General features: G+C 45.6%; 2 protein-coding genes and 2 long non-coding RNA genes across 4 annotated transcripts; 1 reads left to right on the forward strand and 3 right to left on the reverse strand.

Moving 5' to 3' along the window:
- Positions 1 to 9,834: 9,834 nt before the first annotated feature.
- Positions 9,835 to 11,058, reverse strand: LOC127310456 (uncharacterized). Its single transcript, XM_051341133.1, has 2 exons — positions 10,868 to 11,058; positions 9,835 to 10,321 (listed from the first exon to the last, which is right to left on the reverse strand). The coding sequence occupies exons 1-2, from the start codon at positions 11,056 to 11,058 to the stop codon at positions 9,835 to 9,837; spliced, it is 678 nt and encodes a 225-aa protein (XP_051197093.1).
- A 24,642-nt stretch (positions 11,059 to 35,700) lies between these two features.
- LOC127309642 (uncharacterized) lies at positions 35,701 to 37,463 on the forward strand. Its single transcript, XM_051340415.2, has 5 exons — positions 35,701 to 35,844; positions 35,927 to 35,995; positions 36,086 to 36,151; positions 36,263 to 36,346; positions 36,433 to 37,463. The coding sequence occupies exons 1-5, from the start codon at positions 35,701 to 35,703 to the stop codon at positions 37,141 to 37,143; spliced, it is 1,074 nt and encodes a 357-aa protein (XP_051196375.2). The 3' UTR covers positions 37,144 to 37,463.
- Positions 37,464 to 56,004: 18,541 nt separating this feature from the next.
- LOC127307893 (uncharacterized) lies at positions 56,005 to 59,519 on the reverse strand. Its single transcript, XR_007855984.2, has 3 exons — positions 59,265 to 59,519; positions 57,360 to 57,439; positions 56,005 to 56,333 (listed from the first exon to the last, which is right to left on the reverse strand). It is a non-coding gene; the product is annotated as an uncharacterized lncRNA (long non-coding RNA).
- Positions 59,520 to 61,005: 1,486 nt separating this feature from the next.
- On the reverse strand, positions 61,006 to 63,201 carry LOC127309643 (uncharacterized). Its single transcript, XR_011746309.1, has 6 exons — positions 63,119 to 63,201; positions 62,329 to 62,601; positions 62,179 to 62,247; positions 61,979 to 62,072; positions 61,416 to 61,505; positions 61,006 to 61,321 (listed from the first exon to the last, which is right to left on the reverse strand). It is a non-coding gene; the product is annotated as an uncharacterized lncRNA (long non-coding RNA).
- Positions 63,202 to 72,089: the final 8,888 nt, after the last annotated feature.

Below are 72,089 nucleotides of genomic sequence, written 5' to 3' on the forward strand. Positions count from 1 at the left end.
CCTCATACACCTCTACTAGTGCTTAGGCGAAGCCCTGCCGGAGTTCTCCACCACCACCGCCACCACGCCGTCGTGCTGTCGAGATTCCGAGGAGGATCTACTACTTCCGCTGCCTGCTGGAACAGGGAGAAGGATGTCGACATCAACACCAAACGTCTGACCGAGTACGGAGGTGCTGCCCAACTGTGGCACCGTCAAGATCTTCTACGGGCTTTTGAAAGCAGCAAGTGATCATCTTCTGCAACAACGAGATCTAATCTAGTAGGCTTTGGAAATCTTCGAGGGTTAGTCTCATGATCTTCTCGTTGCTCCTATCTTCTAGATTGCATCTTTGCTTGGTTTTCGTTCTTGCGGTAGGATTAACTTAACGATGAATCTAAACAAATGGTTGATGCATGTGCAGGAGGAACTCCAAACTCATTGACATAGAAGGAGGCAATTTACCTTTTCGCTGAGAGAACTTTAAATGATGAACAATAAAATCCATTAGGTGAGATTGAATCGAAGAAAGGTATGCTCTTTATAACCCCTGAACTTATGCCTGAAGTAAAAACATCAATGGAAGAGAAAGGTATACAAACTAAGCTTGCAATAGAAAACAAGACTGATGAACTACAAGCAATAGTAGGTGAGAATGAGATTAATATGGAAATGAAAAATGTTGGTATCAACAAACTGAATTTAGAGAGCTAACGTTTAGTCAACTTACGCTCCACAAGAGCGATATAAATGCTTTAGTAGGAACACTAGAAGATTTAAGTCACGCAACTAAACACTTAAATAAATATCTTGATATGGTTCAAGTACAATGTGACCAAATAGCTAAAGCTCAAGCTTTGAGTTTAAGCCAAAAAGATTTTAGTAAAGTTATTTCTACTAATACTATTACAAGATGAGGTATAGAAACGCAAGAACCTCCTGGGCCAGTATGGTATCAAGAAGAACAAGCTCGTAAAGATAAAGAAATAGAAAGAATGACCCAGGAGGAGAATGACCTCATCGACCCACAATATGATATAGACCTTGAAGAACAAAGGATGAAGAAAGAAGCCTCAAGAGAAAATGTTGAAGAAGATACTGAGAATCAAGATTAGGTATATGATTCCGATGCTCAGACGGTAGACCCAAGGGAAGTACCTGGGTGTCGTTGCCTACTCGATGGTACCTCGGAGGAGGGATCCTCATGAGGGGGAAAACAAGTAGGGGCCATAGGGCGGAGAGCACTCGGGACGGTGGTAAGCGATTTACCCAGCTTCGGATCACCTGCTCGATGACAGGCCAACTGCTTCTTGTCTAGAATTATCTGGGCACTTTCGCGTTGTTACAATGAGTTGTAGTTCTGCCTTTAGGGCTCCCAGAATCCGGCTTATAAAGGCGCACAAATCTAGGGTTACATGGAGAGTCCTAGTCGAATTACAGGTTGCCTTACTACGGTACAATGTCTTGCCGTGTACGTCAAGGATCCGCCTTCCATCTACGTCATACTGGATCCGGGTTCCTCATGGGCCTTCACGGATCCGGCCTCCTTCGTAGGTCGGTTGGGATCCGGCTTCCTGATTCTGGGCTGGACTTCATCCTTCACGATCAACAGCAACTGGGCCGCCCAATGGGCCACATGCCACATCACCATCTATTGGCCACCTAGGCTTGCCGGATCTAGGCACTGTCGATGGTACACCCATGAAGTATACCCACAACAGTAGCCCCCAGTTTTCTTCGAGATTCACCTCTTGTTTCCGCCTTGCTAGAGCTTCATGGCTTTCGACAATTCTCTTGGTAACATGGGGAAACTTGAAGAACTCCAACTTCATCTTATCTTCTTTCCCAACTTTAAGTCGGAAAATAACTTTATCCCGCGGGAATTTATCCATCGACACCATTTTCACAATGCGTCTCCGAGTTAATCCCCTATTGAGATAATAGTATGTCAGTTTTCAAACTGTTACCCGGAACCTTGAAAAGTTCCAACGGTTCCGCCAATCTTGGCGCCATTTTCGGGCGATTTGAGCGGTAACTTATCTTTAGCCATTTTTACCGCTTAGGGTTTTGACACGTGTCAACCATCCAACGGCGCGACGCTTGCGTTCCGACCACTGGATGCGGAGAAGATTTAGAAATCATTAAGACATAAATGTCCCATCATAGCAATAAGATTTAGGGTCTCTGACATAAACCCCTCTAATGCAACCCATAGTGTTGAAAGACGGTTTCTGTCATTCCGACCCCTCCAACACTAATGCATTACATCAAAGTGTAGCCCTATGAGCCCATATAGGTGAAGTAATATGTAGTCGACGTTCGCATAAAACCATCATAGAACAACATAAAATATAGAAAACTTGACCAAATACACATTGCACATCATATCATAGCCAGATCATCATATGCCCTTAGGACCAGAGGTATAATGGTTCCAACACAATCTGAATATATAATCTCCCCATGAAATAATGACAAAGTACCAATCACAAACATGCAATAGCACTAAAAACAATATCCGGGGTTCAATTCGTCACAAACTATGAGGGGATGACGTCGATCTCGTAGATGGTGATGGTGGTGATGATATATGGTGCTGGTGGAGATGTTGATGGAGATGCCTCCTCCCAAGCCAAGGAGGAGTGGGGATGTCGATGGCGTCCTTGTCCCCTTCACCGAAGGCACCGGTGTAGCAGGATCGGCCCTCTCCCGGAGTAGGAGAGGACTTTCTCCTCTGTCGTCGCCTCAATAAATCTCGGGAAAAATATGGCTTCGTTTTTTTTGGAAAAACGGAGCGTCTGGGATAAAAGGGGGGCCGAAACGATTTACAAGATGCGAACGAGTGTAGGTAGCGCGGCTAGGAATTTGGGCCGGGCCACCTGTGCTCGTTTGCACCTCGTGGCCCTTTTCGCTTGTTTCTTTCGCTCACGGCCTTCCTTCGGGTGAAATACTGATCAGGTAATTTTTCTCGAATTTTAGCGATCCAGAAAATCCTGAAACAAATAAAATTCAAAAAAGGAGGTTTTCTGCCTCCTAGGAATGAAATACCAATGAAGGGGACTTTATAGGAAAGTCCCGGAAATCATCTAAAAATGCATAAATAATAATGTATGAAGGAAAATAACAATGAAAACTAACTCTATATGTAGCAATAATGATGATATAAAATGCATGTATCAGCGCAACAGGATGTTTAGCGGACCCCAGTGCGGGCGGGGCAGACCGTACCACTCGTCCGTACTGTGTGCTGCCACCTTCCTCATATCTATACAAGCCTCTTTCATGAAGGACACATAGAAAAAAGAGAAAGCGACAGCCACCATTCGCACCAGAATAGAGGAGATCAGATCTGAAGAAGGAGAAGAACATCATCGACTCCCACGAAGATCTACCCCCCAAGATCATCTACTCGTCCATCACACCCCACTTGTACTGAGAGAGAGAGAGAGAGGAATTCATACTTGTAAGACTAGAGACTGGAACCTCTATTCCATCCCGGTTTGTATTTGATTTGATCTTCAACTATTGTGGCTTGCTCGGTAATATCGAAATGAACTCCATTTACATTGCGATGATATCATTGTGCTTTTCTCCTCTCATGTGTGAGTAGATCCCATAGGCGTGGGAGATGTAGAAGATTGGTGAGATGTGTTGTGCTATTTCTGTTCCATTTTTTGTGAATTTATGATTAAGATGATTATGTATGAGAATGAATGTTTATGTGCACCTAATATTGTTATCTAATTTAAGGGTCCATGTAACATGATTTTAAGAACTCATAGACATGAACTTGTTTGCTAGTGAATCAGCGACCCCCGAGTGACATGGCCGATATCAAAGAGGATCTAGTAATATTCGAGGAATCACAAGGAACCACTAAGCTTAAATCTTTGATCTGGTTTAACCACCTTAATAGATGCGTTGACCATGACTTTGGTAACATGCAGAAAGATCATTGGAGAAAGTTGAAATATACCAAGAGGAGGTTTTTCTCTCTTTTGGGTTGCTTGCCTTCTCAAATACAAATAGGAAGAATCATATTCACTTATCACATTTATTTCACCAGGCACATTCACCATCACCATGAACTGAATCTCCCCGCACCTACCTTTCCATCTACAGAAACTCATTTTACTTCTAGAATGATTTTTGTAGGGCGTGTAGAGGTTGAAATGTAGTATCAGAGTCGTGGTATATCCTGTGTCGAACTCGATTCGTAGTAGCATCAGAGTCAAACCATACCTAGTGTCGAAAGGTGCACGTATCAGAAGTGCGGAAAAGTAAATGCATCGAAAGTGTCAAACTATGTGCCGAAGTCGAATTTCATGTTTGAAATGTGTCAAAATATCAACTTTTGAATCTTTTTGTTGATGCCCTATTTTGCATCATATTAAAGATCGCCAGACACTACGGGAAAGAGCCAAGGTGTCGACGACCAAATTCTGTGCCGACGGCAATTTATCGAGGCCGTAGGCACAGGCTCTGAACATGACATGCCATGAAGAAGGCCGTCGGCACAAGAAAACCATCGGCACAGAAAAGCTTGTGCCGACGGCCACCGTCGACACAGAAAAAGGCCGTCGGCGTAGGTACTCCACCGTGACGGCAGCAAAACGGTGTTAGGGTGTAGGCTCTGTGAAGCCGTCGGCACAATATTTTTTTCTCCACGCACCCCCACCCCCGGTGGATCGATATCGCCTTTTCAGTTTTGTAAAAAATAAAAGAGAATGATAAAAAAAATCAAAAAATAAAATGTTTTGAGATGTCCATGTGTTAAATCATCTAGTTGCAAGAGAATTTAACAAAAATGAATTTTAATCTTTTTTGCAAGAGTATTTAACAAAAAAAATGTACAATATATCAAAATAATCGCGGGAAAAAGTTACATCCGAATTCACCAGGATTTACCCGGTTGGCATTTTTTAGGTTCTGAAAATTCCAAATGGAGATACGAAAGCAAGAAGATTTTAGTTTTTGCCAGAAATTCACGATTTTATATTTTTTTATGTTTAAGAAAAAAATTAAAATTAATAATTGAATTGATGTTAATTTAAATAATTGTTTGATGTTCAAAATTATAAAGAGTGTGATATCATGGTGTAAATGTTAATAGGATTGATATGGTAGTGTTATCAACAAGGTGTTAATTCTGTCTTAGAAGCTCAACCCGAAGGAATATAGAACTTAAGCCTGCTAGGGTTGAAGTAGCGTTAGGGTGACCAATTGGGAAGTTGAAACATTAGTTTAGTTTGACTTAACATTAAGTGTAGCTATAATTAAAAATTATCCATGTGAAAGATAAAAAACTTTGAAAAATTGATTTTTTTTTTAAAAAAATCGAGCTAGATTTTCCAAATGGCCGTTAGTAGGCGTCGACACAAGTTGTTGTGCCAACGATCAATCTGTGCCAACGGTAAATGTGTATGTGCTGAGACTTTATTGTGCCGACGGTGGCCGTCGGCAGAGCCTATGCCAACGGCCAAATGGGCATGTGCCGACGGTTTCGGACCGTCAGCACCTTGACTGGTTCCCGTAGTGAAACACGTGCCATAATTTTGTGCTCTAATATCCTGAAAAAAGTACCTATAGGTGCTTTTTGGAAGAGATGAAATACTATGTATTAATATATATCTGTAGTACTACTTTCGTCTTAAAATAAGCATCACAAGTTTTATCTGGATATAAATGTATTTATAGATACGTTTGTATCTAAAAAAAAAGTTATTTTCAGGGAGTAATACGAGGATAATGTGTTGATCACCTGCCGTAGAGACTGAAGTCCATATCCAGGACCCATCATCCTCCATCCAGATGGAGATGGTGCCATGCACGCTCGTCACTCGTAAACAGCTGCGTCTTTCCCCGCCATGATGGAGGTGGATCCAAAACAGTGCCGACACGGGCGATTAGATACGGTGATCCGTGAATGAATGAATGAATGGCCTGTTTCCGGCAACCGGATGGAGACGACCGCCGACGCCGCAAAGTACAAGGAAACCACATCCTGCTCCTGCGTCCCGTGCCGGCCGCCGTGCCGTTCGTCCGTCGCCCCCGCCGGTTCGTGTGATGTTGAAAGGCCCTTTGTGCCGCCCTAGGGCAGGGAAACAGTGTGTACAGAGTTTCACTTACGTAGAGATTCTGTGTTTCGTTTGGCTCGTTTGCCCGTGTGTTTTCCGTTCGGTTTCTACAGTGGTTAGCGGCTCCGTTTTTTACCTTATCTGTTGTAATTCTCGGAGTAAAGAATTTACTTGATCCGCTCCCCCCACGCTGCAGAGCTGCCCTCTCACCCACGTTGACCACGGCGAGACTCGAGGGCGCGTGAGGCCCCATCACCAGCTCCACTCAACGAACACCGTTCCATCTTTATCTCTTCCCAGGACGGTACGCAAATGCTGTTGGCGCCGCGTGGCACGTGAGAGCCAGGTGTGTGCGCAGCGGCGGCTCCGCCCGCCGGTGACCACGTGCCCGCTGGCTCCGCCGACGCTCGTGAAAAAGATGGCAAAGACAAGTGGGCCTTTTCTGGATTCTGGAGAGTTGGAGGGAAACGAAACTTTGGCGCCGAACCGTTTGAGCAGCGGCGGAAAGACGGCCCTACCCTCGCCCTTGTCTTGTTCGCGTGAGCGTTGCTGCCGCGGTCCTGGCGGGGGCGGCGCAGGAATTCGCTCCGGAGGCGGAGTGAACCGGGGCCGTACGATGACGACGGAGGGGCCGGGAGGCATGTTTGGGATGGGACGAGACATGTTCCCTCGTCGCGCGCGCGCTGTAGGATCGGTCGTATACGGATGGGGTCGTCAACTTGTGATTAGTTATGTGCGTTGTTGTTGGCTACAGATTGTCGTTTTGCGACGCGCGCGGATTAGCATTGGTAACTTTCATAATCTTGTTTGTTCGTAAGTGTCGGAAATGGTGAGGCTGGTTGAGTCAGGTTGGCTGAGAATCATTTTCTAGACATACGTTTACTGCTGTTACAAATTACACTATCCGAGTGCAACTGCTACTAGCCGTTAACGGTCGTTGCGTGAACGCGGTGTGCCTATGCGGGCGGGGGATAGAGATCAGGTGACATGCACCTTTTGCATGTCACACGGTGACATGCGGCCTAAATCCAAATTTAAACATTGCGAAAAAATTTGAAAAAAAATCATGCATATTCACAGCACATATTAAGATAACTCCTAAAAATTTCAGATCAAAATTCGAAACACACATCAAGAAACAAAAAAGAGAAATCTGTCATGAATAGTTCCCGAATTCAAATCTGAGTTTTTCTGTAGACTATTCACATCTGAGTTTCTCTTTTTTGTTTCTCGATGTATGTTTCAAATTTTGATCTGAAATTTTTAGAGATCATCTTAATATGTGCTGTGAACATGCATGAATTTTTTTAAATTTTTTTCACAGCGTTTAAATTTAAATTTAGGTCGCATGTCACCGTATGACATGCAAAAGGTGCATGTCACCTGATATCTATCCGCGGGCGGGGGCATGCACGATGGAATGGAAGTGAATGGCGGGTGGAGGTGCATGCGCACCACGAGCAGCAGTGACACCGTGGCCTGGAGTGAGTAATAATAATAACGATCCTGTCGTGTCTGCCGGAGCGCTATGCAGGTTGTGGGACCCAGCTGAGCCGAGCTGAAGCGGGGCCTGGACGGTCAAGCCACCCGTCCATCCATCGGTCCGTCACCTGCCTGCACGCCTGCACTGCAACTCTTCATCTGCAGCTCGTCGACACAGCGGGCTTTGTACTGGATCCGTTTCCTCAAGCGTAGGCAGCAACAAGGGCTCAGTGTATTCTTTGTCGCGAAGCGTTTCCAATACGGAGTATAGTACGTACTCCTACATGAGAATGGTGTACCTAGCACCGGCGCGTCCGTCCTCGTGAAAGATCCGCTAGGTATAGACCATGCTGTCTGCGTTGTTGCGCCTGCCATGTCCTGGCTGGGAGCTCGGTGGAGTGCTTAATGGGGTGGGTCCCGCCGCGAGCTGCCTCCCCGCGGCCATCAAAAGGCTACGCTACGGATCTTCTAACACAGATTATCCACCACGGACATGTAGCTAAAATACAGTATTTTAGGAGCCGAGCCTACTTTCGGAGTGCCCTCTGTCGGATCGGCTTGGCTCGGCACCTTTCGTCGGCTCGGCTCCTGTTCAAACAAACGGGGCATTTGCGGGGTAAGAGCATCTCCACTCGTCCCCCGAACAAGCCCCGGGCCAGCACTTTTCCATCCGGACGGCGTAATTCTGTCCAATCGCGCCCCCGGTTCCTCGTTTTCGTCCGGATTTGGCCCTAAATTCATCCGGCGATCCCACGCCATCCCCGGCCCCCCGGGGAGCGCTCGGGGACTCCGGACGAAACGAAAGCGCGCGTGGCCCCAACTTATCGGCGACAATGGCCTGGATTTGTACGGCAATACCCTCGTCTTCCCGATCTACGGCAATACCCTCGTCGAACGAAAGCTTTGAACTCTCAAGTGGTGCAACATAGATAGATTATATATATTTCGAATATAATTCGAATAAACATAAAAATTACATATAAAAACTTTAAAACAAACTTAAACTACTTCTTCTTCCTACATGGCCCCGCCTCATCGTCGTGGCGGCGACGCTTCCGGCTCGTCACCTCCTCGTCGGAGGAAGTTGAGTCCTCCTCCTCGTCCGCTGTCCTCGCCTCTTCGTCGTCCTCCTCCCCGCCGCTCCTCCTCCTTTTCCTCGGCCTCTTCCTCGGCCTCGCTCCTTGGCCTCTTCGTCCTCCTCCTCGTCCTCCTCGTCGTCATCCCATTCGTCCTCGTCGCTGGCCGGCGGGGGGGAATCGTCGCTGCTGGACGATGCAGCTTTATCCCACCAATGGCGCCATCCAGGCGGCTTCCCCTCGCTGTCGGTGTCCGATGGCCAAGAGAGATCGCTCATGGTTGACGGAGGATGGTGAGGAGAGAACAGATGAATGGCGTCGGCCGTCGAAAACCGTATATGTAGGTCTCTCGACGAAGAGAGCGGCGGTTGCTCTTCCGCGGAGTTCGTGCTCCATTACGGCGGTTCTCGCATCGAGGCCACTTCGACCGTTCCCGACGAGTCGTTTCGGCTCTCCAGACCACTTCGCGACGGTTCAATGCGTCGAGGGAACTCTGACGATTGCCCTTCCCGTGATCGCGCTTGCCGCTATGCACGCGGTGGGTGCGCGTCAGAAGGCGACCATGGGCTCGCGGCTGGAAAAATGGGCCTCCCCAGGCCACAAAATACATCCATCCGGCGCTAAATAACGCCGGATTTCGGCCTGGGGAGCCCCAACGGCTGGGGATGCTCTAACCTGCAAATTTTCAGAGCCTCCGCGGCACTGAGCTTCATGCGGAAACCACTCGTTTGATTATTCTTCAACCGCTCGGTTAGGGATGGCACCCACACGGTACGGGTACGGGTAGAGCTATCCCATACCCGTATCCGTCACCTTAAATCTTACCCGTCATCCGTACCTATACCTGTTAATGGGTACAAGTTATTTTCATACCCGTCACCCGAGAGGGTAAATGGGTATCCATGGGTAAAAAATACCCGTGCTTACAACCAGAGGTGGACCTTAGGCTGGTGCCAATGCATCACAGGCTATAACCTCGCCACGTCAGCTTTTACCCTCACTCTCACCCCACTCTCACCCCACGGTGCCAGTGCACGGGCTATAGTACCAGCTCTCACTTCTCTCTCATCCACATCAGCTTTTCTCTTTCCTCGCCATCAGCATTTCTTTTTCAGATTACAACATTCAAAATAATGCAAGAAAATTATTTTATTCAACTAAAATTGTTACCGATTACATTATAAAAAAAATTACATAAAAATTTGAAAATATTACATAATCTAGGCATTAGCCCACACATGCTCAATCAAATCATGCTGGAGCTGTGTATACATCGGTGAGTCCCTCATTTCGTTGTCCATCTGAATCCTGGCTGCTAGACTTGGTGATGCATTGTTGTGTATCACAGGGCCGACATTGGAATCAACTGTCTCATAGATGTTCTTCAAATTTGTATCACGCTCATCGTCGATGATCATGTTGTGCAGAATGACACATGCACGCATGATCAACCCAAGAGTACGCCTCGAGTAGGAGCGTCCCAGAACTGCTAGAATGTTGAACCTAGCCTTCAGCACTCCAAAGGCACACTCGACATCTTTGCGCCAAGCTGATTGATCAGTAGTGAACAGTCGATGCTTTTCACTTTGTGGAAGAGTAACACTTTTCATGAACACCGGCCAGGAGGGGTAGATGCCGTCGGCAAGGTAGTAACCATAGTTATACTCGTGTCCATTCACCATGAAGTTCACTATGGGTGCTTCTCCCCTAAGCACATCAGTGAACAACGGCAAGTGATTGAGTACATTGATGTCGTTGTTGGACCCGGCCACTCCAAAAAAGGCATGCCAGATCCAACGATCATACGACGCAACGGCTTCTAAGATTATGGTAGGGTGTTTGATGTCTCCCCTTGTGAATTGACCGGCATGCGCCACTGGGCAGTTCCTCCACTGCCAATGCATGCAATCGATGCTCCCTAACATGCCCGAAAAGCCACGCTCCTCGGCTTTCGCTAACAGACGCTGAGTATCCGCGACAGTTGGTCGACGTCAAAACTCTTCCCCGTAACAGTCAATGATGCCTTCGCAGAATCTATCTAGACAATCTGATGAAGTTTGTCTAGCTAACTTAAGTCACTCATCTATCGTATCTGCAGCGGCTCCATAAGCTAATAAACGTAAAGCCGCAGTACACTTTTGTAGGGAAGAAAAACCAGCACGGTTGAGAGCATCAACTCTTTGGGTGAAATACGGAGAGTATTCACCCAATCTATCCACAATGCGTAGAAAAAGGGATCGCCTCATCCGATACCTTCGCCGAAAGAAGCTCGGAGGATAATTACAGTCGTCGGCGAAGTAGTCCTCGTAGAGCCGATCGTGCGCACCCAGACGATCACGCCTGATGAACTCTCGATGGCATCGCGGCCGTCTTGGCTCCACCTCGAGGTTGAGCATCGCCTCCTCATACTCCGCCTGGAATGCACCGATCATATCACCCTCCATTCCGTCGCTCGAACTGCTGCTAGACGAAGACATGGCGTTGAGAGGAGTGGAAATGGAGAGTGGAGGAGATGAAGTGAGGTGTGGAATGAGTGAAACCATATGGGGGGTATTTATAGGGGGTGGGGATGAAATTTTGGGGTTTTTGGCTTTTTTCGAATTTTTTGAGCCAGCAACGGCTACCCCGCCTGCTGACGTGGACGAATTAGATCGCGCCACGTCAGCTAGCCGTTACCCGTCCCTCTCGCCCGCGCTCTCGCCCCGTCCTGCCAACGCTCTCGCCCCCTCTCGCCCCCTCTCTCGGCGCCAGCGCGGGCGGCAGCCGGGCGGTAGCGGGCGCTACCGCCGGGCGGTGGATCCACCGCCCCGCGCTGCCGTCTCGCCCGCCTCTCGCCCCGTCGCGGGCGGTACCGCCCCTGCTCCAGCCCGCATTGGCACCCTTAGTGGAGGCTAAAGTGGGCCGCCGCTCCCCAGCCCATGAAGAAACGTCCTATTATTTACAGGTAGTTGGCCCATTTATCCATTAAAGTCAGCCTAAATCTCATTTTTAGCCCCCTCAGCCATTTAGCCCCCAGGATTTCGGCCCAAGGTCCGCGCCTACTTACAACACATCTAATTGATCAAAAAAATATGCCATGAGGTGAACCGATCCTAAATATGGGTCTAAGCCTCACTAACCTACCGAAGATTGTGAGACTGGAAAGCGTGAGGTTCAACCTAAGGCGTGATTAGGAGGGAATTAAGTAGCTTTAGAATATTACAATAACCCACTAGTTAAATTTAGATGGGTAAATGGATATGTGGGTATGGGTTCTACCATCCCATACCCGTACCGCTCTATCCGATGGGTATTATATTTTTCCCATTAACAAACCTATGAGTAATATTTTATCCCATACCCGTACTCTTATTGGGTTTTTACCCGGTGGGTATGCGGGTCATGGGTATCCATTGTCATCCCTATTCAGCTCGGTACACCGGTATATTACTAGAACAATGCATACATCGAGATTATTCTTTAACCATTATTTGTTAATACTATTACTAATACTGGGATGGATCATGCACACCTCGTCGTATTGCTGCTCCTCCTTGCTCGTCAAAGTTGTCTCTCATTCAAGTTTATCTGCGTGACTGCAAAATACGGACTTTGCCGTTTCATCTCTCCCGTCTACAATCGAGAGAGCTGACTTTGTGAGCCCACCGCTTCTCCCAACCTCGCTTGTCCCTCCGCCTCCGATGGCTGCTCCAGTGGCGGAAGGTTGGGGAATCCACAGATCTAGGCTTGTACATCGTGCAAAGGTAGGTATGGTACCTCCGTAGGCGTCTAGGAGACGGAGGCACAACCAGTTTGGAGTTTGGTATCAGCGCACTACCCTTCCAGTGGCGGCACTCTACGAAGCTTATTCGTCACGTGTTCGACTTCCTCCAGCTCGACGGTCCACAAATCTAGCGAGATCGATGTGCCCCATTCGGAACCGACTAGGTGGCGGTCCCAGTGTTTGAAGAAGAGGAAAATGAAGGTGGTTTCTAGTTGTTCTGCGTCGTCAGCGATGTTTTAGGAAGTAGGATCCTCGGATCCGGTGCTACGACTTCCTGCTGGCCATGGTGCTAGCTCATATCCAAGGCGTGTGGAGGAGCGGCGGGAAAAAAAGCCTATGTGCGTTGACGTCGTTGGGATCTGGAAGAAAGGCTTCGTTGTATTTTTTCTTTGTTTTTATGTCTTTTGTAAGGGCAACTCCAGCGGGACGACGCATATTAATGTCTGTTTGCGTCGGTCACGGATATAAAAACGTCCGCATGTCTGCATGCGTCTGTCCCTTCTCCGGCGGCAGTGACGCATTTATCTGACCGCATGCGTGATTAGAGAGGAGAGAGAAGAAAAGATTATATTTGTGTGGCTAGGAATGAACACATGTGTGATTAAAGGAGGAGAGAGAAGGTTGCATGCAGCCCAACCGGACAAAAACGGACGCGTGGACGCGTTCGCAGAGACGCATTCCTGGCGCATATTTGGTCCACGTTTGCGTCAGGACGAACGCTGCAGACGTTTTGCGTCTAGCCGCTGAAGCGCATTTTTTGTCCGCGCAGACGTAAACAAACGAAGAATATCCGTTTGCGTCGCCCTATTGGATATGCCCTAAGAACGGAGAATTAATATCACCTTCCTTTTCCCAAAAAAAAATAAATTTATCTGCATGGCTGCTGCCTAGGTTGTGTGATTGCGTGATCTGGCCACTACCAGTGGCAGATGCGATGTGGTCGTACTGGTCAATACTCAATACAGGTACCTGGCATTCATCTCACCACCACGTTGATTTGCACACCGAGTTTGCCTGATCACTGCCTTCCGGATCTCCTATCTGCCAAAGTAGGAGTATCATTTTAACTTCTTCCTCCACTTGTCACTGGACACGCACTGGGCTAAGGGCATCTCTAACGCGGCGACCCATCTGATGCCCACGCGTTCGGATGGGTGCAATCGGACAAATACGTGGCCCAACGCCCGGTCACGTATCGCAAATGCGGATGGCCGCGGTGTCCGGGACGGCGCAAAACCAACCTAAATCTGGGCTAGGTTTGCGTGTCCGCGGATGGTACGCGGCATCCGGTCGCGCCCGCCTGCTCTCCTGCTCGTCTCCCTTGGGCCCAGCTATCGGTGACCGCCCACGTCATATTAAATGTGGACTGGAGGGATATGTCCCTGTCCAGTCCACTCCCCACTCCAGTCTCCACTCGACGGTTCCCCACGCACGCGCAACCGCCGCCATGGCCCCGAAGAGGGCTTTTGCTCCCAGCGCCAACGATGGCGAGGCCAGCAACAGCCGCCGTCCTCCACCGGCGCTGAGGGCCGGGGGAAACCGCGACGGTCTCCACATCGGAGAGGCCACCCGCGTCGGCGCAGAATTGGCGTAACCCGCGCCGCTGCTGCTGCCGAAGCCGGAGGAGGAGGTTGACCCGGACCTGCGCGCCGCTCTGGCGCTGTCCGCGGCGGAGGAGGAGGCGAAGTGGCCGCATCTCGCGGCAGCCATTCACACCTCCACGATGGAGGAGGAGGCCCGGCAGGCGGTCGAGGACGCTGAGGCTTGGGAGTTGCTCGCCCAGGTCCACCGGGAGGAGGCAGCGACGCGGCCGCGCGAGGAGGCCCGGCTCTCCGCCGCGAGGAGGAGATGCGCCAGGAGGCCAGGCGCCTCGCGGATCAGGAGAGGCGCCAGAAGGCCAGACGCCTCGCGTGGCAGGAGAGGGAGCTGCGCCTCTCAGGGAGGAGGCGCAGCTACGGGGTGCTGCGGCGGAGCAGTGGGCGGCTCCGGACCCGCACTCGGCCTGGGAGGAGGTCATGTGGTCGCCGTGGCCGGAGACCCCGGCGCGGTCGAGCCACAACAACGCCTCGACGCCCGGGGACTTCATCGACACCGACGGCGACGAGGCCCACAGGGACTAGGCGGCGCACCGACGACCACCTCATCCTCCTCAAACCCTAATAGAGGTTTTTTTATTTGTTTTTAATTTTAAAGCCCATATAGAGGGCTTCTGTTGGTAGTTTAAATTTGCCCAAAATAAGGCATATGTACAAATTTGCCCGAAATAGGACATATGTTTAATAAAACTTCGTTTAGGTTTAAATTTTCCTTTGTTTTTGATTTTCTTCACATATGCGATGCGTTCACGCGTTGGGCGCAGCGCGCGACCCAAACGACACGCGCACGCGGGCCGCTGTCCGGGTGTCCGTGCGGCCACCCAAACGGCCCAAAACGGACGGCCCAACGCGTCCGTTTGGGTCGGCGTGTTGGAGATGCCCTAAGGGCATATTCAACGGGGCGACCCATATCGGACGCCGAAAAGTGGTCACGAGTGTCCGTTTGTGTTGCCTCGTGAACATGAAAATGGTAGTTTTTACCGCGCGTTTGTCTGCGTCTAGGTGTGCTCCCAGCGGGACGACCCATATTGTTTTTTCAACAATATATTTCATTTAAGTAAAATGCATAATATATACTATGATAAAAGGAGAAACAAGCCCTAGGCTACTTGCCGCCCGACAACCCGGCCCCGTCGTTGCCTCCTCCCTCCTCAGCTTCTCCGCCGCCCGCTATGCGGCCATGAGAGCTCGATGGGCCGCCGCGTCCTCTAGCAGGCGCAGCCGCAGCGAATTGTTGGCGGCCTTCTTGAGCGTCTCGAAGGACTCTACTAGTGCCCTCTGCTCCGCCGCCTTCTCCTCCAGGTCAGGCCCGTCGTTAGAGGACCAATCGAATTCAGAGGAGTCGTCCTCTGCGGCGCCCGCCTCCCTACGGCGTTCCTGCTTGGCGTCGAACGCCGTGTGTGCCGCCCACTCCTCCTCTACGTCAGCCATGAACTTCGCGTCCATGGCCGCGTCGCTGACGTTGTCCGTGATTTCGTCGTCCTCCTCATCGAAGCTCTCGACCGGGAGAGGTGGAGTCGCAGGTGGAGGGGCACTATCCTCGCCGCGCCCGGCGCTGCTCATGACAAATGCGGAGGGTTGTGTCGAGGTGGCGCTACTGTGGAGGTTGTACGGCTGCTAGAGTTTGTGTAGGAGGAGATGAGATGCACGTGCCCCTCTTTATATACGCCGGAGGCAGCTGAGGGGGCGCGACACACGTGGCATTGCCATTACTTTGTTACCAGAGGTGGGTGACGGCTGCTCGGCAGGCATGGCATCGCCATTAACATGGTGCAGACTTCCGAAACGATGCCTCGGCACCAGTACTGGCTCGACTGAGAAGACGATTCGAGCCTGGGTTGCTTCCAGACGGGCCCTATGAAACGTCCGTCAAACGCGAGTGAACAATCGGTGCGTCCGCACAACATCCACGGAGACACATGCGAGGCACATATTTGGGCCAAGTTTAGTCTCCGTGGACAGTCTGGTCCAGTGGCGAAGGATGAAAAAAATCTAAGGTAGGGCGAACCTTGAATGATGCAAATACCAAAATAGTTCTAAAAACAGTAATAATATTTTAATACAATAAAAACAAAAACATAATTGATTATAAGTAGAACCTAAAAAAACATACCAATAATGCTGATCCAACGGCAAAGCTTTACATCTTTAAAAATAAATAATGTAAATCGAACAATCAAGACGTTTGATTATCCCTCAACTCGGTTTTGATTATCTTTTTTGTTGGAAAATTCTTTTCAATTTTTCATGTCACCACGGTAAACACAATGTTATCTTAATGGGGTAATAATATGGTTGGAGAAAGTATGACGTGCATTTCGAATATCTTAAAATCTCTGAAGTCAATTCTATAAGTATGTATAATGAATAACTCAAGCTTATCTTGTATATACTAGAGTACATTCAATGATAAATTTATGTAATAAAAGCAATGTTTTTTTTTTACATTGAACCTAGAATATGAGTTTATGTTTGGAGGCCAAATAGTTTATGTTTTTGGTTTGTAATCAATTTTGCGTAGTGTTCACCGAAACACGCATAACTTTCTCATACGTAGTCCGTTTTTGACGTATAACCAATCAAAAATTTCAGAAAAAACACGCGTATCTAAGCGTATTCACCAAAAATCATGGTAGGGCAGCTGCCCTACCTTGCCCTACTAGGAGCTTCGCCCCTGGTCTGGTCACTATGAGTCGAACCGCTGAACATGGTTCCTGACGCATTTTAAGCCCGCACGGACGCAAACCGTCGCTAAGCGTCCGTTTGCGTCAACCCGAGATGCCCTAACACACTTTGAGTAGCCATCTATACTAGCTACTTGTAGGCCTCCTTTCGACTAGAACAATGCCATCCTGTCCATGTGAAATCTCTAGACAAATATTTGTAGCCTATGGCTAGCCATAACAAACAAACGACACTTAATTATTTTAACTTTCCAGTATAAACACATAGTATGTTGATCTCCGTTGATGACGGATCCACACTAATCAAGCTCACGTTAATCACAGGTCTCTCTGGCTAGCCCTCAGTTGTCGCCCTGTGTACATAGTTGTCTGGTCAAGCATTCTACCTATGTAAAATGCCATGTGGTCTAGCCTCCATCGCCATGTGCCCATGTTCCTAGATAGGAGTATTATTATAGTCTAACCCTGAAAGTTTTTCCACAAACTATTTGTAATGCTGCTTAAACAAACAGCGTCATGTCGCGTGTCGAACCTACCGTGGGAGGTGCGTGCCGGATGCCTGTAGCCTCCCTCGGGGCAAGGTCCAAGCGCCAAATTAAGCTCGAGACAAAGATTTCAATACTAATAATTTTGGTTTCGACGGAGACGCGAGAATTAACAGCGCCGATCTAGCCCGGCCTGTTGCTTGTCTTTGTATGTGATGATGGGATCAATTGGTAATTTGCAACCTCGTCTACCTTTTTTGGTAACTAGCATAGTGGCCCTCGCAAATGCGAGGGCATCATCTCTATAGTATTTTGGTATTTTATTTACTATGATGTATAATAATTAATATTTATCTCATTAATATCCTACATTCAAAATACACCGTGTCCTATAAATGGATGTATTTCTGAATGTTTCACTTCGAAATTTTGTATATAATTATGTTTCTAAGAAACAAAAAAACATAATCATTGAACATTTTTCTAGTGTTGCGCCCATCGATATCAAACCACAAATATATTACTTTTGTGCTAATTTGCAAAAATTTCTACCGTGACTTGTCAGAAATCATCCAAAGTTGTTGCAGTAATTCAAACACACCATTTTTGATCATTAAATCCGTGTATGTTGTAACATAAAAAATCGTATCCACTCAACGTGTATGTTGTAACATGGAACCCGTACATGCAACATGTGCAAACCCTTCCAACGCGAGATTTTCATCTTTAGTATATGATTATTTATATCCTATGTTATACAAATATTGTTTTCACTTATTTATCTCCTTCCTTGAGAAAATACATAATGTTCTATACATTGTCCTTCAGACGTATATGGATGCCCAAATTTTTGTAAACTCGTGGTGCAACCTGCTGGGATGGTCACATGGATTTCATTCTAATGGTTCGGTTAACCGTTTAGAAATAGAATTAGCAATGTACAAGGGTATTTTTTAAAACAAAAATCGTGCCATGGGACTTGCATGATATTGGATCTTTTCCTTAGTTGAAAACCTTCAACAATAAAAATGACTTTGTGCATCAATCGATGCAGAGGGCAGGGATTTTGCCTCATTTAGAAAACATATTAACTATTTGGTATACAATTATGATGCTAAGTAGTAGAAAATAAAATATGGAACTTTTTTCGAGTGTCTACGCACATGCGCGTGTAATAGCTCAAACATTTAAAATTACCACAAACTGAAATAACTTCACTTTATAAAGGCTAAGTGATCCACGAATTTGCACAGCTAGATTTGTTGTGCATTATTAGGTTTTTTAAATTTTAGTGTATAAAAGTCCTGAGATGTTTACATCTTTTACCTATTATTGTATTGGCACTGAGATATTTGCCAGTTATTAGGTATATATTTAAATTTTGGTTGTACGTTATTTCCAGTGTAGCGCATGCCTAAATTATTTGATTATAATTTTCGCAAAGTTATTTGTCACTTGGATAATTGATATTTTGATAGTCTCAACAAAGTTATGGTAAGCTGAAATATTTTATATAAGTATTGATCAGGACATATATTTGTTTAGCTAATTTAGGCATGTCGATAAAACATTATTGAACTCTCTATGCAAATATTTCCACCAATTTTATTAAACTTTTGGTAAGGACCTTAATTGTAGCTAAACCGTAGTTTCATAATAATATCTAGCCTCACGTATTTCAGTTCATCTCATTCGATGTCTATACTTACTTTCATTAGGTTTTACATTTTTTCCATTACACCACAACTGACATCATCAAAAAAAATTAGCAGCGTGAATCGGAATGATGCAATCTGCTGTTGTATGTCCATGTCAATTGGGGTAATTGGTATGTGATGATAGAATTGTACGGTTTGAATGAGCACGATTTTCTTTTCTTCATGTGTAGCTAGCTCCTTTTCGTAATCACCTGGCACTACGATGTTACCTGCCTAGCTTATCACATAGTGTTTCCAAATGAGAAAATAGCGAATTCTAACTTTACCTCCTACGCTTGTGCGGTGACACTAATTACTTCATTCTCCCAGAATTCATCTCGTTTACTCTATTTAGGAGGAAACACTTCACGTTTTATCGAATTGAAATTTTGGTCCCATCTAGAAGTCTCCGCGTGTTCCTTTGCGGTCTCCCTCTTATGGCGCTGGCATCCCGACGACCAAGCAGTTCGGTGTTTTATTTCACAATCATAATCAGTTTTCCTACGGTTCTATTACCCAAAATCATGGTGTCCTTATAGAACATAAAATAAAAGGAGCTAGGAGCTAAAAATATGAGTCTTTGATGAGTTTGAGTTTGTGAGGAAAGGTGTATTGGAGCAAACACAAAAATTTGATTATATCGGCATTACATGAACTTCTCGTAAACAAAGTTCATGCACCAAACTCCTAACAACATAATCTCGAAGGGCGTTACTAATGGCTCCAGGGATTGCGAAAAAAAATCTCCTCCACCAACATTTTCCATTCACACTACTCATCATCCAAGGCTAGTCCGATCCGGAACACTTCATTTGACTACTGCACGTACATTTTTGGCTCCCAAGTTAATCCTGCTTTACATGTAAGACAAACAAGATCGATGTGGCCTAATTAGGGTAATTGATGCCAACAAGCCGCAAGCATGAGGTGAAAACTGAATTTTACTCAAAAAATTAAGCGCCAATTACATGTGTCGTACTCAAATTGTACATTAAATGCATAAGGGTCATACAAGCTGTTACAAAACCGCGCAAATAAAAGTAGATCAAACGAAAAACAAGAACACATATTTTTACGTGGAAAACCCAAACGGGAAAAAACCACGGAACGCACGATGGCGTATCACTATAATTGGAGGAGTATTACAATACACGAGAGGACAGACCCTCTACGTGCTATCAATATGTGTAACTTTCTCTCTCTTCTATTCTATGACTACCTTGGACTATATATAGGGGCAAACAACTCTCTTTCTTGGCGGACACGAAATAGAGTTGTACTGTGCTACGTCTAGCAAGTTTGACATACCATAGTCCGTTAGGACTCCTTCCATAGTACAACAGGTAAACAGATTTCGGAACACAATACAACAAACTCCACCTTGAGCCGAAATCCCTTGCAACAGTCATAGATAGCATTCAACTCCTCAACTAAAGTCATCACAAGTAAACCTCGTGCCTTGAAACGTCCATATGACTAATAAACTTCTCATGAAGTCAAATTGAGCAAATCTATCTTGAGTCGTCCAGAAAACAACACAGCTGTCAACAAAGCAGACATGTGAACCTGGGCATCCTGTAAACCCCAGCAAAAGTCTGAGTCTGTGCCACTGACCTCAAAGAAAAACTAAAACTGCTCAATCATCAAATAACATAAGTCATCATATCTCTTGTGGTGCTTGAACGAGCACATAGCTCATAGTGCAACATCTTCGTGCACATAACATTGTGAAGAACTCATCTCATGGAATCTTAACGTGCTACAAAACTGAAAGCACAAACCTCGGCAAACATACTCATGCAAGAGCATCTGGTACGAATGGCATCACGTACACCAAAAAACCGCCGATCTATAATGGCTAATGAAAATCCATGACATGGTCAAAAATATCTCTGTAGAACAACAGCCGGATGAAGGAACCTCAACATGCAATGGAGCTTCAACTCTGGAATAGACCCCTCTTGAAAGAGCATAGACAACTGAATTGCACTGAAACTTACAGTACTAAATGTTGTAGTATCTAGCAGAAAATGAATCTCCTTCTTGCACCTCAAACAATCCTCATCACGAACTTGAGTAACAAAGCAAAACCTTCACATGCATAACAGCAAAAACTCGGAGAGCAAAGAGTATAATGCTGACTACCAACAGGCATAATTTTTTTTCCCGATAACTGAATTGTGTTCTTCATATAATTGCAGAAATTTGCATCCATAATATCTCCCGGCAAGTCATATTCCAACAAAATCCACCTTAAACTAAAAACTATAAAACGATGATCATACGAGCGGCAAATCATCAAACGTAGGTGGCACAATAATCCTTTTCCTTCTCAGTGTCCAAACAGCAACATGCTTATTTTCCAAATTATCCATTGCATTCTCATAATCGGCTTGCACCAACCAGTGCCCGCATTAACTTGCCATAGAGAGAACCTTTGTCACCATCCAGCAGCGAAATATTCAAATTCATGGTAACCATGAGTAGATTAACCTGTGGTGCAAAGTAGTACAAGTCTAAACGAAAAAATTCTTTGCAGAACTAAACTTTGCGAAGCAACAAACACAAAGTAGATAGCACCTGGTTTTGTCTTTGGACGTGGACGTAAGAATTGGAGGCTAAGAATCAATCTGCACTTCACGTGAATTAGGCCGGAACCTGATCGCCTTTTGATATCTGGTCTAGGGATTTTGATCCATCAGGTTTGAGCTGATGTTGCTTCATGTGCGTGAGCTTTAAATCAGCCTGGTTATCCTTCAATGAATCTCACGCATGCACAACTTCAGTTGACGTCAAATCAGCGGAAACGAAATTCTTTTGGACACGGCAAAGTAGGCAGAGGACGGAACGCACTCAAGTCGACTCGGTGGAAATCCAGTCGATCTTGGCGAGCTAAGACCGTGACGAACGGCGTGACGATTCCAACTACAACAGATGGATTTCCAAAGGCGGCGCAAGGCCACACGGGACGCCGTCGAAATTGTGTCGAACTTGTAGATCGGATCTCGCATAAAACACCACGACCGTGGCTCTATCTTAACGAAGCTTGATGATGCAAAACTGCACATGTAGATCTAAATAATGCGGTGATGCCCAGGAGCAAAACAGAGAAATTTTCCGGGGCAGCGGATCGATTAAACCTTATGCTCTGATACCATTTGTTACAAAACCGCGCAAATAAAAGTAGATCAAACGAAGAACAAAAACACAGATTTTTACGTGGAAAATCCAAACGGAAAAAAACCACGGAACGCACGATGACGTATCACTATAATTGGAGGAGTATTACAATACACTAGAGGACAGACCCTCTACGTGCTATCAATATGTGTAACTTTCTCTCTCTTCTATTTTATGACAACCTTGGACTATATATAGGGACAAACAACTCTCTTTCTTGACGGATACAAAATAGAGTTGTACTGTGCTACGTCTAGCACGTTTGGCATACCATAGTCCGTTAGGACTCCTTCCATAGTACAACAGGTAAACAGATTTCGGAACACAATACAACACAAGCTGTTGCAAGTGCTCATCATGCCCTCAAAAACCTTATAAGTTATTTAGTTTGAAACGGACAAGTGACAGCCACGCTGGATCGTGCCGGTCATCTAATTTTGCATTTAGGTCATCAGGGACTAGGTTGAATAACCACTTTGTGCCCTCATAAGGAGCTAATAGTGTAAATAGACGAAAATGATCATCTTTTTAAAATTCCACATTTCTCTTCTTACCTCTTCGTTTCGCAAGATAGAACTAGGCATTGCCGACTGATTTGGTCCTCCTCCTCAAGGATGTTACAAGCAAGGAGCTCTACTACAGTGTCGATTTCGTCAGGATGCCACCAGAGCCCCACCTTCGTGGATGGGATGAATGGACTACGCAGTGCGGTAAGCCCTTTTTCGCAGCTATTTATGTTTCTTCTTTGTTAGTTTCGATCGGTTTAAATTGGGTCATGGGGCCCAATGATCGGCACAGCTATAAGGTTTAGCAAGCTCAAACGTTGAGGATTATGTTGTTTTGTTTCATTCCTAGCACTTGGACCCCGTGCTCGAGTCAATTTTCTTCATTTACTTGTTTTGTGAAGAATTGTGTGTGATTTGTCCCCAGATTTGATTGCTGTTGATGTCATGCGCTTGAATTAGCTGGTTAAATATACAGGGGTGAAAGTACAATACATATGTGACATGTGTTTAATTGACAGTTTGTTCAGATTTTGATGGCCTGTTTTGGTTAAAATTTGAGCAAAGTAGTGTCATGAAGTTTGTATTTTTACCGCAGTTATCTTTTGTTGCTTGATTGTTTGTTGAGATTATGATGCCATAAAGTGTGTATTTTCTTACGCGAAGTGCGTATTTTTCTGATTGGTTGGATAATGATTGCAAGTTTGTAATTCTTATATACTGATAATACTCTTTCGATTGTGTACAATTTAGGAGAGGACGGCGATATGTTCTTAGCTCAAAATTCTTTTGTGGGATTGGAACCCATAAACGACACTCAAGACGACTTTGCCGCTTGCCACCGCCAACCTCCCTCATCACCATTGAGTGGCTAGGGTTAGGGATTGGGGGATTTTGTGGAACCGGTTTGGGAATTTTTATGTAAAACAAAGGAAGGCTAGAAATTACTAATCCAATCACACTATGCGGATCCGTGCGCTTGCCACCATGGCGTGGCGTGTGTCGGCTCGAAATCATTTGTGTACCTATTTCAGTCCGCATGAAAGTGGTTGGACTGGATGATCACCTCGTGCAAATTTATGGACTACTTTGCACCCACCAAGCACATATTTAACTAAAAAATAAATATAATGAATCTGACGAAAATAAGGAGATAGGAAAAACACATAGTAGAAAACTAAAATGAGAGGAGAGCTTGATGTCTACGCCCCCCTCCTTTTCCTGTAGACAGTGTTGGGCCTCCAAGAGCAGAGGTTTGTAGGACAGCAGCAAGTTTCCCTTAAGTGGATCACCCAAGGTTTATCGAACTCAGGGAGGAAGAGGTCAAAGATATCCCTCTCATGCAACCCTGCAACCACAAAGCAAGAAGTCTCTTGTGTCCCCAACACACCTAATAGGTGCACTAGTTCGGCGAAGAGATAGTGAAATACAGGTGGTATGAATATATATGAGCAGTGGCAACGGCACCAGAAAAGTGCTTTGCCCAGACAAGAAACAAGCGTAGTAACGCAAAGAAACAAGAAACAAGCAAATGATAGCAAAGTATTTAGGAACAAGGCCTAGTGATTACACTTTCACTAGTGGACACTCTCAACATTGATCACATAACAGAATAGATAAATGCATACTCTACACTCTTGTTGGATGATGAACACATTGCGTAGGATTACACGAACCCTCAATGCCGGAGTTAACAAGCTCCACAATTCAATGTTCATATTTAAATAACCTTAGAGTGCATGAAAGATCAATTCGACTAAACCAAGTACTAGCATAGCATGCACACTGTCACCTTCATGCTATGTAGGAGGAATAATACACATCAATACTATCATAGCAATAGTTAACTTCATAATCTACAAGAGATCATAATCATAGCATAAACCAAGTACTAACACGGATGCACACACTGTCACCATTACACCGTGCAGGAGGAATAAAACTACTTTAATAACATCACTAGAGTAGCACATAGATAAATTGTGATACAAAATACATTGCAATCATAAAGAGATATAAATAAGCACTTCGCTATGCCATTCATAACAGTGAATAAGTATTCTGTGAAATATAGCCTAAGAGACCCACACGGTGCACACACTGTCACCTTTACACACGTGGGACAAGGAGTCTCCGGAGATCACATGAGTAAAATTCACTTGACTAGCATAATGACATCTAGATTACAAGCATCATCATATGAATCTCAATCATGTAAGGCAGCTCATGAGATTATTGTATTGAAGTACATAGGAGAGAGATGAACCACATAGCTACCGGTACAGCCCCGAGCCTCGATGGAGAACTACTCCCTCCTCATGGGAGCAACAGCGGTGATGAAGATGGCGGTGGAGATGGCAGCGGTGTCGATGGAGAAGCCTTCCGGGGGCACTTCCCTGTTCCGGCGGCGTGCCGGAACAGAGACTCCTATCCCCCAGATCTTGGCTTCGCGATGGCGGCGGCTCTGGAAGGTTTCTCGTACCGTGGCTTCGCGATGGCGGCGGCTCTGGCGGCGGCTCTGGAAGGTTTCTCGTACCGTGGTTGTTTACTATTCTTCGTGTGGTATTTTCTGGCGCCGTTGCCGGGGAGGAAAGGTAAAAGGTACTCACACTCCGGATCTCAGCTACTAAGCTATTTTCGCCGTTGTAAGTACTCGAAGCTATTTCCTTTAGATCCTGCAATTGCAACTTTTTGTTTCTTGTTTACACTAGTTTGGCATAATGGACAAGAATGAGCTTCTTATGCTATTTCCTGATTTAAAACATGGATTGTTTGATGCGAAAATTAAAAAACCTATGGAATCTTATTTGCATGCTGGTAGTAATATTAGTATGAACGCTTTGAACACCATTGTTGATAATGATATAGAAAGTTCTAAGCTTGGGGAAGCTGGTTTTCATGATCTTTTTAGTCCCCCAAGCATTGAGGAGAAAATTTTCTTTGATGATACTTTGCCTCCTATTTATGATGATTATAATGATATTGGTCTTTTAACGCCGCCTACTATGGAGAGTAATTTTTATGATGATAATACTATGCCTCCTACACTTGATGAGAATAATAATGATAGCTACTTTGTTGAATTTGCTCCCACTATTACTAATAAAATTGATTATGCTTATATGGAGAGTAATAATTTTATGCATGAGACTCATGATAAGAATGCTTTATGTGATAGTTATATTGTTGAGTTTGCTCATGTTGCTACTGAAAGTTATTATGAGAGAGGAAAATATGGTTGTAGAAATTTTCATGTTACTAAAACACCTCTCTATGTGCTGAAATTTTTCAAGCTACACTTGTTTTATCTTTCTATGCTTGTTGCATTATGCTTCATGAATTTGTTTATTTACAAGATTCCTATGCATAGGAAGCATGTTAGGCTTAAATTTGTTTTGAACTTGCTTCTTGATGCTCTCTTTCGCTTCAACTACTATTTCTTATGAGTGCATCATTAAAACTGCTGAGCCATTTTAATGGCTATAAAGAAAGAACTTCTTGGGAGATAACCCATGTGTTATTTTGCTACAGTACTTTGTTTTATATTTGTATCTTGGAAGTTGTTTACTACTGTAGCAACCTCTTCTTATCTTAGTTTTGTGTTTTGTTGTGCCAAGTGAAGCCTCTAATCGAAGGTTGATACTAGATTTGGATTTCTGCGCAGAAACAGATTTCTATCTGTCACGAATCTGGGCTGTTTTCTCTGTAGAAAAATCAGAAAAATATGCCAATTTACGTGCGTGTTCCTCAGATATGTATGCAACTTTCATTAGTTTTGAGTTTTCTGATCTGAGCAACGGAAGTATTTATTAAAAATTCGTCTTTACGGACTGTTCTGTTTTGACAGATTCTGCCTTTTATTTCGCATTGCTTCTTTCGCTGTGTTGGGTGGATTTCTTTGTTCCATTACCTTCCAGTAGCTTTGAGCAATATCCAGAAGTGTTAAGAATGATTGTGTCACCTCTGAACATGTGAGTTTTTGATTATGTACTAACCCCTCTAATGAAGTTTATGAGAAGTTTGGTGTGAAGGAAGTTTTCAAGGGTCAAGAGAGGAGGATGATATACTATGATCAAGAAGAGTGAAAGCTCTAAGCTTGGGGATGCCCCGGTGGTTCACCCCTGCATATTCTAAGAAGACTCAAGCTGCTTAAGCTTGGGGATGCCCAAGGCATCCCCTTCTTCATCGACAACATTATCAGGTTCCTCCCCTGAAACTATATTTTTACTCCATCACATCTTATGTGCTTTTCTTGGAGCGTCGGTTTGTTTTTGTTTTTGTTTTGTTTGAATAAAATGGATCCTAGCATTCACTTTGTGGGAGAGAGACACGCTCCTCTGTTGCATATGGACAAGTATGTCCTTAGGTTCTACTCATAGTATTCATGGCGAAGTTTCTTCTTCGTTAAATTGTTATATGGTTGGAATTGGAAAATGATACATGTAGTAAATTGCTATAATGTCTTGGATAATGTGATACTTGGCAATTGTTGTGCTCATGTTTAAGCTCTTGCATCATATGCTTTGCACCCATTAATGAAGAAATACATAGAGCATGCTAAAATTTGGTTTGCATATTTGGTTTCTCTAAGGTCTAGATAATATCTAGTATTGAGTTTGAACAACAAGGAAGACGGTGTAGAGTCTTATAATGTTTTCAATATGTCTTTTATGTGAGTTTTGCTGCACCGGTTCATCCTTGTCTTTGTTTCAAATAGCCTTGCTAGCCTAAACCTTGTATCGAGAGGGAATACTTCTCATGCATCCAAAATCCTTGAGCCAAACACTATGCCATTTGTGTCCACCATACCTACCTACTACATGGTATTTCTCCGCCATTCCAAAGTAAATTGCTTGAGTGCTACCTTTAAAATTCCATTCTTCACCTTTACAATATATAGCTCATGGGACAAATAGCTTAAAAACTATTGTGGTATTGAATATGTACTTATGCACTTTATCTCTTATTAAGTTGCTTATTGTGCGATAACCATGTTTCTGGGGACGCCATCAACTATTCTTTGTTGAATATCATGTGAGTTGCTATGCATGTTCGTCTTGTCTGAAGTAAGAGAGATCTACCACCTTATGGTTAAGCATGCATATTGTTAGAGAAGAACATTGGGCCGCTAACTAAAGCCATGATCCATGGTGGAAGTTTCAGTTTTGGACATATATCCTCAATCTCATATGAGAAAATTATTAATTGTTGTTACATGCTTATGCATAAAAGAGGAGTCCATTATCTGTTGTCTATGTTGTCCCGGTATGGATGTCTAAGTTGAGAATAATCAATAGCGAGAAATCCAATGCGAGCTTTCTCCTTAGACCTTTGTACAGGCGGCATAGAGGTACCCCTTTGTGACACTTGGTTAAAACATGTGCATTGCGATGATCCGGTAGTCCAAGCTAATTAGGACAAGGTGCGGGCACTATTAGTACACTATGCATGAGGCTTGCAACTTGTAAGATATAATTTACATGATACATATGCTTTATTACTACCGTTGACAAAATTGTTTCATGTTTTCAAAACCAAAGCTCTAGCACAAATATAGCAATCGATGCTTTTCCTCTATGGAGGACCATTCTTTTACTTTTATTGTTGAGTCAGTTCACCTATTTCTCTCCACCTCAAGAAGCAAACACTTGTGTGAACTGTGCATTGATTCCTACATATTTGCATATTGCACTTGTTATATTACTTTGCATTGACAACTATCCATGAGATATACATGTTATAAGTTGAAAGCAACCGCTGAAACTTAATCTTCCTTTGTGTTGCTTCAATGCTTTTACTATGAATTATTGCTTTATGAGTTAACTCTTATGCAAGACTTATTGATGCTTGTCTTGAAGTACTATTCATGAAAAGTCTTTGCTATATGATTCACTTGTTTACTCATGTCATATACATTGTTTTGATCGCTGCATTCACTACATATGCTTTACAAATAGTATGATCAAGGTTATGATGGCATGTCACTCCAGAAATTATCTTTGTTATCGTTTTACCTGCTCGGGACGAGCAGAACTAAGCTTGGGGATGCTGATACGTCTCCGACGTATCGATAATTTCTTATGTTCCATGCCATATTATTGATGATATCTACATGTTTTATGCACACTTTATGTCATATTCGTGCATTTTCTGGAACTAACCTATTAACAAGATGCCGAAGTGCCAGCCTGTTTTCTCATTGTTTTTGGTTTCAGAAATCCTAGTAAAGAAATATTCTCGGAATCGGACGAAATCAACGCCTGTGTTCCTATTTTGCCCGGAAGCATCCGTAACACACGAGAAGGACTCGTAGGGGGCACTGGGCCCCCAGACCATAGGCCGGCGCGGCCCAGACCCTGGCCGTGCCGCCCTATAGTGTCGGCGCCCCTTCGACCTTCTGACGCCGCCTCTTCGCCTATTTAAGCCTCCTCGACCTAAAACCTCGATACGAAAAAAGCCACGGTACGAGAAACCTTCCAGAGCCGCCGCCATCGCGAAGCCAAGATCTGGGGGACAGGAGTCTCTGTTCCGGCACGCCGCCGGAACGGGGAAGTGCCCCCGGAAGGCTTCTCCATCGACACCGCTGCCATCTCCACCGCCATCTTCATCACCGCTGCTGCTCCCATGAGGAGGGAGTAGTTCTCCATCGAGGCTCGGGGCTGTACCGGTAGCTATGTGGTTCATCTCTCTCCTATGTACTTCAATACAATAATCTCATGAGCTGCCTTACATGATTGAGATTCATATGATGATGCTTGTAATCTAGATGTCGTTATGCTAGTCAAGTGAATTTTACTTATGTGATCTCCGGAGACTCCTTGTCCCACGTGTGTAAAGGTGACAGTGTGTGCACCGTGTGAGTCTCTTAGGCTATATTTCACAGAATACTTATTCACTGATGAATGGCATAGTGAAGTGCTTATTTATATCTCTTTATGATTGCAATGTATTTGTATCACAATTTATCTATGTGCTACTCTAGCAATGTTATTAAAGTAGTTTTATTCCTCCTGCACGATGTAATGGTGACAGTGTGTGCATCCGTGTTAGTACTTGGTTTATGCTATGATCATGATCTCTTGTAGATTGCGAAGTTAACTATTGCTATGATAGTATTGATGTGTATTATTCCTCCTACATAAGCATGAAGGTGACAGTGTGCATGCTATGTTAGTACTTGGTTTAGTCGTATTGATCTATCTTACACTCTAAGGTTACTTAAATATGAACATTGAATTGTGGAGCTTGTTAACTCCGGCATTGAGGGTTCGTGTAATCCTACGCAATGTGTTCATCATCCAACAAGAGTGTAGAGTATGCATTTATCTATTCTGTTATGTGATCAATGTTGAGAGTGTCCACTAGTGAAAGTGTAATCCCTAGGCCTTGTTCCTAAATACTGCTATCGCTGCTTGTTTACTGTTTCACTGTGTTACTACTGCTGCAATACTACCACCATCAACTACACGCCAGCAAGCTATTTTCTGGCACCGTTGCTACTGCTCATATATATTCATACCACCTGTATTTCACTATCTCTTCGCCGAACTAGTGCACCTATTAGGTGTGTTGGGGACACAAGAGACTTCTTACTTTGTGGTTGCAGGGTTGCATGAGAGGGATATCTTTGACCTCTTCCTCCCTGAGTTCGATAAACCTTGGGTGATCCACTTAAGGGAAACTTGCTGCTGTCCTACAAACCTCTGCTCTTGGATAGTTGATGGCGTCCCCAGAAACATGGTTATCGCACAACAAGCAACTTAATAAGAGATAAAGTGCATAAGTACATATTCAATACCACAATAGTTTTTAAGCTATTTGTCCCATGAGCTATATATTGTAAAGGTGAAGAATGGAATTTTAAAGGTAGCACTCAAGCAATTTACTTTGGAATGGCGGAGAAATACCATGTAGTAGGTAGGTATGGTGGACACAAATGGCATAGTGTTTGGCTCAAGGATTTTGGATGCATGAGAAGTATTCCCTCTCGATACAAGGTTTAGGCTAGCAAGGCTATTTGAAACAAACACAAGGATGAACCGGTGCAGCAAAACTCACATAAAAGACATATTGAAAACATTATAAGACTCTACACCGTCTTCCTTGTTGTTCAAACTCAATACTAGATATTATCTAGACCTTAGAGAAACCAAATATGCAAACCAAATTTTAGCATGCTCTATGTATTTCTTCATTAATGGGTGCAAAGCATATGATGCAAGAGCTTAAACATGAGCACAACAATTGCCAAGTATCACATTATCCAAGACATTATAGCAATTTACTACATGTATCATTTTCCAATTCCAACCATATAACAATTTAACGAAGAAGAAACTTCGCCATGAATACTATGAGTAGAACCTAAGGACATACTTGTCCATATGCAACAGCGGAGCGTGTCTCTCTCCCACAAAGTGAATGCTAGGATCCATTTTATTCAAACAAAACAAAAACAAAAACAAACCGACGCTCCAAGAAAAGCACATAAGATGTGATGGAGTAAAAATATAGTTTCAGGGGAGGAACCTGATAATGTTGTCGATGAAGAAGGGGATGCCTTGGGCATCCCCAAGCTTAGACGCTTGAGTCTTCTTAGAATATGCAGGGGTGAACCACCGGGGCATCCCCAAGCTTAGAGCTTTCACTCTTCTTGATCATAGTATATCATCCTCCTCTCTTGACCCTTGAAAACTTCCTTCACACCAAACTTCTCATAAACTTCATTAGAAGGGTTAGTACATAATCAAAAACTCACATGTTCAGAGGTGACACAATCATTCTTAACACTTCTGGATATTGCTCAAAGCTACTGGAAGGTAATGGAACAAAGAAATCCACCCAACACAGCGAAAGAAGCAATGCGAAATAAAAGGCAGAATCTGTCAAAACAGAATAGTCCGTAAAGACGAATTTTTAATAAATACTTCCGTTGCTCAGATCAGAAAACTCAAAACTAATGAAAGTTGCGTACATATCTGAGGAACACGCACGTAAATTGGCATATTTTTCTGATTTTTCTACAGAGAAAACAGCCCAGATTCGTGACAGATAGAAATCTGTTTCTGCGCAGAAATCCAAATCTAGTATCAACCTTCGATTAGAGGCTTCACTTGGCACAACAAAACACAAAACTAAGATAAGGAGAGGTTGCTACAGTAGTAAACAACTTCCAAGATACAAATATAAAAGAAAGTACTGTAGCAAAATAACACATGGGTTATCTCCCAAGAAGTTCTTTCTTTATAGCCATTAAAATGGCTCAGCAGTTTTAATGATGCACTCATAAGAAATAGTAGTTGAAGCGAAAGAGAGCATCAAGAAGCAAGCTCAAAACAAATTTAAGCCTAACATGCTTCCTATGCATAGGAATCTTGTAAATAAACAAATTCATGAAGCATAATGCAACAAGCATAGAAAGATAAAACAAGTGTAGCTTGAAAAATTTCAGCACATAGAGAGGTGTTTTAGTAACATGAAAATTTCTACAACCATATTTTCCTCTCTCATAATAACTTTCAGTAGCAACATGAGCAAACTCAACAATATAACTATCACATAAAGCATTCTTATCATGAGTCTCATGCATAAAATTATTACTCTCCATATAAGCATAATCAATTTTATTAGTAATAGTGGGAGCAAATTCAACAAAGTAGCTATCATTATTATTCTCATCATCAAATATAGGAGGCATATTGTAATAATAATCAATTTTATCCTCCATAACAGGTGGTAACAAAAGACTACTATCATTATAATCATCATAAATAGGAGGCAAAGTATCATCAAAGTAAATTTTCTCCTCAATGCTTGGGGGACTAAAAATATCATGCTCATCAAAACCAGCTTCCCCAAGCTTAGAACTTTCTATATCATTATCAACAATGTTGTTCAAAGCGTTTATACTAATATTACTACCAGCATGCAAATAAGATTCCATAGGTTTTTTAATTTTCGCATCAAACAATCCATGTTTTAAATCAGGAAATAGCATAAGAAGCTCATTCTTGTCCATTATGTCAAACTAGTGTAAACAAGAAACAAAAAGATGCAATTGCAGGATCTAAAGGAAATAGCTTTGAGTACTTACGATGCGCCGGAAAATAGCTTGGTAGCCGAGATCCGGAGTGTGAGTACCTTTTACCTTTCCTCCCCGGCAACGGCGCCAGAAAATAGCGTAGGCTATGATTATGATCTCTTGTAGATTATGAAGTTAACTATTGCTATGATGGTATTGATGTGATCTATTCCTCCTACATAGTGTGAAGGTGACAGTGTGCATACTATGTTAGTACTTGGTTTAGTCGAATTGATCTATCTTGCACTCTAAGGTTATTTAAATATGAACATTGAATTGTGGAGCTTGTTAACTCCGGCATTGAGGGTTCGTGTAATCCTACGCAATGTGTTCATCATCCAACAAGAGTGTAGAGTATGCATTTATCTATTCTGTTATGTGATCAATGTTGAGAGTGTCCACTAGTGAAAGTGTAATCCCTAGGCCTTGTTCCTAAATACTGCTATCGCTGCTTGTTTACTGTTTTACTGCGTTACTGCTGCTTGTTTACTGTCCTGGGCAAAGCACTTTTCTGGTGCCGTTGCCACTGCTCATATATACTAGCCATGTATCGCGAGGTGGCGATAGTAAAATCTATTTGGAGTTTCGTTCCCTCGTCCGCTAACGATGCGGCTAGTCCGTCCCACCTTAGTTTGTTTTTCACTGTGTTTTTCTAGATGGTAAGGCGAGTGCTACATCCTAAAGTTAGAATAAGGTTATCTCTACCTTATCACTGGCCAGCTAGTGCGTCCAGCGTTGACGTAGGGCACAACGCGGAGTCGTGTGTCTAGCGGATCTCCTAGGATCCAGTCAGTTTTCGTGTTTGTTGGTGTGGTTTCAATCCATTCTCTTTCGACCCACGGTTGTCGCGTCAGTGGTGGAGGGGTGAGGATGGCGGTGCGACTTTGGCTCATCGATAGGTGCTCCAAGTATATATTTACAATTTTCATTACTTTTTAGATTGTTTGTACTGATTTTTAATTTTTTTCTTCGAAATGGGGAAATATCACCCCGGCTTCTGCATCCAAGGGATGCACACGGCATTTTTATTAGATTATTCACAACACCTTACAAGAGCAATACAAAAGATCAAACTCAAAACCACCTCGCTAAACCTACAGAGGGATGAAGGGGGTGACAATTCACCAACTCACATCATCCAAAAAACCAAATGCCTTCCCAGGCCGCCCAATAGCAGATGAGAAGCACATCCAGTCAAGTAGACTCTCAGCGCACGCCAACGCACACGCCATAGAAGTTGCTACCGCCGTCTTCCTCGACTCCATCTTCAAGAGAGATCATCGCATTGACCATGTCAGGCCTGCCATTGATGCCGCCACAGCGCCAGACGACTCCACCATCCTGCGTGCATCCATCACATTGCATCTGTCTCCTAGCCACCACTGCACCATACCGCGGCGACTCGACGATGCCGACACAGCAAAAGCACACCGTTCCACCTCAGCACCACCACCATCTGTTATCTGCTCCAAAAACAATGCCCCCAATAGGTAGAATGGCGTTGCGCGCCGCTATCGTTCGATCCGGGAGACCCGGGTCTAGGTTTTCCCCTAGAGCAGCCCAGGCGAAGAACGCGGACTGTAGAGACAATGCCTTCAACAAGGTAACAACGAAACGTGCCGCCATCATCCGCCATGACCGAAGTCCGGGCCGGCTTTCACCGGCAGCTGCGCCTCGCCATCGGGAGCTAGGCGACGGATCGCGAGATCCGCCAAGGCTAGCCACACAACTAGCCGATCTCCTCCAGTGAAAGTGAAGAGCACCACCGCGGTGCCACGGCTAGCACCACCGGACACCCGCCACCCGCCACCAGGTCGACGCCGTCACCGCCATCCAGGGCCGCCGCCCTTGGTGTCGTGGTCCCAGACCTAGAGGAGGAGCAGCACGAGATCCGCCCCCATCACCGCCCGTCCAGCGAGGCCGAGGCTAGGAAGGGAGGAGAGGGCCGCGCCGCCAGCGCAAGGTGTCGGGGCCATCCCCCCAGCGCGGAGGCGTGCCTCCATACTGCTACACCAGGGGACCGCACGTAGATCCCCGCAGCCCCCATCACCGGCTGCGCCAGGCTTCGTCGGCGGCAGCCTCAGGGGACGACAAGGAGAGGGGAGAGGGGTGGGGAAGGCGGCGGCGGGGGATTAGGGTTCCGCCCCTAAGTCGCCTCTGTACTGATTTTTAATTGAGGCTAAATTGTTTAAATTTTTCTTGGTAAACGGGAGAAGCGTGAGGAATTCCCCTGTGTCAGGGTAATTCATGTCAATAAAGGGGTGTGCTCCGGTGTCCCCCCCCCTGGTGAACGACGTTCAGGTGGGATACCCGTTCGAGACGGTGGGGCCGTATTAGTCGCGTATAATTATACTCCACGTCATTTTCCACATAGATGATCGGATGCCACGTAGATATTGTACGTATCTTAGGTGAAGACGGTTTCCGCCGGCCCCACGTCATTAGAATCGGAGTTGGACCCGAAAATTACGTCGATCAAGTGTAGTTGATGCCGGCGATAGGCGGTGGTTACGGGGAAAATATTTGAATCCTTGCGTGTGCGCCATTGCTGGTTCTCCTTAGGGTTTGGAAGGTTCTATCGGGAGGGAGACGGCAGGGACGACGACGTTGGGAACGGCAAGGCGTAGCGGTTTCGTTCGTGTGCGCCATAGCTCGTCCTCGTTAGGGTTTGGAAGGTTCTGTCCATCGGGAGGGAGACGGCAGGGAGGACGACGTTGGGGCGGCAAGGCGTAGCGCACGGCGACGAGGAGTCTGGGCAAGGTCGGACGTGGAGGCGGGAGGCGGATCCGGCGACGAGGAGTCTGGGGCAAGGTCGGACGTGGAGGCGGGAAGCGGATCCTACGACGAGGAGGCTGTGCAAGGTCGGACGTGGAGGCGGGAGGTGGATCCGGCGACGAGGAGGCTGGGCAAGGATCGCACGCGGGTTGTTCTGGCTCGCTACAAAGGCGGCGTTAGGGTTTGGCGGATCATTGTTGGTTCGTGGTAGGTAATTGATTGTAAGAAGTAATTGCATGTTCATGATTTGGTTGATGTTAGGGTTTGGGTTTCGAGCTCCTTTTTTGAGATGTACTTATTTTGGTTGTTACTTTGAACAGGCGATGGACGTTTCAGATTTGAGTGCAAGTTCAATGGAGTACGAAAGCGGAAATACAGATGAAGAGGAATTCAATATTTCGTCTGCCAACTATAATGCACCTCCTGAAGATGAACAAAGTTGTGGAGACGATGATGTCGACGAAAGTGTGAGTGAAACGGAAGTACTAGTTTTATTTAGTACTTGCATGTAAGTAGTTAAATACTGATTGTGCATATTTTTGCTAATAGATGGATGCAGATGGTGTTGATGTAGAAGATGATAATGTAGAGCAAGAAGAAGATGTTGACACTGATAATGTGAGTTTGTAGTAATAATTGTGTGATTGCATAAAAATATGGAATGTCTGATAATGTGAATTGATGTTGACATGGTTTAAAATGCATTAGATTCAGAGTGATGTTGTGGAGGAGCCAACTGATGACGAGAGATTGGACTGTGGTTTTGTTGATGAGGTATGCATTTTAATTTTATTAGGTGATATGTATGTTTAATTTATATTTAATAACTCAACAATGCATTTTATATAGTCGTGCCATGGCCGTTAATATTTCTTGTTTGGTCAGGTCTTAGTTGGCGATAATTCTTCTTACGACTATTACGGTGATTCAGACTTGGAGACTATAGAAGAACCTGTTAGAAGAAGACATGTAAGATTTATGAATTTATTCGTTGTATGACTCGCGGCCATGGCGTTTAAAAAATTGTTTTAAATGTTATCCAATTGTGCATGCAGGTGAAATCAGTTGGTAAGAAAAAGAATGGATCAGAGGATGAAGATGAGAGTGATACAGAAGATAAGAGAAAGTTTTACTGGGAAGTAATGGAGAAGACCTTTGTGTCTGAGGCAGCTGCTTATACTTTTTATAATGGATATGCTCGACAAGAGGGATTCAGTGTAAGAAAGTTCAAGTTCAAAGAGACTAAGGGTGCTAACAAAATAGTTCGCAGAAGGCGGTTTGTGTGTTCTCGGGAAGGAAAACGTAACAGCAAGTTTCTGACTATGGACAACCGCACTCGAAGGTTGAGACCTTTGTCACGTTGCAATTGTAAAGCGGAGTTGGATGTGAAGCTTGATAGAGGTTCGGGGGTTTGGCGAGTTGCAAAATTTGTTTACAAGCACAGTCATAAGTGTGCAGAACCGAGCGAGAGCCCATTTTTATGGTCACATAGGAGGATAAAAGATTTCCAGAAAGCGGAGATATTAGCATTGGCAGCAGCTGGGGTTAGGAAGCATGTGATCATGGATACCTTCCTCAGCAAGTATGGTCGGTACACCACTGTTGGGTTTACGAGGAAGGATTTGTACAACATGTGCTGCAGGGAGAAGAGAAAGTTACTTGCAGGTGGTGATGCTAGCTCAGCCATTGCCATGATGGAGAACCGGAGGAAGAAGTTTGCTGATTTTTTTTTTTTGAGTACGACGTTGATAGTAAAGGTCGTTTGAAAAGCTTGTTCTGGTGTGATGCTCAGTCCCGGCAGGATTACAATGATTATGGAGACGTACTTGTGTTCGATAGTACATATAAGATGAACCGATATGGTATGCCATTTGTTCCGTTTGTTGGAATTAACAATCACCGGAGGACGACAGTTTTTGCGTGTGCCATCTTATCAGATGAGACGGAACGCACGTATGTATGGTTACTGACGACTTTTTTGAAAGCTATGTTGCAGCAGAAACCCAAGTCAATAATCACCGATGCCGATAGTGCGATGATTAGAGCTATTCGAAGTGTGTTTCCGGAGCAGTCGCACCGTATTTGTTCATGGCACATTGAAAAGAACATGGCTCGGCACCTAAGTTTCAAGTCGTTGAGTGAGTTTCGGCTCGTTGTATTACACGACCACACCGGATATATTCGAGGAAAGATGGCACGCTTTTATCCAGAAATGGCAGACGGAGAAAACACAAACGTGGCTGAAAAGAATGTACAAGAAGAGGAGATTATGGGCAGCGGCGTACCTATCTGAGGGGTTCTGGCTTGGTATGAAAAGCAATCAGCGAAGTGAAAGTCTTAACTCATGTCTTCACCTACACCTAGACTACGGTATGACACTAGTGGATTTGATTTTGCACTACGAGAATGCTATAGTGCGCATTAGAGAGACGGAGGCAAAAGATGACTGCATCAGTTCACAGACATCACCTGTACCAGTAACCAATTTGAGGAGAATTGAGAGAGCTGCTGCAAAGGTATTCACTCCGGCAAACTTTTATATATTGCAGCAAGAGATATATAAAATAGAAGGCATTGAGGTTATAGATCAGTATAAGGGAACAGAAGGTGAGATGCAGTTTGTTGTTGCTTGGAAAAAGAGAAAGCATGCAAAGTTTTATGTTGACTATAAACCGGCCAACTCGGATAAATTAGTAGAGTGCAGCTGTCGAAGGATGATCCGGAGGGGACTTCCTTGCAAGCATATTCTGCATGTACTTGATGTGCTGGATTTGGATGAAATACCGGGTTGTTTAGTTCTTCTGCGATTCTCTAAACAAGCTAGGGGTGGCTTGCCAGCGAGGCGCGCGAGCGATCTATATGATTGGGGTTTTCCCGTAGCGGAGGAGCGACAAAGATTTACGAAGTTGAATGTGTTACAAGCTGAAGCATTGCAAGTTGCATACAAAGATCCACTGTTGTTCGAGCGGACCAAGGCATTTTATGCTGACATTATTTCAAACAAGATGGAGTATGATAATGTACCCAACCGTCCCACAAACTCGCTGAATACTAATGTAAATGAATTGGGTGACCCTGCTCAAGTTGCTGCTCGAGGTGCGCCTAAGAAACGAAAGCGTAGAGATGATGGACAAGGACCCGTGACAATGAATGGAAGGCCATTATCGTATGACGAGCGGGGTAGGGGGATTCGATGTAGCAGATGCAAAAAGGCTGGACACACCAAACGTAGCTTGAAGTGTGACCTGAATCCTAGGTGAGTATAAATTTTTGCTGGCGATGAATTATTTATGCATCCTTTTAAACTTTAGTTATTTACTTTATCATCTGTTTTGTTAATTGCAGGCATGTTGCGCATATGTTTGGAGGTCAGGATGATGAATGACTTATTTTCAAGGACGAACTTGGCACGACATTATGAAGCTTCAGTTGGCATGCCGATATGTGTTATGTAGTCATTGGCTGTATGAAGCTGTAGTCATTGCTCATTATGTGCTGTATTTGAAATTTTTTGATGATACTGATATTTTGATGGTGCTATTACTACATTAATTGATGGTGATGATATTTCACAATTTTGATGCATACAAATTGTTCGCAGACCGTGGTTTTAAAGTTATATTATTTAAAGATCTGTTATATGAAGGTGGAGTTGGAATGGTGACATGGGTTTTAAAGGAGATAATTACAAAAAGCCACCACAATTGCGGCTAGGGTTTCAAAAAACCTCCGCCTTTCATATTTTTGACAGAAAACCACCAGTTTGATCTAACAGCGTGACATATACCCACCACTTTGCGAAATGAGCTCGGTTTAGCGGGTTAAGCATCAAATTGACAGGTGGGGTCCATAGTCAAGCTGACGTGGCACGCTCGCCGCCGCAGAACGCAGTGGGTCCAGAGTTCACGGAGACAGGTCAAAACGACCCGGCCGGCCCGTGCGTTGGGTCGGTCTGTTCTTTTCTCCCCTTCTCCCGTCCGCCGCCGTCGCACGTCCGCCGCCGCAGGAACGCCGCCGCCGCCATGCCGTCGTGGAACGACGGTGAGAGCAGCAGCCAAGACAGTCTGCTCTCTGAGTTCGCACATGGGGCCGATCTGAGCCCAATGTCTCGGGTACGTGTTGAGGTAGGGTTAGGGTTTGGCAAAATTTGGGAATTAGTTGATTTACTCTGTTGTATTCGAATTGGTTGCATTTTATCTTGTGATTTAGGTCCCACAGACCATGTATGATCCGGATTACGCCGGTGTTCATGCTGGGCCGGAGCGCTGCCACCATCACTTGCCGTGCCACAAGTATGTGGCATTCGAGGGGACGAACACGGGCCGGAGGTTCTTGGGCTGTGGATGCAAGGTAGGAACATCTCTTCAATATCTTGTGCATTTAGAAATCCTTGTGCATTGAGAAAATGTTGTGACAGTTGTTGTGTTGTGGATGGATGTAGCAATAGAAAACCTTGTGGCATATTTAGCACCATAGTTTTGAGCCACATTGTTTCATCAACACTTGTACTAAATTTTGGAATAAAAATAATTTTCAGGAAAATATTTGTGAGACAGTATTTTGGGTGGATGAGGAGTGGCCACAATCTCTGAAACATGCATTGCTCCAGTTGTGGCATTCATTTGAGGAGGAAAAGGATACCAGAATCTCCAAAATGTAAAAACACTGAGCAACCAAGGTTTCACATCACAAGGTTGACAAGTGTGCCAAATCTTGGCCCATTCCATGGTGGTTTGCTCATTTTTCATCAATTTCCCCCTCTTTTCGTCCGAAAACCCCTCTCTCGACACATCTACACCATGGGGCCACCATGGTGCCAACTCCAAAATGTAAAAACACTGAGCAACCAAGGTTTCACATCACAAGGTTGACAAGTGTGCCAAATCTTGGCCCATTCCATGGTGGTTTGGTCATTTTTCATCAATTTCCCCCTCTTTTCGTCCGAAAACCCCTCTCTCGACACATCTACACCATGGGGCCACCATGGTGCCAACTCCAAAATGGAAAAACACAAAGCAAGCAAGGTTTCACATCACAAGGTTGACAAGTGTGCCAAATCTTGGCCCATTCCATGGTGGTTTGGTCATTTTTCATCAATTTCCCCCTCTTTTCGTCCGAAAACCCCTCTCTCGACACATCTACACCATGGGGCCACCATGGTGCCAACTCCAAAATGTAAAAACACTGAGCAACCAAGGTTTCACATCACAAGGTTCACAAGTGTGCCAAATCTTGGCCCATTCCATGGTGGTTTGGTCATTTTTCATCAATTTCACCCTCTTTTCGTCCGAAAACCCCTCTCTCGACACATCTACACCATGGGGCCACCATGGTGCCAACTCCAAAATGTAAAAACACTGAGCAACCAAGGTTTCACATCACAAGGTTCACAAGTGTGCCAAATCTTGGCCCAATCCATGGTGGTTTGCTCATTTTTTGGACATTCCCCCTCTTTTCGTCCGAAAACCCCTCCGTCGAAACACTTCCCTTTGCTCTACTATATTTACAGGCAAGGACTGTTGCTGATCTGCTCTAATATTTGGATGATTTGTTGCTGATGTGCTCCAATATTTCGATGATTTGTTGTAATATTTAACTTGGATTAAATTTAAATTTGCATTACTCATAATGTGCTAGCATATCAGTAAATCCACAGCCATGTTACCTAACCATCTATATGCAAATTTGTCACTACTAATACACTAGGATTCAGGAAACGCCCTCATCATGTTAATGAAAGACATGCATATTTTTGTTTTCAATTATGGATTACGTTTCTTTTGTTTATGTTTCAAACTTGTGCTAAACTTGAGCTGTGCTTCCATTCACAAATTAATGCAACATGCAACCACCATCATTCCAAATGAAACACACAGCTAAGCATCATAACCTACATAATAATTCAACACACAACATAGATCCACACAGATTCAGTAATTAAGACCATCACTATAGTAGATGGTCTGACAACTCAGTTCAAAAGCAAACCAAACATTGTTCAACACAACACGCAGCAGTAGTTCCAACATCATAAACCAAAAGCATATCTACAAAAGCATCCAGAGCAACCACCATCCACAGGAACTAGGCTTCAAGCATCCTCCATAGCAAGCACCAAGAGAAGCCCATGATGCTCTGCCCTAATCTGCTTGGAGGTGCCAGTCTGGGCTAGCTCCTCGCAGTGCTGCCTCAGGCTATTAAGCTTGCCATCCCTGGGCTTCACCTTGTGCCATGGACAGAAGTACTTCCCCCTCTTCTTGAAAGGGAAGGCCAAAGATCCAGCCTTCGCAGCAGCTTGGTCTTGAAGGATCCAATGTTCCTGCTGTCCACGGACTCGGATGAATCCTGGGAGTCATACTGCACAACAACAAAATGTACAAGTTATGATTACAGATACAAACCAAACACAATGAAATACATGCAATGGTACAGAACAACTTGTATAGCTCACCTCCAGGGAGCCATCTGAATCCTGCAACTCCTCATATGGAGCAGGAGTGGAGCAGTAATCGGTGGAGCAGTGCACAGTGGAGCAGTGCAATCGGTGGAGCAGTGGACAGGTGGAGCAGTAATCGTGGAGCAGTATTGTGTTCTTCCTCCTCCTGGATTGGAGGAGGGACAGGCTCTAGTTTCCTGGATTGGAGGAGGCACATGCTGCTCCTCCTCGCGCTTCCGCTTCTGGAACCTTCACCACCGCATAGAAATAAGATAAGTCACCACAGTAATCACCTTAAGGAAAATAACATCCAAATACTATGCATACCAAATAGATCATCTTAATTATTCTTTCATTATATCTTATGTATACTCCAAACTACCTGATCATGCATATAAGGGAATTATATTTATAGTTACATTATGCTAGCACCTAGCCTGATCATGCTTTCATTATACTATACACTACAGGACCCTTTCAATCATAGCACAATAATCCCATGATAAATCCCCACATTAATCTCAAAAGGTTAATGTTCTCACATTATTCTAGCTCATCAAAATTAGCTGGATGCTTACATTATAATTTTGCAATATAATCAGCACATACTAAATAATTTACAGTACAGCCGTGTACATAATTTAAATAAAGGAAATTTCCAAGTAGCAGTACACAGGAGGATAATTCTTGACAGTCTAACTGAGATAGATGTATATTGTCTGCTCTGTTAAGCAATGCATCAGAACTGCAATAAGTCAACAAGCTTCATTTTGCTAATTGGTAGTGCCCCATCAGTGCTAAAATTTCCCTTGTCAAATAAGAAAGGAAGAACAAAATGAATTTTGTTCTTATTGGTAGTGGCCCATCAGTGCTAAAATTTGCTACAGAGTTGCATCACTTTGTCAATGAAAACTTTGCAAACATGTATGCTCATACAAGCAAGTTATCTATCACTAATTTTGCTAATTTCAAGCTATTTGTACCAGGCAACATATGAATATCAAGCTTTAAAATGTAGTTAATGATATCTTAATCTACATAGGAGTTGACAAAGCATTGAATACATCAATTTAATATTTCTGTCTCAATAATTGTGAGTCTACTAAAATTTAAGTTAATTCTTATGTCACCAAATGTTACTTGTAACCCACATTGCAACTCATAACTAGCATAAATCAGGAAACAAATCAACAATACTGGTATTTTTCTCACTTACAACCCATATTGCAATTCATATCCACCATCAATCACGAATCAATACAACGGGCTAGGTTATTTATTGCATTCACAACCCAATATAAACCTACAAAAATCTCTGTTGCAACAAAAATCCGATCATAGGTACCAACTATTTCTTTGTTACATATTAACCGGCATAGCAAGATATCTCTACAGCAAAAGGACTACGCCCAAGATCCATCGATGTCCAGCATTTAAAAAACATACAAAAATCAATCGTTCTTCCTAGGTCATTCTCATCTCCAAGGCACCCCCCCATGCATCTGTAGACCCGCTTAATCGAAAGCAAAAACAAGGGACAGAGAACTTACCTCCATCTGCATGTCCGCCTGCACCTCACTGACGTCGCCGGCAGCCGGCGCAGCCACCAGATCCGCCACCGTCTTCACCGCCGCGGAGGATGAAGCCTCCTCCACAAGATCCGACGCCACCTTCACGGCTGCGGCAGCATCTCCGCCCGCATCCAGATCGGCCGTTGCCGCCACCACCGTGCCGACGACCACCGACCCGATGATGGAGGACTCCACGGCGGTGGTCCTCGCAGCGACCGCCGACCCTCCAGCACCGCTTTCCCCTCCAACCGCCTGCGCCGATGGATCAACTTCCACCACCGCCACCGTCTTCACATCCTCCGCGGCAGCTCCCCCAGCTTCCATCGCGTACGGATCTACTGGATCGCCGACGATCTAATACCTAATCTACCGGCGGGCGGAGTGAGGGAGAGGGAGGCGGGTTTTTTGGCGGAGTGAGCGAGAGGGAGAAGATGGGGAACGGGGGGAAATGGCAGCGGGCGTGCCAGACGGATGGCTTTTATATTCCCCGACGATTCCGCTCCCTAGCCACGTCTGACTACACGTCACCGACGCCTCCTCTTCCTTGCCACGTTGCTGGCCACGTCGCAAACCGTATACGTACAGAATACCGTACAAATGCATCCGCGCGGCCCGCTATACACAACGCCGAAGGGGTATCGGGTAATCTTGACCGTCCATGTGTTTTTCACCCCAACGTCGTTCGCCAGGGGGGACACCGGAGCACAGGCGGTCAATAAATCCTAAAGCTAAGATAAAAGTGAAGTTTACTCTGAAATAAAACGAAGACAATCAGTCATGAAGCAAAAAATTGGGTACGCCAAAGAGTGTGAACAAGTGTCACGTCCATCTAGGCGCCGCCAACAAAGAGGAGGAGGCGTGTTTTCCTACGCCGGGACGCCGACGAGCTACCTAGGCAGCCTGCCGGCCGGCTGGTTTGCAGCCCAGCAGTACGTATCTCCGTCGGATCGCCGTACAGCGGAGGCAGCAGCACGCGTTCGCCGTTACGTCAGTGTCTTGTCAGTGCGGTCCCCGTGGGCTCCGTGGCGGATCGTGTCAACCCGCCGGAGACAGGCGCCTGAATTGGCACTTGCTAGCGAGGCACGTATGTACGTACGTTCCGCGCGGGTGCCCGGACGGCCGGACAGAACGACCTTGCATTAGGCCATTTCGGACATCCAAACGGATGCGTCGTGTTCGTTTGCGTCGGATGAAATGGTCGAAATCGTCCGGGCGTCCGTTTGCGTCGGGGATGACTCCAGCGGCACGACGCATAATTTTTTTTCATTCATACGCCATAATTTACATGATAAAAAGGACATAAAAAGCCAGAAAGGCGTGCTAAAATACGCGCTGTCTACTGGTCGTCGTCGCTGACGAGGTCAATCAGCTGCGGCGTCGGCCATGGAAGCTCGTATGCCGGCGGTGGAGGAGGTACCGCCGCACGGGCAGGAGGCTGTGGCCAGGGATCCCACGTTGGAGCAGCAGGCGGAGCGCGGACGTTGGAACGCGTCGGCGTGGCCGGAGGAGTCGCCGACCTCCCCTGCGCGAGCGCTGACTCGCGGAGCTGGATTGCGAGCCCGTCCCACAAAGCGAGCTCGTTGAGCTCGTCCTGCTCGCTGTTGGCCAGGGCCATGGCAATGGCCTCCTCCTCTGAAATGTCCGGCGGCTGGGTCTCCGGATCCCACGCCGGTCCATCGTCGTCGTGATCGTACTGCGGCATGGTCACGTCGCCGTCCTCGTCCGCGTCCTCGTGGTCGTTCTCTTCTTCTTCGGCGGCGATCTCGCGCTTGAAGTAGTCTACGTCGGCGAGGTAGGCAGCGCGGCGCCGCGCGTCGAACTCCCACGTCCCGAAGGAAATCCAGTTGTAGGAGTTTAGCGCGTACGCCGGATCCTCCCGCAGTTCCGGCGGCAAGATCGCTCGGCGGCGGCGCACCTCGTCCCGCCGCTCCCGCCGCTCTCGGCCCTCGCGCGACACAGGGGGGACCGGCACGCGCCGCGAGTTCAGATACCAGCCCCCTCCCGACAAGTTCGCGTCTGGCCATGGTACCGGCCGGTTTTCCTCCCATAGCCGCCGCGCGAGGTCAACGCGGACGTACCGGCCGACCCGTGCCTTCTTGCCTTAACGCGAGCTGCTAGCCTCCTGGTCGTTCTTCGTCTTCCGGAACGGCCAGCATTTCTTCCCCATGGCGTCGCTGTGGTGGATACTGTGGGATTTTGGCAATGGTTTTGGTCGGGGAAATGGGCGCCGGGAGGGTTCCTTTAAGAGGCTCCGACGCCATCTCGCCTTCAATGGCCTGCCAGTGCAACGCCTACTAGCTGTGCACGCTCGCGGAAGCTGAGGCACGCCATTAACGCGGCCCCTGCAAAGGCTGCAGCGCGCCGCCCAAAAGTAATACCGCGGAAGACGAAGCAGTTATGCCGCTGCCAGGCGGGTCCGCGCGAGGACCGAGCGGACACTTTGCGTGTCCGCGCAGCGTCCGTCGAGACGCAAACCTGGTGCATATTTGAGCCAGGTTTGCGTCTCCACAGACGACCCGATCACTTTGCGTCGTCCCGCTGGAGGTGATGCCAGAGTGCCAGACACATTTCCGATCACGGCAGCGTCCGTTTGTGTCGCGCCGCTGGAGATGCCCTGAGTCGCCCTAGCATGCCTAGCTGGTGGAGCGTCTGCCTACAAGGCATGCTGCGCGTCTCGTAATGTCGCGTCCCAGGTTTTATCTTTTGAACAAAGGGAGGGGTTGGATACGCCATTTTATTCAGCTCAAAACCAGTTTACACCATCAAATACAAATCCCTGTAAAGGCAGATTTTGAAAAGCTAGAGCCATGGGTCAGTTTCCTAAAACATGAGCTGAATTTGAGCAACTATAGATAGACAAAGACTGAGATCGTCTGACTGCCTATTGTGCATAATTATGAGCTAGGCCATTGATTTCTCTCCTAATATGAAATATATTTGGCTTGATCTCCGTGGAATCATTCTTATAGTGTGCAATATGTTTCCTGATTTCCCATGGGATTTAACTGTCTGAAATCTGCTCTACTGCAGCTGCTCTAGCTAAAGTCAAGTTATCACTGAGGAATGTGACATGTTGAGTTTGAAGTTGTTTCATCACTTTGGCTGCCAGTAGAAGAGTAGTTGCTTCGACTTGCAATGGCCAGTCGAAGCTTGAATCAAATTGTGTTATCTGAAGAAAGATGTTTGAGTTGGCAATAGATGCCTCTGCGTCCTTTTGCCGGCACATGTGTATCTGATGTGACCGTGCAACTCGCAAAGCATCTTTCTAAGCAGCAGCGGATCTAGACCCAAAAACTTGGGCGGGCAAGTACACTAAATCAGAGCAAATGTGACGTTTTTGGGCCAAATTTTACTAGTATTAGGCTTAAATCTCTCGATCTGAGCTGGGTGGACCATGGCCTAGTTTTTCCCCAACTAAGGTCCGCCACTGTTTCTAAGAGAATCGCCACCCAGCACGCCTCATAACGAGCTCAATATTGATTTGGAGGTCTGCCGCTATTTTTGAGCCACAGTGCCGCGACTCAAAAGTAGCGGGCTAGTCCTATAACCCAATACAATTACCGGCAACCCTGTACCGGCACATACATGAAAGGACCAGGTGGGGGTCACCAATACTTTCGTCCATGTATAACATAGGCCTTATCGATAAACTTGAAGATAAGAGCTATGGGACGGTATTGATTGATAGACGCTCCACCGCTAAGTTTAGGAATCATGCACAAAATCCCAAAATTCAGCCGCGAGTCATCCATCCTTCCTAGGGCAAAGTCATTTAGCAGCTGAAGGATAGGTCCTTTAAGAATCGGCCAGAACTTTTTGTAAAAAAAACTTTAGCGGTCCGTCCGGCCCAGGAGCGGTACCCTCCTTCATGCTGAGGAGGACCTCATCCAGGTCCTTAGTCGTGAAGGACCTTTCAAGCTCTGCATTTCTTTTTTTTTAGAAATACAGGGGGCCGCAACCCCCCAGGCCCCATTTTATTGAAACGAAGCCACAGGTTTCAGCAGTTTAGTATGCGAGGAGAAAGAAAGTCAGACTCCTAGCTATTTAGTTCCGTACTACTTATTACAAAACTATGATCTCCTTTCTCAAGTTACAGCCAGCATATATAACAACAACTAGGCGAAGAACCGGTTGGTGTTGTCGATGAAGAATTGCCGGCGATCCGCATCCGTCTTCAAGTCAGCCAAGCAATCCGCAGTAATTCTCCCCTTTTGAAGTCCAGTAGTTGCAAGTTTCTTTCCATTAGTCGCGAGTGTTGATTCTTGAGCAATGGACGCCATCTTCTCAGCATTGAGGTTGCACGATCCCAAACCGTCAGTAAGCTTGACCATTGCTGCTCCTGAAAGCACATATTGTTTCGGGTTTTCCATAAGGACCATAAGAAAGCAGCAGTAGTAATACTGAAAATGGAGTTACTAGCAAGCCATATATGACACATAGCATCAATGCTAGATATATGATTCCTAGGGAAAATCTCAGTAAGCATCAACCAAACTTGCTTAGCAACCACACATTCGAAAAACAAGTGAGAAACAGATTCATTTTTATCACAAAACAAACAAGATCCATCTTGTACTGTACGAATTTTTGCAAGGTTATCTCGAGTTAAAAGGCGATTTTGTACTAGAAGCCACATAAACACTTGTACACGTCCAGGAACAGAAATTTTCCAAATAGATGCAAGATGTGGGACGCGAACACCACCATCATTAACCAGATTATAGAAAGATCTCACCGAATATTTCCCAGAAGCCTCAAGACTCCAAATCGGAGTATCTCTATCGCGGGAGAGGGATACAAATCCCAAAAGAGCACACAACTCCCGCCACCTACACATCATATTAGTATCAAAACAACGACGAAAAGACAAGCGGATTTCACCATCAACCAAGATATCAGAAACTTTTGCTGATGGCTCATTGCAAATTGAAAATAGATCCCAAAATAAAGTGACCAGAGAACCACCAGACATCAAAGTGTCCAGCCAAAACAAGACATTTTTCCCATTGCCGACCTTCCAGTGGTAACTAGAGCGAATGGATGGGGCAGCCCACGTTAACCCCTTCCAAAAAGGAGAAGAAGTAGCATTGGAACTAATCCAACAAATGTTAGGAGAGGTGTTATATTTATATTCAATGATTTTCCTCCAAATTTTGTCTTCCGCAGAGAAGAAACGCTTGAACCAAGAACCCAAAAGACAAAGATTCATATCCCTAAGATTAGGAACACCCAAACCACCAAACTTCTTTTTCCTGGTAATTAACCCCCAATCAGCTAAGTGATACTTGTGTTGTTCATCTAAATCTCCCCAAAAGAAATTAGCCATCTGTGAGTAAATAACATTGATCGCCCATTTTGGGACTTAATAACAGATAGAAAATATGTTGGAATACTAGCAAGACAAGCCTTAATCAAGATAAGTTTACCCTCATATGAGATTAATTTCCCTTTCCAACCAGAAATCTTCCTAATGATAAGGTCAATTATGGGTTGTAAATCCTCCTTTCTCAGCTTCGCAAAATGCAAAGGAACACCCAAATACTTGAAAGGAAAAGATCCCAAGTTACAACAGAAAATCTGAGCAAATTCATTAGCGGAACCATCTGTTAAGTTCATAGTCATCAAATCACTCTTATGGTAATTAACTTTTAACCCAGAAAGACATTCAAAGCATGTCAAAATCCATTTAAGCAAACGAGCCATATGAGCGTCCGGCTCTAAGAAAAGGATAGTGTCATCAGCGTATTGTAGGCTGATGACACCCCCACGAACCACTTCTGGGAGTAATCCCCTAATCAAATTTCTTTCCACGGCCTTGTGGAGCATTTTGGTAAAAACCTCAGCTATACAATTAAAGAGAATGGGCGAGAGTGGATCACCCTGTTTTAAACCCTTACCAGCAACAAAATATTGGCTGTTTTGGTCATTAATCCTAACACAAAAGGATCCATCCACCAAGGCCTTAGAGATCCAACCTCTAAATTTACTACCAAAGCCTCTAGAGACTAACATCTCATTCAAAAACTCCCAACTCACATGATCATAAGCTTTCTCGTAGTCTAGTTTCAAAACTAGACCAGAGGAGTGCGATCTATGAAGCTCATGAATGATATCGTGTGCAGACACGACACTCTCAAGGATAAATCTTCCTTTAATAAAAGCTGATTGACTCAAGGAGATCAATCTATCGGCCACAGGGCCCAATCTATTAGTCATAAGCTTTGTAAAAACCTTCAAAGAGCAATTACAAAGACTAATAGGATGAAATTTTTTCATTTCCTTGGCATCTGGTTCCTTTGGAATAAGGGTGATTATGGAAAATTTTAATCTGAACACATCCAAAGAACCAGACCAGAAATCCACGGCTAAGGCCATAAAGTCTGTTTTAATTACTTCCCAAAAGGTCTGATAGAAGAGGAAAGATAGACCATCAGGTCCAAGCGCACCATTAGCATAAGAGCCAAAAATTGCAGCCTTCACTTCTTCTTCTTCAGTAAAGGGTTTCTCTAAGAGTTCATTTTCTTCTGGAGTTACCAGATCATCAGCATCCCAAAAGTCCATACCAAGATGAACATTTGGTTTAGCCTCAAAGCCAAATAATTTTTTATAGAACTCGCAAGCAATTGAAAGCATTTCAGAGGTAGTGGTCACAGGACCAGACGGGCCTTCTAACACAGCTAACTATTTTTTCCGCCTGCGTTGGTTAGCCACCGCGTGGAAATACGCCGTGTTACGATCACCCTCAAGCATTTATTTTTCTCTCGACCATTGAAACGCCTTGGTTTCCTCTGTTTTCCAAATAATATCCAAATCATTTTTAATTTGGGACATCCTATCTCTATCAGCCTGCTCTAGTCTATTCTGCTCAGAAAAGACATCGAGGATATCATATTCTTGCTGCAAATCTTTTTTACGCTTTTTTTGAGCCGCTTCCACATTGGAATTCCAACCTCTAAGATTTTTCCTCGCCCTTCTAGTTTTGAATTGCCAGATATCAATAGCAGAAGTGAGGGAGGAAGGGATGGATGTTGTCCAACTTTTGGTAACAAAAGGAACAAACTTCGGTTCCCCCAACCACCATTTTTTGAATCTAAATAATTTTTGAACAGGGGAGGAACTGAGCCCAAACTCAATAAGCAAAGGGGTGTGATCACTACCAGGTTTCGATATTGCTCTCACCAAGGAGAGAGGAAACTTGCTATCCCAATCAGTTGAAGCAAAGACATGATCAAGAGTAGCATGAATGAGGTTTTATTGATTGTTAGCCCAAGTAAAACAACGGTTAGAGATTGGAAGATCAATTAAAGCCCATTTATTCATCCAATCATTAAACAAAAAAGTAAGTTGGTAATTAATATTCCCAGAACTTTTCTCGGCCTCATTAAGTACTAAGTTAAAGTCACCTCCAATTAAAGAAGGGTATCTACATTGTTCAATCACTAAATGTAATTCAGCAAGAAAATCAAGTTTATGATCTGCATAGGCAGAACCATACACCACAACCAATTGCCAAACAAAACCATCACATAAATTTTTAACCACTGACACAATAACTATGCAAATTATAACTCAGAACTTCAAACAAGTCAGTTTTAAATCCTACTAAAATACCACCAGCGGTACCTTTAGCAGGTAAATAATTCCACTTAAAGTCATGTGGACCAGAAATGGCCTTAAGAAAACTATTAGAGATTTGTTCTTTTTTTGTTTCTTAAAAACCCACAAAATCAATTTTGTTGTTTTGCAAGACATCACCAATACTTTTAGATCTACCAGGTTTATCAAAACCTCTTGGATTCCAAAAACAGCCTATCATAAAGGATGATAGATAATTTTAGAACCTCTACAGACCGTGGCCCACCCCACCTCGTCGGTAGCTATATCGTTACTACTAGGGCCAGAGAGATCATTAGTATTAATGTTAAGATTTAAAGGAAGTACAACCTCAGGGTTATTTTTAGCAAAATGAAAAGATCTTTCATACTCCTTGTTAACAAGATCAGTAATGATCATTTTTTCCTCATCTATGTTATTACCAATGGTAACATCTACAACATTGCAAGCATCAGATAGAGTGCATGTATCAAGAACTGCAAAAGAATTACCTTTAAAGGTTTTAGGAATTTTAAGATTTTGCTTCATCTTATATTGTTTGGCCCGTTCCATAATGTCTCCTTTTCCAATATTTCTCTTCCTCTGCCTAGCGGCTTGAACGGGTCCCCAATCCTTTCTCTTAGCATTCTTTGGTTGGTATGGAGCAGGAGGAGTTGGAGGAGTTGGAGAGCCAAGGATGGTGTCTGGGAAGAGGTCCCTTCGCACTGAATCAACATGAGCAGCTAAGTGAGCACCAACAGCAGATGGTGAGTCCATTTTCTCATCACCAATTTCATCCTCAGAGTCTTGATCAATATGCCTGAGCAACTGTGAGCAGTAATCTTTCTGGACAGAAGAACTATCAGCTGTAGGAATACTCAGAAGTTTAGTGAAATCCGTTTCAGACAAAAACACATCATTCTCACGTCCAACATTTTGCATATCACATTGAATTGGAACAACATGAGCAACTTCTGAGGGGAAGGCATAAGAGTTGCTATCATCAGCAGGAGTACAGGTAGTGGACAGAGATCTACGACCAACAGTAGCAGATAAATTCAGAATTTTATCAAACTCGACTTCTGAAAGTACAGGTTCCTTAACGGGAATATCAGTTGTTTTAGCATCTGATAACTCCAGGTGGTCAGACTCCATATTCACAATGACACCAACGTCAGAGGTATGTTTCGATGTATCTGAATAACCCGAGCCAGGAGTTCTGGCAGTAGAACCAGCACCAGCAGCTATAGAGCCGCCACCATTTTGATAAGATGAAGATGGAGGGTCCTCATGAGCTGTACCATTGATATCATCATCTAGGCCATCAAATTCCTCATCGTCATCCAACATGTCATCATCGTCATCTTCATCATATCCACGAATAGACATGACATATCCTTCAACCTTGAACTGCAGTATATATAACTTCCTTTTCATTTCCAGCATTCTTTCCATAAGGATTTTGGAGGGGTCCCTACAAGCAATCTTGATTCGGACTTTTGCATAGAAACTCTTGAGGAGGCCAGCCCAGTCAACATCTGCAAGAATGCCAAAGCATGAAGCCACCTGAGCAAACACAAACCATCCACACATCTTTGGAGGAATTCCATCTACTTGAACCCAGGCTTCAACTAATTCACCAAAAGCATCCAAAGCACCATCCCAACTCAAGAATTTCAGCGTCACCCCTTCGTCTTCTAGTGCTAGATGAGGCAATTCAGTGAGCTCAGATGCTTGCTTCGAAGGAGGAAATCTAACCAGAAAATTCCTATCATCAATTTCCCTAATTTGCCACGGCCATTTTTTTAACTTTGCAAAAGAATTCAGATAATTGGCTTCAAGTGCCACAAGTGAAATACTCCCAGACCTAACATTGATAATTCCACAATTGCTGAAATTCAACCAAGCTGTCTCAGAAGCATCAGGAACAGCAATATGGAAAAACCCCAGACCCGGAGCAGCGCTACCAAAATAAGTGGCCATTGGATGCGGAGCAGCCCAGGCAGCGCATTTGTTAACATTGTGTTCCCCATGACAAATGAAGCAGAGCTTTGGCTTGATACAGTTTCCTACAAAGTGTCCAGGATCCCCACAGTTGAAACAAACCAGATCCTTATACCTTGGATCGAGGATTTGCTCCGGTGGCACTTGAGGTGGTACAGCAGGCGGCGCAAACGTTGCAGATGCTGGAGCAGAGGAGTTGGGTACCTGGCGAGGACGGGGTGCCGGACGAGGCGGGGGAGGGGGCCTATGCACACCCGTGCCCGCGGCGCGAGCAGGATGGGGTTGGGGAGGCTGAGGAGGCCTCCGGGCTTGGCGGTAGCGCCCATCGCCCTGACGACCACCATCTGCCATCGGCTTGCGGCGAAGGACCTCAGCGAAAGTAGGTCGCTGACCCCCACCGCCCCACCCGTTGCGAGCGAAGCTGAAGAGCTTGGGGGCTTGCCGAATCCGTTCAAACCTTGCAACCGGGAAACAATCCTTTGGGAAGAAGTGCTTCAACTCGAAGAGTTCGCGGCGGATCCAGCACAGCGTGGCGGAGGAGGCATGCGGGGAGCGATGAACCCTAGTTTTTGGTGGGGATGGACGCGACCAGAGTTGCCTGAAGCGTTTCTCGGCAGCTTCGACCACAGGAGGCGCACTCGAGGAAACCGTCATATGACTGTGGCAAGCGGGTACCATCAAGGGCGCCATTGCCACAGAACTGGCAGGTGGGGTACACGATTTCAAACACAATGACTCGCGGGCAACCGGAGTCGGGGAAGGGATAGGGGCCGCCGGAATCGGGCCACCGGCAACCATTTGACGATGACGGAGTCGCCGCGGAACGGCCCCCCGATCCCCAGGCCATGGGGGTGGCTTAGATCGGAGCCGGCGTCGGCGCAACAGCGACGAAGTGGAAGGGCGTAGAGCAGGTACCAACACCTTGACGGGAGCCCCATGAAATCTGGTCGCCGGCGCAGCGAGTAAGGGCGGACTTGAACCACCGCCAGGCGATGCTTCAGATCCCGAACGGAGTAGTCCGTCCCCCTCCAAAGCCTCCAGCGTAGAATCGATTATCAGAGCATGATCCCGACAAGGATTAGCAGGATCCTTGCCATGGATTGGAGATTTATTCGGTGGATTATTGGGTGGATCAGGGTGCGAGGGGGAAGAGGAGGTGGAGAGCGGAGGAGCAGACATGGGCTGGCCAAATCTCTTCTGAATGTACGGATTGCACGAACTACTTGCTGGCGGGAGATCAAACAGTGGGTACATATGCATCTTAGCAGGAAAAGTTTCGCTGCTTGCAAGCAATGGTTCTCAAGCTCAAGCTCTGCATTTCCTCCATAGAGATGCGCTTGTCGCTCGGCCAGGCCACCCCAAGGACTCTGTCCTCCCACCCCGAACCCATGAGACATTGGTAGAGCTCATAGACATGAACCAAGATGTCCCGCTTTTCGGAGACTTCTCCTGGTCCTATCATCCTCCATCCAGATGGAGATGGGGGTTTCTGCCCCAATGCATGCACGCTCGTAAACAGCTGTGGCTTTCCCCGGCATAATGGCCGCGGATCCAAAATAGTGCCGACACGGCCGATCAGATACGGTGATCCGTGAATGAATGGCCCCGCATCGTTCCGGTGGCCGGATGCAGACGACCGCCGACGCCGCAAAGTACCATATCCTGCTCCTGCGTCCCGTGCCGGCCGCCGTGCCGTGCTATCCGTCGCCGCCCCGTCTCTGATGTTGAAAGGCTCTTTTATCATTGTGTGCCCTGGGGTACAGTACAAAGTTTCAGCCACGTAAAGGCTAGCTAGATTCTGTTTATGTTCCGCTCGTTTGCCCGTGTTTTCCGTTGGGTTTGTACAGTGGTTACCGGTTCTGTTTTTTACCTTATCTCTGAAGTTAGAATATGTATTCTGGGCGTAACGAATTAACTTGGTCCGCTCCCCCCACATTGCAGAGCTGCTCCGCTCCCCACGTTGAGCACGCCGAGACTCGAGGCACGTGAGACCCCATCACCAGCTCCACTCAATGAATACGACTGCTCCATCTTTATCCTCTCCCCTGGACGGCACGTAATCTCCGCCGTCCGCTGCATCTGACGGCCGACAGATCCTTGGCGCCGCGTGGCACGTGAGAGCCAGCTGTTTGAGCAGCGGCTGCTCCGCCCGCCGGTGACCACGTGTGCCCGTGAAAAAGAAGGGCAAAGGCCAAAGGCAACTGCTCTGCGTCTGCGTCTGCGTCTGCGTGCAAATCCAAATGGAGGGAAACGAAACTTTGGCGCCGAATCATTTGAGCGGGCCGGAAAGACCGCGCTGCCCTCGTGCTTGTCTTGTTCGTCTCACCGGGGCTGCGGTCGGTCAAAGTAGTTCTTGCAGGGGCAGCGCCGTAAATCGGGGGGCCGTACCCGTACGAATACGATGAGGATGGAGGGGAGGAGACATGTTCCCCCGTTGCGCGCTGTTGGATCGGTCGTATACGGAAGCTGCTCGTGATTATTTATGTGCCATGTTGGCACTAGGTTGTCAGTTTGCATGCGACGCGGATTAGCTTTGTTAACTTAACTGCGCTGCTCTAACCGAAGCACCAGGTTACTTAATCTTGTTTTTTTTGTAAGTGTCCGAAATGATGCTGCTGCTGCTGCTGGTGGTGGAGTTAGGTTAGCTGACAATCATTTTGTACAGATATGTTTACTGCGGCTAAAAGTTACATTATCCCAGTGCAACTGCTACTAGCCGTTAACGGTGGTTGTGTGCGGGCACGATGGAAGTGAATGGCGGGTGGAGGTGCCCGGAACCAGGAGCAACAGTGAGTGGCACCATGGAGATGCCCTAATAATAACGATCCTGTCGTGTCTGACGGAGCGCTCTATGTAATACTAGATTTAGATGTGCGCCTTGGCGCACGACCCCGTGGAGATCACACCAATCTAAACGTAAATGGAGATACATTTTATTGGATTTGAAAAGCAAAGCCAATAGGACCAAAGCTATACTTCAACACATGTAACCAGAACAGGGAAAATAACATAATGTGGCAGAATAACTAATACTCCCTCTGATCCATAATAAGTATCGGGGAATTATTGCACATAGCACTGATAATAAGAGTGAAACAAACCAGTAGTAAATCAGAAATATATACACAAATCTTTTTTTCCGAAGAAGCACACCACATGACGAAAGAAACTACAGAACTAAGCAGCTGATAGTAGCTTGAAGCAAAAGCACTCGAATACAACCATTGCACCACATGCTTGATAGTATATGTCCAATACCACAACAAAAGGGCACAATCCTCAGATCCCACAGTAGGTAGATAAGAGGAAGCAAACAACTATCAGTGGTTTGTGTCACCTGGAAGCAGCGCTCCTGAAAAGCAAATCCGGCAGCAATCAGCGCTCAGTCGCAACTTACAGCAATCATATGGTACACAATACAGACTCTACAACATTTTCACACATAGGACACAAAGGTAGACCGAGATGCAACATATCCATCAATAGAAGGGCACTGTTCTACCGGGGAGGCCAAATAAATCATAGTCAACACCATTTTTTCATCTGTTAATATCATGGGTCATATTTAAATGGTATTTTGATTATTTAGGTTGCCTAGCTAAGTCACAGGTGCAGGAGTTTTCTGTATTTTTTGTATGACATTTTTCAACATGCTCGTATGGTCGTTTGTATTTAAAGAACAGTCCATGGCGCGGTATTATAAATAGAATTGTTCATCTTAATCTATAGTTATTGGTACCACAATATTTACGATTAAGACATTTTTGGATGTTGAGGATGTCCTCAACTGAAATGATCACTATGTAGGAAAACACTATTTGGATAGCAAATGGCTTTAATTGTTAAGATGCACAAGAAAGCTCAACAATCTTCTTTCCAGATGTACATAAGCAAACACTATTTTGCTGGTATTTGATCGTTGTCGTTAAGGTCTAGAAAGGAACATCCGACTGAATTTACATATCATACAAATAACGTAGTAGAAATGTACTACTGTACTGAGTCTTGTCCCCCACTTTCAGATGCTATCAAAGAAATTCATAACATGAGAATGGTTGAGAAAGAAGTATAGATACCCCCACAACTTTCTGAAAAGGAACAGAAAACCCCCTCAAGTTAAAACTGGGGTACATAACCCCCACAACTTTGTAAAACCGGACAGAGAACCCCTTATGTACCCCAGTTTTAACTTTAGGGGGTTATCTGCCCCTTTTCTGAAAGTTACGGGGGTTACGTATACTTCTTTCGAATGGTTGATGGTTATGACTGTTGATATGTTTGTGTACAGAGTTCTTGCAAAATATAACAGACATTATATGATCGATGTGAGAAGCACCATTTAATACGAACTCGAGATTAAAAAAATATAAGAACTTACAAAGTAGAAAATTTGAATGGCACCACGATCAATCCTCCCGAGAGGATCCTTGGTAGGGGATAGCGGGTTTGCGAGAGCACCTGAATAAGACCACAAATTTCCTGGAAATCTTAATTTTCATAGGATAACAATTATGAGAAAAGCTAGGCGCGATGGAAAATGGGCACGCAACAAGGAACCATAATAATTGAATTTGGAAGAATCTATATAGATCAAATATTTGATGGAAACTTCCTTGTAAAATTAATTTGTTCCCAATATATATTTTAGTACCGAGAACAATATTTATATCATCACGTTTGGTGAAGCTAGGAATTCGATTGTTCGGATCCCTGTACCAACAACTGGATGCATAGAAATAGCTTGTCGTATTTAGCATACAGTTTAGCAGCACGAATTGCTAGCTCTTTACCTTTTAACCGAGCCCAACCCCACCGTTCTAAGTTACCGTAGCCAATCTAACCACTAAGTAGAGAAAGTAAACCAAAGTGCATAATCGTAACCTTCTAGAGTCCATATAATTTGGAGTGTACTGTTAAAAACATGTGTTAAACACACCAATAATGAGTAGTCAAATCAGCAGTAGCATGGCAGATATTTATGATCCAAATCAGATCAATCATCTTTGTTTTCAAGGCTGAATCGGTGGGCTTCTCCTTTTGTGGACAGCTATGTCTTTTCTGGAATTCTTATATGAGTAATAGAGTAAGTATAATTATAATAAAACCTCAATTTATTGATCTCTCAGTACTAACAATACAAACACGAGCAAATATCATGCTTTCACATTTAGGGAAGCCATTTCCCACCAACATCAAGTACCACCCTATGCAGCTTGTGAAAAACACACAAAAATAAGAAAGTATACTTTTTCTGTGGAATGATTTAAGAAATATAGCAAGGAAAATATTTGGAAGAGGCCTCTTAGCTAGCATATAATTAAGTACATGATATGCCATTTTCTGTTGCAGCACATCCCTGCAATCTATTTTCCTTTGCACGCAAAAAATCCCTTTTGGTTGTGTAAACATAGTCTAATTTCAAATGATGGGACACATGACACCAACAAATGGAAGTAAAAAAAAATAGCAAGTGCAAGAACAGCGGCAATGCAAATATCAACAGCCTGAACTTCAAATGGTATGTATCCAAACTTCAGCAATCTACACCATCACTGTCTAAGCTCCAATAAACTCATCCATGTTATGTGCTATGGTGGCACACTTTATTCTTGTATTATTACCATTCTGTAATCTACTTAGTGTAAATCAAGTTGCTCTTATCCATGTAAGATGATGATTAAGCAAACTTTACCTATTTCAAGAATTAAATAATCAATATAGCAAATCTAATAGTAGCAGCTCATGCTGCTTTTGATGAAAGCAAAACCAAGCTGCAGAAAATATAATGAACATGCCTATTAAGAAAAGAAGAAGGAAAGACCATCGTTTGCAGACTCTATTAGAGATCACTAAAGAATAAATAGCCGAACAATTCAGAATCTATGCCTCCTCTAGCCAGGTGAATATAACCCTGTGGTGAAAGTATTGCACGTAAAATTTGTATATTAATTAACAGATTTTAAATAATAAATTATAATTGTAGTACTTTGTACTTCAAATTTGTCTGATGGGAACACTTCAGTCCACAAACTTATAAAATGCAATCAGTTAAATTGTCAAGCCTGTCATGTTCTAAAATCCCCAATTCAATATCGACACGAGGCGACAGAGAAGACAGCCTACAACCGTGGCATAGTGGAGCATGTTAGCCGCTGCTCAACAAAGTCCATTGTTCACTCCGAATTAGCCTAGTAGAATTAGAGTATATGATGGCACTAACCGTCTGCCATAACTCACTCCCCGATGGTTAAACACAACATGAATAATACATAATCGTCGTTACCTTTCGAATTGGTGAAGCCCTTGGAAACTGTAATCAGCAATAAATATTTGACCTGCAATCAAGACATAACCAAATATGAGTATGAAAAACTCACTAATCTTATTTGGATACAGACTAAGAATCAGGAAACATATTATAATAATAAATTTTCTCGAGGACATCATCCATAAAAGGAAGCAATCTATGGAGATTTCGTTGACAGAAAGCACTATCAGGCTCAGAGTAAAGTCTGTAGACTTAAAGCACATCATGATATATTTTTTTTTGAGCAAGTCCATTTTCTTCTTCCCTTCCCATGTCCATCACCAGCAACAATAACGATATCAGAAATCGCGAAGATCCAGCCGATCACATCTGCATATCAAGGAAATTAAGTCAGTGTTCTCAACTGGAGGAGAATGATCCAGTAGCATAGAGCGAAAATGAAAGGATTGTGGAGACATGCATCAACTGCATATCAAGGAAATGAATTCAACGTTCTTAGATCCTGCATATACCACACCAAAACAAAAGTAAAATTTCACAAAATTCGGAAGGATAAGAAGCCCCGGGAATAATATTTTTCTATTACATATGAACTTAGTCCTTCTCAACTAAAGAACCAAACCTCAGGAATAGGTATGAGAGAAATGTGCTATAGCTTATTTACGTCATTCCAGAGAAAAGGTACCCCCTCCGATCCATAATAAGTGTTGTGATTTTAGTTAAAATGTCCCCAACTTTGAACTAAACTTCCAACTCTTATTATGGATTGGAGCAAGTGTTACAATAGCAATGAAACAATTAATCTGAGCTTATGTTTGTAAAAATCCTGCCATAGCAATCAAAGCAGAACAGAGAAATCCTGGCCTTATAAATTCATACGTTTGCTCAATCTCAAAATACTTCATGTGAACCTCATCTACATCCCTGTTGTGTATCATCGCTCCACTGTTTTCACCGGCTCAGCATTGTAAACTTGGATGGTGAAAAATGTTTGCATCAAATCTACAATATAGATATATGTTTAAGTTCCTATATTTTCATTTAAAATCATTTTACTGCAGAAGCTCACACTGAGAGTGAAACATAGTACAGAAACAATTTTAAGCAGACTAACTACTAACCTCTTCAATGTCTCTGATAACTGTTGGGGAATTAGATAAGCAATTCTGATGATTCTTTGGTTGGATTTACGCGTACTGATGCCTGATACTCACAAGTAAAGACACCCAAAACTATCGTTCATTCCATATATCATGCGCCAAGTGATTGTTCCGGAACCTGTTAGAAGAGCAACAAACATGATTGAGTAAATCACATATTTGGATTCCGGTTTAATTGAAATCTGAGACCCAATGTATAAGAAATGCATTGCTTAATTTTTATAATCACAAATATATAATTCAAATGGCACCAACAAGTGGAATTTTTGATATTCCGACGACATGCACGGAAGTAAATGATAACAAACAGCAAGTTTCCAACTTTACATCAGTTTAATCAAACCAGTATGACGTAAACTTCCCAAATAAACCCGTTACCTAGATTAAGAACCAGCTCCAAAATGAACACTGCTCACGAGTACCTATGTACCTCAGAGTTGACGGGTGAGGTGTGGCTGAGGGTATTTGGACTGGAGGAGCTTGACAGAGCCATTTGCGAAGGTCAGCGAGGACAGGTTCGGCTTCATCTACCACTCCTAAATCTAGCCTATCTTTTCAGTTAGATGAATGGAACATGTAGTTAGAGGTGACCTAAAATAATTCTTGAGCCAAAAGAAGTGTGTCAATATCTTTTTTGAAATCCATGTAGTTTAACATGTAGCTAACATAAGTCTTATTTTACTAATAGTTCATCAACCAAAAGGTTTTATTTGAATGTATAGCAACTCTGAATGAGCTGCACACAAGCAAAGGTAAAGGGTAAAGGTTCTGAAGGTCAACAGCTTTGAAACATATTATCAAAGAAAATACCAAATAATGCTAAGAGATACAGTACCTGAGCTAATGCTCCGGGAATTGCTCTCTGTCACATGTGAACTAACCAAAGCACTCAACATAGGCCAAGGGTTGTGCCTTCAAACAAAAGAAACAAAAGAAGTTACTCATTAACATCAGGTGATTTCAAAGATGCAGCATATCTAACATAATTCAACTACCAGTATGGTACCTGTTTGTGCCGGCACCATAATAGTGATGAGAACTGGACCCCATTGATCCACTTCCCATTTGATGCTGACATATTTAGTGGTCTAAGAACCTGCTCACAAAAAAATAGAGATGTCACACACATATACTACTGCCTATAAACATGGTAAAGATATGTAAGATACTAATAAAAAATTAGAGAACATATTATTCCTTAGTTCAAATAGAGTATCTGAAAGAAAGATGCCATGCTTTGTACAAACATGGTCTAGACGTACATCATTAGAGAAAATCACATTGTTTATGCAAAGCCCATATGTATTTTAGAAACCTCTTGATATTCTTCAGTATCTCAATACCTGAACTAAATATAAATATTTTGAACAGCTAGACAGACTACTCAATTTGTCTTCGTTTACTTGAGATAAATAAAAAACAAATGAGTGCACAGCTGAGTAAAAATATTACATATATGGAACAATCTTATCCTGCATAGTTAAATTCGTATTGAACAACTTGTAGCCATATAAAAAAGAATTTGCACACACAAACACGATATGTTGTAGAGATTTAAAAAATGGTGACCTACGAGAGGCCCCTTGGCCCTTGCGGCGAGGTCGGATGGAGTCCAGGTGAGAGGTCAACTACAGTGGCGTCCTACACTTCTCCTGTTGAGCGCCTAGGAGGAATGCAACACGAAGTAAATAGCTATTGGATACAATTTCCCAGCAACATAATCCATGTAACCCAGAAGTGGAAATTAGGACAATGTGTCGACCCAGTACTTATTCCAGAGTAACTCAAGGAGGAGAGTCCAAGGATGACTTGAAATAAGTTATATCCAGAGAATAGTACTGCATAGACAAAAATACAGTTAGAACAGGACTAAAACAGACATCTCAGCAAAATAAAAGATTGACAATTAGTCTAGTTACCAGTTTGCAGTGAACACCAAAATCTTCTATCTTGTTGAGTGGTATCGTCTGATACTTGGACACTGCCTCATCCGGTGGCTTGTAATCTTTTGGGTATGCCCTAAAAGCTCCAATTTCCACTTCACATCAGAAATAATCCTTGTAGGGTTTATCGCAACAGCTAAGAATGGCTCGGTATACTGCTGATTAAGCATCTGAGTTGAAACATCAATGTCTGACAGCCAACATCCATAACCAGGGTGCGAGTGATACCAACCAACCACATTCTCCAACCTTCGAGAATATGCACAGATTAGTTTTACTACGGGAAAATCCTTTACATTAATGAATCTTTACCTTGCTTTAAATCATTTAAGAATTAGGCCACAAACAAAGATTTTGGAGAGAAACAGAGAAAACCTATAGAATCGCTAGATTAGACATACACCTTTGACTCGTGCAGCAACCTGGGGAAAAATCTTGTCAACTACCCTTAAACGAAATTGGCAAGGAATCAATCCAGTTGAACCACAAATTACCAGCTAAATAATAAACAAACCTTTAGATCATTCAGTAATTTTTTCCATTCAAAAATCCATCGAAGAAAACCTATATAACTTTCTGCCCACAACAGAGGTGACATGAAAAGAAAGAATTTAGCAGACATGAAGCAAAAGAACACTCAGTATGCATGATCAGACCAACTTCCTAAAGCATTTCAATTTATAGGAACTAAAATATTACTTTTCAATGGGATGTCACACAGTATACCAGAACACTTGCAATGGTGAAAAGAATCAAGATTTCATACATGATTATTCCCGATTGAATGTATTTTACATCTGTTGGAGCAGATCTGTGTTCATCCATTGTCTCCTCTTCCACCTCCCTCACCCCTTCTTCTTGCTCTTCCCATCTTCCTCACTAGCAGAAGCGAATCACCCAAATAACAACTGGTTGCACAAGATAAAATAGCCTCAAAATCCAGGGAAAAAAGTGCCAAGAAAATTCGGTGGGGGAAGAAAAACTCATGGCGTCGACCTCTCCGCGGTGCGGCGTCGGCCCGTCCTTCCGGTGCAGCTTGGCGGTTGCGGCTCGAGATCCTCTCCGTTGAGGAAGACGGCGCCGCATCATCCACCTCGGCGGCACGAGGATCGGATCGCCCACGCTCCACTTCGCCGAGGAAGCGCCCTGAGACTGTCTCTGCGAGCGCGTGGCACGTCGTGCTCCTCCCGCCGAGCCTAGGGAGGAAGCATGCCGAGAGGAGAGAAAAGCGACGGCGCCGGGAGGAGGAGAGGCGCGCGCGGCGGGAGGAGGAGAGGCGCGCGGCGGCTGGGATGGGGGACGCGAGGGGAGAGAAGGACGGATGGATAGGGTTTGGTTGGGAGCTGGTTTTGTCTCACGTTAGAGTCATGGGCCCCTCTTTCCCTCAGCTTAGCCAACCAAATGGCAAAACGTGGCCCAATCCTGGAAACCGAAACGAGGCCACTGCCCAACCCGCGCGCGCGAGGTGCCCATCGTGGATAGCCTGGGAGTGCCCCATGGGATTGAGCTTCAGTGACTTTGTCAGCCCACAAAGTCACTGACTTTGTGTCACTTACAAGTGGGGCCACGTGGGGTCCATATAATGAAGGGTTCCACTTGACCCCACTTGTAAGTGACACAAAGTCAGTGACTTTGTGGGCTGACAAAGTCACTGAAGCTCAATCCTGCCCCATGGGGGTGCAGCAATCATACCTTTAGATGCAGGCCGTGGGACCCAGCTCAACTGACCTGGAGCAGGGCCTGACCGGTCAAGCTCAAGCATGCATGGTGGCAAGCCCATCCATCCATCCATCGGTCCGTCACCTGCCGCCCGCTCCAGCCTGCACTGCAGTCTGCAGCTACTCGATCGCGTGGGACTCCGATGCACGCGTACCGTACCTCGTCGCGAATACCGGGCTGGGTATTCGATCCGTTTGCTCAAGCGTAGGCTGCAACCAGGGCTCAGTGTATTCGTCGTCAGCCAAGACAGAGTTTCCCATACGGGTATTTGAGAGAGGTGTGCCTAGCACCAATGCGTCCATCCTCGTGGAAAATCCGCTGGGTATAGACCATGCTCCTGTACGCTACGCCTGCCAGGGAGCTCGGTGGACTGCTTAATGTGGTGGGTCCCGCGGCGAGCTGCCTCCCTGCGGCCCTCAAACCCTCAAAAGGCTACGATACGGATCTCTGACACAGATTATCCACCACGGCCATGTACCTTAAATATTTTTTTTGGACCCGAGCCCACTTTTGGAGTGCAATCGCTCGGCTTGGCTCGTGTTCAAACGACACTTGGAGTTTGCACGGCTAAGAGCATCTCCAGCCGCGTCCCCAAAGCGTCCCCCAAACCGCGCCGGATTGAGCGTTTGGGGGACGTGTTTTGTTCGTGCCGTCTATGGGGGACGTCGCTCCCCAGCCGCGTCCACCAAACGCCGCCCCCAATCAGAAATTCAAATAGATGCATTCAAAAGAGATCGTTCCCGCCGATTCGTCGCGATCAGAGTAGCGGCGATCGATCAAAGTACTGGGCGCGCGATCATATTACAGACCGGTGGTGCATGCAAATTAGAAGAAGGGGAAGGGCTTGGGCGACGGCGTTGTATCTCGAGTCGACGCACCCGTCGAGCACGATGACCTCGTCGCGATGCACTGTTGCTATGCATGGTGCGTCGCTCGCGTCGCCACGCAGAGGCCGACGCAGGTGTAGCGATAGAAGACGCGTCGACTGCTCTTCTTCTGCGCTGCCCATTGCCGCCCGATGCCGCTGCGGGACCGCCGCGTCGCGCCGCCATTCGTGCAGCCGATGTCGTCGAGGATCTGGCCTTTGAAGAAGTTGTGCGCCGCTCGCGTCTTGGGAGACATTCCCCCTGTCGACGTTCTCAGCAGGGACATGTCGTCCCTGTGTTTCTTGAGCTCCAGCTTCTCCTCTTGCCTCTTGAGCAGCTCGGCCCACCTTTCGTCGTTCTTTTTGTCGCGGGAGAGAAAGATCGAGGAGACGTCCGCGAGGCATTTCGTGATCGACGCCTGCGTCTTCTCAGACGACGCAGCGTCGGCCAAGGTGGCCTTGGCAGCCTTGTTGCCAGTAGGACGCCCTGTCGAAGTTTTCAGCGGCGCGTCCAGATCAATGGCGTCCTTCCCCTTGGACAGCGACATGCGCGTCAACCGCCATTTCTCATTCCCTTTGAGCTTGCTATAGCAATGCATCAGCGCGAACGGCTTATGCCCATCTGAGTTCCCCGCGTAAACCTCCATGGCCCTATCAAACTAACCAAAGGAAGCAGAGTCATTTCATCGAACACAATGTAGGCGCTACGGATTATGGAAGAAAGAGTCGTACCAGTTGGGCGACGTCGGCGCCGCTGTCGCCTCTGGTCTCTAAGTCCTGATGGTACCCATGGAAGGAGTTCATCGACGCCTGGATGATGGCCCATCGCGTCGACATTGCCTTCTGGCTCCTCTTCATTGGCACTTTCTTGTACTCGCTGTTGATGAGCTTGCGCTCATCGAACTCGGCCTTGATCCTCGCCCAATACTTCCCGCCTTTTTGGTTGGCGCCGATGATGGAGTCATGGCTCACCATCGCCCACGACTCGCACAGACAAAGATCTTCCAGAGGCGTCCACTTCGGGCCTCGTGTGCCCGACGCCTTCTTCTTCTTCTTCGTCCTCACGCCATCCGCGTCTACCTCCACGAGATCATCGTCACCGGCACCCTCGTCGTCATCTTCCTCGCCGCCCTCTTCGTCCTCATCGTCGTCCTCCTCGTCGTCCTCCACCCCGTCCTCTTCCTCGTTGTCCTCCTCCTCAACCCCGCCATCCTCCTCAGCACCGGCGCCGTCGTATTCGAGCGGACCCCTGCGGCCGGTGAAAGGGCCGCCGTCCGGACCGGGTCCTGGCTCGCGCTGCTCGTACGCCGGGGAGTAGAGGTTGTTGGGGTTGAAGCCGCCGTGCGGCAGCGCATCCTGGTAGTGCGGCGACAAGTTAGGCGTCACGCACCCGGGAGTGCCGGAGGGGCCGTCGTTGTAGAAGGCGGATGACGACGGAGAGAAGACTCCCGGAACGTACACCGGCACGTTCGTACTATATGGGCTCGCGTTGGTGGCGGCGATACACCCGGCCAGTATGTGCTGGTGCTGGCGCGCCGCCAGAGCCTTCTTCTTCAGCTCCGCCGCCCTCCGTCCTTTCTGCTCCGCCGTCGATAGCTTCCGGCGCAGGCAATCTTGCTGCCATTCATCGTCGGTCCATCCTTCATGCTTCTTCTTCAAAGCCGGTGCCTTCCGCGGCCTCGCGAACGGCGCTGTCGCCCCTTTCGTCCCATTGCCCGGCGGCTTCTTGGCCGCTTTCTTCGCCATCTTTTTGGGGGCTGTCGGCGGCGCCATGTGGAGAGGGTAGCGCCGGCGGGTGGATGGCGGGAGGGAGAAACAAATCAGCGGGATAGGAGAAATGAATCGGCGGCGGGATATGTTTTGGGAGGCCTGAAATGCGCGGCGGTATAGGCGTGATTTGGCGGGAGCGGCGGGATTTTGCGGGAGTGTGAGACGAATTTTCCCTGTGCCGCTGACGGGTCGGCCCCGCCACTCCCCGTCTCGCTTTTCGTTGTGTCCGGCGTCCCCGGTGCATCCCCTGTGGGACGAGGACGGGCTCGGGGCGCCGGACACCGTATCGGGGCGCGCCGGACAAAAATGGGCTTTGGGGGACGCGGCTGGAACGCATTTTCTGTCCGGCGCGCCCCAAATCCCTTTGGGGGACGCGACTGGAGATGCTCTAACGTGTAAATTTCAGAGCCTACCCGTAAGGCTGGTGCCAATGCACCACACCACTCTCACCCGCCACGTCAGCTATTTTCCTCACTCTCACCCCACTCTCACCCCACGGTGTCAGTGCATAGGCTATAGTGTCACCTCTCACTTCTCTCTCCTCCACATCACTATTTCTTTTTTAGATTAAGTTATTTCACTCAATTTTTTGTAGACATTCAAAATAATGCAAGAAAATTATTTTATTCAACTAAAAATGTTACCGATTACATAATAATTAATAAAGTTGCATAATAAATTTTAAAAATTACATAATAAATAAAAATTCTACTCCTCTTCCTCTTCCTCTTCCTCTTCTTCCTGCTGCTCCTCCTCGTCCTCATCACTTCCAGACCAAGCTCTTTTTCGCACATCTTGATGGCCTTCGCATGTTTGCGCTTTTCTGCTTCGTTCATGTCATCGGTTGATCGGTCTTTCATTTTGTTCCATTGCTTGAATAGCTTACCCTTCACTAAACCCTTCATCATGTTCCTCATCGCGAAGGATTTACTTCCTACCTCACTGCTTGATGAGGTTTCCTTCCCCTTCCTCCTACCCTTACGTGCCGCGGCCTTCGCCCTATCGCGGGCCGGTGGACGCTCCTCCTCCGTAGTCACGTCGCCAGAGCTGTACTCACCAGAAACTCCCAGACGGCTTCTCTTCGATGTGGAATCGGTTCCACTACCAGGACCATGTTGTCCTTTCCACTTCGCTTCATTGCAAATAGCTTCCCACCAGTGGTGCCGTCTGAACGGCTGAGTCACTCTTTTGTCGTTGACGTACCTCTCCATTGCCGCCTTCATGACCATATCATCCTCTGCTCCACTCTGACGTAACCCTGATTCTTGGATGTAGTATCCATTGAACAGGGACACCTCCTTCTTGTAGGCGTTCCAATGATCCTTCAGTTGCTTGGAGGTCTGACGATGGGCAGGCTCGGAGGTAGAGTTGAAGGTTTCAGCTATCTGACCCCAAAAACTAGTGCCGGTCTTGCAATTACCAGCGACAGAGTCCTTGGAGTTAAAAATCCAAGCATGCACCTACACCGAAATAGATATTGTAAGTGAAAAATTCAAGCAAGAACCAACCCCGAAATAAATATGTGATGGGTAAGTAAAGTACTAGTTTTTCGTCTTCCGCAGGTGTCCAGTCAAGCCTCTTTGCACGCGGTGGTACGATTGTTTCCGTGGCATTGGACTCGGAGCTTGGTGCAGTGGCTTCAGGAGGTGGTGGAGGGTACTGACCATATGGCGCGTATGGATACGGAGGTGGAGGGTATGAACCGTACGAAGGTGGTGGGTAAGGAGGTACAATGCTACTCCCGCTACCTGTAGGTGGTGGTTGGGGGTATTGATACGGAGGCGGAGGGTATGAACCATATGGCGCCGGAGGTGGAGCGTATGGCCCATATGGCCCCGGAGCTGGTGTGCCGGAGGGGTATAAAACTCGAGGAAGCGGTGAAGAACCAACATTGGTGCGACGATGTGTCGGAGAGACATCATCTACTGGTACTGGTGACCCGTCGGGACCCAAGAGATCCATGAACGTGCTCAAATCTGGTGGAGTCCAACCGGACATGGTGGAGAAGATTTGAGAGAGTGAAGGAGATGAATGAGATGAAATGGGTGTGGAGTGAGTGAAACCATATGGGGGTATTTATAGGGGGTGGGGATGAAATTTTAGGGTTTTTTTGAACCAGCAACGGCTACCCAATGGCTAGCTGACGTGGATGAATCAGATCGCGCCACGTCAGCTAGCCGTTACACACTACCGCCCGCCTCTCGCCCGCATCTCGCCCGCCTATCACCCTCTCTCGCCGCGCCCCGCCAACGCTGCCGCCTCGCTATCGCATGCCTCTCGCCTCCCTCTCGCCCCCAACGCATGCGCTAGCCGGGCGGGAGCGGGCGATAGCGCCGGGCGCCCGCGCCGTTGCCTGACACTCTCGTCTCGCCCCTCTCTCGCCTCTCTCACGCCCCGCCTCGGGTGCTACCGCCCCCTCTCTCGTCCGCAATGGCACCTGCCTAATTACAACAATGTGTCAATGAAGATTATGAAGCAGGCGGGCATGGTGAAAGGATCGTATGCCGCACCTAGAGGGGGGGTGAATAGGTGCTAACCAATTTTTAGTTCTTTTTCAATTTCGGTTTGACACAAAGGTAAATTCTCTAGATATGCAACTAAGTGAATTTACCTATATGACAAGGCAAACAACTAAGCAAGATATAGCTAAGCAATATAAGAGATAGAATAGGATAGAGGTAACCGAGAGTGGAGCACGCGATGACACGGAGATGATTCTCGTAGTTCCCTTCCTTTGCAAGAAGGTACGTCTACGTTTGGAGGAGTGTGGTTGCTACGAAAGCCAAACCAACAGCCACGAAGGCTTCACTCAGATCTCCGGTGAGCAACGCCACAAAGGCCTAGCCCACTTCCACTAAGGGATTTCCTCGAGGCGGAAACCGGGCCTTTACAAGGTTCTTGGGGCACACATCCACAACCGAATTGGAGGCTCCCAAATCTGTTACAACACAACAATCAATCAACAATACATCAACACAAATCCACTAGGGATCCAAAGAGGAGCACTAGCAAGGGGGCCCTCAAGCATAAGAGGGGGAAATGAGAAACGCTTTGGTGAGGATGTAGATCGGGGTCTTCTCCTTCGATTCTCCAAAGCACAAGTGATTTGGGTGGTTGAGGGAGGAGATCTGGCTATTTTGGTGTTCTTGGTGGCTCAGCAATGGAGGATGAAGATCTTAGGGTTTGAGCAACCTTCCAAGGTAGGTGAAGGGGGTATTTATACCCCCAGCTCACGCCCGTTGGATACGAATCGCCGTGAGTCCGGCCTTGAGACGCCAAGCGGTGCCGGCCACATTTTCGAAACAGCAATGACATTGTGCAGCCAGCGGTGCCGAGGCCAGAACGGCGGCCGGGGTGCACTCACCGGCAGTGCAGGCCTATCGCCATGGTTGCCGGGTGCACACACGCGATGCCGGCCCGGTGTTGCCGGCAGACGCTGGCAGCTGGCCTCCAGGTTCCTCCTTTTCTTCCTTTTTGAGTGAGTCGAGATTTTCCTGCGATATCTTTTCCTAAACTGTAAACCACTTAGCACACGGTTAAATTGTCACCGGTGTTGTTAACAAACACACAAAACTCAGAGATCATGAAATGTTCTTTCAATCTCCCCCTTTTTGGTGTTTGATGACAATACCGGGATTTTGCAAAGAATAGAGCAAGAATATCTATATGTTTGACAGAAGAGAGAAACTCCCCCTAGATGTGAGCATGCGAGAAATTTAGTGCAAGAATATATATATGCACACATTAGGTATAGAGCAACTTCAACTTACAAGATAGTAAGCACAATGCTCATAAGACATAAGACATATAATGTATGGGAAAAGATCAAAGATGACAAGTTAAGATCATACCCTTTCATACTGACATCCTTAACATTGTAGGGATTTGTTGCAAAGAAAACAAAAATTTTCCTACCGCGAACACGCAATCCAAGCCAAGATGCAATCTAGAAGACGGTAGCAACGAGGGGATGATCGAGACTCACCCTTGAAGAATTCCAAAGCCTACAAGATGAGGCTCTTGTTGTTGCGGTAGACGTTCACTTGCCGCTTGCAAAAGCGCGTAGAAGATCTTGATCACGACGCCACGAACGGGCAGCACCTCCGTACTCGGTCACACGTTCGGTTGTTGATGAAGACAACGTCCACCTCCCCGTTCCAGCGGGCAGCGGAAGTAGTAGCTCCTCTTGAATCCGGCAGCACGACGGCGTGGTGTCGGTGGTGGTGGAGAATCCCGGCGGAGCTTCGCTAAGCGTGCGGGGAAGAAGGAGGAGTGGGGCGACTAGGGTTTGGGGAGAGGGGGCGCCGGCCACTATAGGGGTGCGGCCACCTTGTGGTGTTGGGGTGGCCGGCCCCCTCCCCTTGGTCCTCATTATATAGGTGGAACACCCAAGAGTTGGTCTACAAGTCTTCGAATAAGACCCCAAACCAAAACCTTCCATATCACATGAAACCTACCCAAGCTAGGACTCCCACTAGAGGTGGGATTCCCACCCTTCCTTGGGAGGGGGTGGCCGGCCCCCTTAGGGGAGTCCACTTGGGACTCCTCCCCCTTAGGGTTGGCCGGCCATGGTGGTGGAGTCCCTTTGGGACTCCGCCTTCCAAAGTGGTTTCTTCCGGACTTTTCTAGAACCTTCCGTAGAACCTTCCGGATCATTTTAAATCTTATAAAATGACTACCTATATATGAATCTTATAAAATGACTACCTAAAATGACTACGCTATACCTTGTTCAACCTCGTCTCCTGACAAGTACTCTTTACTCGTACCGTGGTATGTGGTCTCTTATGAACTTATTCATATGCTTGCAAGACATTAGACGACATTCCACCGAGAGGGCCCAGAGTATATCTATCCGTCATCGGGATGGACAAATCCCACTATTGATCCATATGCATCAACTCATACTTTCCGGATACTTAATCCCACCTTTATAACCACCCATTTACGCAGTGGCGTTTGATGTAATCAAATTACCTTTCCGGTATAAGTGATTTACATGATCTCATGGTCATAAGGACTAGGTAACTATGTATCGAAAGCTTATAGAAAATAACTTAATGACGTGATCTTATGCTACGCTTAATTGGGTGTGTCCATTACATCATTCATACAATGATATAACCTTGTTATTAATAACATCCAATGTTCATGATTATGAAACTAATCATCCATTAATCAACAAGCTAGTTAAGAGGCATACTAGGGACTCTTTGTTGTTTACATATCACACATGTATCAATGTTTTGGTTAATACAATTATAGCATGGTATATAAACATTTATCATAAACATAAAGATATATAATAACCACTTTTATTATTGCCTCTTGGGCATATCTCCTTCAGTCTCCCACTTGCACTAGAGTCAATAATCTAGATTAC

Source organism: Lolium perenne, chromosome 6, assembly GCF_019359855.2.
Source record: "Lolium perenne isolate Kyuss_39 chromosome 6, Kyuss_2.0, whole genome shotgun sequence".
Taxonomy (NCBI): Eukaryota; Viridiplantae; Streptophyta; class Magnoliopsida; order Poales; family Poaceae; genus Lolium; species Lolium perenne.

What these genes read in the sequence shown, in the direction of transcription:
- LOC127310456 (XM_051341133.1), bottom strand. Translation starts at nt 11,058, where the DNA reads ATGGAGGGTGATATGATCGGTGCATTCCAGGCGGAGTATGAGGAGGCG. An exon ending in CCGAGCTTCTTTCGGCGAAG is followed by an intron (nt 10,322 to 10,867) that starts GTATCGGATGAG and finishes TGATGTGCTTAG; the next exon opens with GGGAGAAGCACCCATAGTGA.
- LOC127309642 (XM_051340415.2), top strand. Translation starts at nt 35,701, where the DNA reads ATGGACGTTTCAGATTTGAGTGCAAGTTCAATGGAGTACGAAAGCGGA. An exon ending in ACGATGATGTCGACGAAAGT is followed by an intron (nt 35,845 to 35,926) that starts GTGAGTGAAACG and finishes TTTTGCTAATAG; the next exon opens with ATGGATGCAGATGGTGTTGA. An exon ending in AAGATGTTGACACTGATAAT is followed by an intron (nt 35,996 to 36,085) that starts GTGAGTTTGTAG and finishes AAAATGCATTAG; the next exon opens with ATTCAGAGTGATGTTGTGGA.